This window comes from Ranitomeya imitator, chromosome 4 (assembly GCF_032444005.1).
Source record: "Ranitomeya imitator isolate aRanImi1 chromosome 4, aRanImi1.pri, whole genome shotgun sequence".
NCBI classification, from domain to species: Eukaryota; Metazoa; Chordata; class Amphibia; order Anura; family Dendrobatidae; genus Ranitomeya; species Ranitomeya imitator.
The window spans coordinates 555398917-555471005 of NC_091285.1; positions in this window are offsets into that span (position 1 = coordinate 555398917).

The window sequence follows — 72089 nt, forward strand, 5'->3', positions numbered from 1 at the left end:
ACTCGAAACGCCAGAATTACGTTTTTTTGGTCGCCGCGACATTGCATTAAAATGCAATAACGGGCGATCAAAAGAACGTATCTGCACCGAAATGCTATCATTAAAAACGTCATCTCGGCACGCAAAAAATAAGCCCTCAACCGACCCCAGATCACGAAAAATGGAGACGCTACGAGTATCGGAAAATGGCGCAATTTTTTTTTTTTTTTTTTTTTTAGCAAAGTTTGGAATTTTTTTTCACCACTTAGATAAAAAATAACCTAGTCATGTTTGGTGTCTATGAACTCGTAATGACCTGGAGAATCATAATGGCAGGTCATTTTTAGCATTTAGTGAATCTAGCAAAAAAGCCAAACAAAAAACCAATGTGGGATTGCACTTTTTTTGCAATTTCACCGCACTTGGAATTTTTTTCCCGTTTTCTAGTACACGACATGCTAAAACCAATGATGTCGTTCAAAAGTACAACTCGTCCCGCAAAAAATAAGCCCTCACATGGCCAAATTGACGGAAAAATAAAAAAGTTATGGCTCTGGGAAGGAGGGGAGCGAAAAACGAACACGGAAAAACGAAAAATCCCCCGGTCATGAAGGGGTTAATTAATCCACCTCACTAGATGAACCAATAACATTTACTTTATTGAGAGCACGGTCAAAACCTTGCATTCTACTTCTCATAGCAGACAACACTCTGAAGCTGGTGAGAAGCAGAAGATAAGGTTCTGTACAAGTAAGGCCGGCTTCACACTTGCGAGTTTTACGGACGTAAGAGTGCAGAAACTATGTCCGTAAAACTCGCAAAACAAACGTCCCAATTATTCTCTATGCCTCTGCTCCTATCTGCCGTATTAAACTGATCAGTATTACACGGCTTTCTGCGGGCGTAGAAAATCGCAGCATGCTGCGTTTGTCACCGTATTGCGCAAATAAAACGTCAATGAAAGTCTATGGAAGCCCCAAAAATACGGATTACACACGGGCTCGAGTTCATATGAGGACAACCATCAGAGGGCGCCTCTTATGATCTCGAGCCAGGGAGCTTTCTAGGAAAGTTCCCACGATCTAGGAACAGCCAGCAGAGGGCGCCTCACCGCAAATGCAGGTAAATATAGGTCAATGACCTACTTTACCTACATTCTCCGGGGTTTTGCAGACATGAGCAACGTTGCATTAGCAAAGCTTGTGTCTGCAAAATAATTTAACCCCTTCAGATGGATTTACATCGTTGGACTTTACAGATCTGCGGAAGGTATGTATATTGTTGGTTTAATATGTTTTTTTTGTTACAGAACGAGGGTCTTCAGTGATTGGATTGGGCGTTCAATAAAATATTACAGCAACCTTTGTTTTTATTTCATTAAAATAATTTTTAATAATGTGTTTGTGCATTTTTTAACCCTTTACTAGTATTGGATTAATAATGGATAGGTGTCATAATTTACACCTCTCCATTATTAATTTGGCTTAATGTCACCTTACAATAGCAAGGTGACATTAACCCTTCATTACCCCATATCCCACCGCTACACGGGAATGGGAAAAGAGTGGCCAAGTGCCAGAATAGGCGCATCTTCCAGATGTGCCTTTTCTGGGGTGGCTGGGGGCAGATGTTTTTAGCCAGGGGGGGGCCAATAACCATGGACCCTCTCCAGGCTATTAATATCTGCCCTCAGTCACTGGCTTTACTACTCTGGCGGAGAAAATTGTGCGGGAGCCCACGCCAATTTTTTCGGCCATTTAACCCCTTAATTTACTAGCTAGAACGGCTAAATTTTGCATAGACACACTACTGACATTAGTAGTGTGGAATATGCAAAAAAAATGGTGATATGAGATGGTTTACTGTATGTAAAACAGGTCTCATATCATGTCGGGTTTTAGGAAGGAGAAAGCAAAAGCCGGTAATTGAATTACCGGCTTTCTGCTATATCGCGCTGGATGAAATATTAATATATATACATATATGTGTCTACTGACATTATATATATATATATATATATATATATATATATATATAGACAGTATATATGTTTTTTTTTTTTTTACACATGGATCCCTTGTATAGCCGTATGTCGGTTTTGCAAGCCTGCGATAAAAACACGCAGTACGGATGACATACGGATTACGTACGGAGGATGCCATGCGCAAAAAACGCTGAAACACCCTGCCTACGGAGGAGCTACGGACCACTATTTTCGGGACTTTTCAACGTATTACGGCCGTAATATACAGACCGTATTTTCATACGCTGAATGTGAAGCCAGCCTAATAGTATTGGCACGTAGGCAGTAAATATTGAATGCGATTAGGAGTAAGCGGAGATCGGCACTGATGTCAATCAATGCCCGACAGGCAGGCTTTCAGTGTATTCATTGCATCGCTTGTGAGGTTTTAATACTAATTAAAATACCAGGTGTAAAAACTTCCAAAATGTACTGAAGTTAGTCTGTGATTTTTAAAAAAAAATGATATAATCTGCTTTGGTAGCACTACTGAAGCGCACTGTTGTTTTATAGGACACGTTCCTTTGAAGGCGTTGTATGATATCAGAGCAGCTTTAATGCTTCCTTCCAGAAACAACGCTGCTTTTGTGTTTTATAGGGTTTTATTCATTAAAAAATAAAATACAAACTGGCAAAAAATTTAAACATAAATTATAATGGTAATGACTAATGAAGTAATTATATACTAATCTTTTATTTTTCAATTTATGCATCACTCAGTTGCATTGTTTTATGCTCTGGAAGGAGGCAAAGAGGATGAAACTAACAACAATAATACGCGTACAAACAAAGCAGCAACAGAACAGTCTTCTAACAGTACAAACTAAATGTAAAAGTAGCTTCCAGTTCACAGGTATTGAACAAAATTCTGTTACCATTGTGACAAATACGATGTAAATGGCACATAACCTCCATGCCGGCTGACTGTTAACATGCTAATGCTCCTAAGGAAGTCTCAGCTGTGTAGAGACGAATAAAGCTAAACATCGATGTCTTAGGTGTTGCCGCTCCATAAATCAATATATAAGTATTGTGCCTCATTCCCTGTTGCACTCTCAGCATTATTCATATGGACAAAGATGTGTCTTGTGTGTGACAAGGCAAAATAAACAGTTGTGATACCAATGATGGAAATGCTGAGGGCAAGCAAAAGAATAGGAAGAAGAGCAAGTCATTTGCAGTCAGTGAACGTGCTGGAAGAAAACTCTCTGGAGTATTGTGTTTGTTGTAAAACGAATCAACCTTCCAAGAAGATGCTCCAAGCCTCAAATGATATTTTCCAGTTTATTTTTCTGGCTTGTAAAAATGAAATGATTTTCATGCAAGTGTTTTTTTTCTGGTGTCTTATTTTTCACTTATACACACCTGCTTTTTTAATATAATAACGCCTGCATGAAAATTCATGAGAAAAAAACCTCCGCATCGAAGAGTATAGACCAAAGTTGAGAAACAGATTATACAAAAAAATTACACTGTGATGCAAAAAAGCAGCATGTTGGTAAAAAATGTGTTTGAAACACAATAGACTGAAAATTAAAAAAAAAATTAAAGGGTATGCCCTTTTTCAAAAATGTTTTTTTTTCTATAATCTCCATTGCTAATAAAAAAAAACCCAAAGTATGCTTTACTTACCCTGCCCCGATCCAGCCCCGAGTCCCCGCCGTTACTGGTTAATGTGAGTAAAACAAAGGGTTTTTTTTTTTAACTCACACAGCTTATATGGAAAACTTTTCTGACTGGAAGACCCAAATTCATTTAGCTAATTTTAAGGTAACTAGTTAAAGGCGTGTTCTCACACCTAATATGTATTTTCTAAGTCTCTCCTTACATAGAAATCACCTTTGTAATTTGCTTTATTACACAATACCCTACATTTCTCCCTATCAATCTGATTCCTAAATGTGTTTCTTTTACTGCAATTCCTGTGATGTTTCATTTGAGAGGAGTCTCAAACGTGACATCACAGGCGGTTGGGACTACAATCACTCTCCGCAGCATCCATCACCGCTCCTGGAACAGCACATCACAGGGTCAACACTTCAGTTTCTATTTACTGTGCATCGCTGCCCCCTTTGAAGCATCCTGGATTCTGAGTGACGGACACTGTGGGAGATGTGAGTGCAGTGCTGGCAATCTGCTTCTATCTCTGCTGTAGCCGTAGCTTCTGTGAAAGATGCCGTCATCAGGGGCTGGACACAGAAGCATAATGTGATACTAGAACCGCCCCACAGCTTCTAGCACCACCCTCAAATGAATCGTCATTGGACGTAGTGCTGTTGTCACTAACTGCTTCTATCTCCACCCGATTCTTTCACATAACATAATAACATAGTTATTAAGGTTGAAGGAAGACTTTAAGTCCATCTAGTTCAACCCGTAGCCTAATCTAACATGCCCTAACATGTTGATCCAGAGGAAGGCAAAAAAACCCATGTGGCAAAGAGTAAGCTCCACATTGGGGAAAAAAATTCTTCCCGACTCCACATACAGCAATCAGACTAGTTACCTGGATCAACGCCCTATGAAGGAATCTAGTATATATAACCTGCAACATTATACTTTTCAAGACAGGCATCCAGTCCCCTCTTAAATTTAAGTAATGAGTCACTCATTACAACATCATACGGCAGAGAGTTCCATAGTCTCACTGCTCTTACAGTAAAGAATCCGCATCTGTTATTATGCTTAAACCTTTTTTCCTCCAAATGCAGAGGATGCCCCCTTGTCCCTGTTTCAGGTCTATGATTAGAAAGGTCTTTGTACTGTCCCCTCATATATTTATACATTAAAATAAGATCACCCCTTAGTCTTCATTTTTCCAAACTAAATAGCCCCAAGTGTAATAACCTATCTTGGTATTGCAGTCTCCAGTCGTAGAGAATGCCCCCTTGAGAAAGAGGGACGGTTCCCTCAAAATGCGTCGGGTTGGCCTACACACATGTCCGTTACACACAGACAGGTGATGTCACCACACAACCACGCCCCACGCCTCTCGTCCATCACGCCCCCTGCTCACCACGCTACCCTGACAGCAGCACCATCGGCCGAGGCGCACCGCGGTGGTTCCAGCAGTGAGCGGTCGTGAACTCTTCAGCCTTGGGGAGGATGCTCCCACATCAGGCACGAACGGACAGTGGGGAGGAAGTTCCTACGCCATCTTGCCCATCACACACAGGATCATTTGGACATCTGCAAGTGCCTCTCAGCGCGGTAATCTTCTTTTTCTTTGCATTGTATTTTTACTATCATTTTTTAATTTCTTACTATTTACGTAGTTAAAGAATATTTTGGGATTATTTTTACTCTCTCTGGCAATGAGTCTCTCTGTCTCAATCTTTGCTGTCTTGATTTTCTTTTTACAGAATTTATTTAATTTTCTGTATTTATTTAATGCCTCATCACTACCTATTTCCTTTAACTCTCTAAATGCTTTCTTTTTGTCACTTATTGCGCCCCTCACAGCTCTATTTAGCCATATTGGTTTCCTCCTATTTCTAGTCTGTTTATTCCCATACGGTATATACTGTGCACAGTGTTATGGCTGGCAATCAGGCAACACAGCGTGCAGTAATCAGCGCACATACAGAGATCTGGCAATAACCAAAAACAATAGGACGAGCTCTGAGACGTGGAATCTCTGTAGACTGCAGTACCTGATCTATCCTCACACAACTATAAGCAGCAGTGGATTGCGCCTAACAACTACCTATGCAACTCGGCACTGCCTGAGGAGCTGACTAGCCTGAAGATAGAAATACAAGCCTGACTTACCTCAGAGAAATACCCCAAAGGAATAGGCAGCCCCCCACATATAATGACTGTTAGCAAGATGAAAAGACAAACGTAGGAATGAAATAGATTCAGCAAAGTGAGGCCCGATATTCTAGACAGAGCGAGGATAGCAAAGAGAACTATGCAGTCTACAAAAAACCCTAAAACGAAAACCACGCAAAGGGGCAAAAAGACCCACCGTGCCGAACTAACAGCACGGCGGTGCACCCCTCTGCTTCTCAGAGCTTCCAGCAAAAGACAATAGCAAGCTGGACAGAAAAAAACAGAAAACAAACTAGAAGCACTTATCTAGCAGAGCAGCAGGCCCAAGGAAAGATGCAGTAGCTCAGATCCAACACTGGAACATTGACAAGGAGCAAGGAAGACAGACTCAGGTGGAGCTAAATAGCAAGGCAGCCAACGAGCTCACCAAAACACCTGAGGGAGGAAGCCCAGAGACTGCAATACCACTTGTGACCACAGAAGTGAACTCAGCCACAGAATTCACAACAGCACAGGTCCTATCCAGGATGCTAATAAACGTCTCCCATTTTCTTTGTGTATTTTTAGGTCTCAGGATATCGTCCCATTTAATTGCACCAAGATCCTCTCACATCCATTGGAAATTTGCCCTCCTGAAGTTTAGTGTCCTTGTAACCCCTCTACTACACATCTTATTAAAGGATACATGAAAACTTATTATTTTGTGATCACTATTCCCCAAGTGACCCCCAACCCTTATATTTGCTATGCGGTCTGGCCTGTTGGTGTTGGATAATATTAGGTCTAGCAGTGCCCCCCTTCTTGTTGGGTCCTGAACCAGTTGTGAAAGGTAATTGTCTTTTATAGTTGTCAAAAAACGATTATCTTTGCTGGAGCTGCAGGTTTCTGTTCCCCAATCTATTTCAGGATAGTTGAAGTCCCCCATAATAATGACTTATCCTTTAGTCGCTGCTTCATCTATTTACTTTATGAGGATATTCTCCATTGCTTCCATTATTTTTGGAGACTTATAACAAATCCCTATCAGTAATTTATTATTTTTCCCCCTCCCCTTATCACCACCCACAGGGACTCTACATTTTCATTAGATTCACCTATATTATCACGCAGGATGGGTTTTAAGGATGATTTTACATATGGACACACCCCTCACCCTCGCCTATCCATTCGGTCATTTCTGAACAGACTAGAACCCTGCAAGTTAACAGCCCAGTCATGGCTCTCATCCAGCCATGTTTCAGATATCCCCACCAGGTCGTAATTATGCTCCAACAACATTAATTCGAATTCGTCCATTTTGTTGGCGAGTAGTGTTGAGCGATACCTTCAGATATCAAGAAGTATCGGTATCAGATTGGATCGGCCGATATCCAAAAAATATCAGATATCGCCGATTCCGATACGCAATACGAATGCAAGTCAATGGGACACAAATCTCAGAATGTAAATAAGCCCTTTCTGTCCTTCTACATCCTGTTCCGGATGGGGGAAGAGTGTGGGCGGTGCATGGGCGGACACTGTGCGTGTCTGTGTGTGCGGTCGGGGTCTGTGCGGGCCTGCCGGGGATCTGTATGGGCGTCTCGGGGCTCTGTGTTGCCTGCCGGGGCTCTGTGTGTGCCTGCCGGGCACTGTGCGGCCTGCCGGGCTCTGTGCGGGCTTTCTGGGGCTCTTTGCGTGCCTGCCGGGGCTTTGTGCAGCCTGCCGGGGCTCTGTGCGGCCTGCCGGGGCTCTGTCCCATCGGACGATGCCTGTGACAGTGATTGACACATTAGCCAATGATGGGACAGTAGTAGTCCCATCATCTGGCTAATGTGTTGAAAGGCTACTTTCACACTTGCGATTTTAGCAATCCATCGCAATCCGTTGTTTTGGGAAAAAAACGAATCCTGCAAATGTGCCCGCAGGATGCGTTTTTTTACCCATAGACTTGTATTAGTGACGGATCGTCACATGTCGCGTCCATCGTGCAACGGATCCGTCGTGTTTTGGCGGACCGTCGGCACAAAAAAACGTTCAAGAGAACGTTTTTTTGTCCGTCGCGTCCACCATTTTCTACTGTGCATGCGCGGCTGAAACTCCGTCCCATCCTCCGCGGACTTCAGAATGGGCAGCGGATGCGTTGAAAAACTGCATCCGCTGCCCACATCGTGCACAAATTTCACAACGTGCGTCAGTACGTCAGCCCGACGCATAGCGACGGACCCATACCGACGCAAGTGTGAGAGGCCTTAATGAGCGTTGAATTGAAAAAAAATGGAAAAAACGGCGTGGGCTCCCGCGCAATTTTCTGCACCAGAGGGGGAAAGCCGATGGCCGGGGGCCAATATTTGTAGCCTGCGATGAATATCAGCCCTCAGCTCTCTGCGTAGGAAAAAAGTATTTTAATATTCTTCATTTAACCATACTTACCATACTTCAGCGCCTGCAAAAAAGTAAAATAATAAACCGTATACTACCTTTCCGCCATAGTCCAATTAATAACGAGTGTCCCACGACGATCTCCCCTATAGAACAGTGACATCGGGTGATGTCACTGCTCTATTGGACCCTCAGTGACACACTGACAGGAGACAATGGCTCCTGCAATGCATCACTGAGGTTACTGTAGTTCAAAGTCTCACTTTATGGCAATTGCTGCGTGGGAAAATTTCTCACACAGCAATGCCAAAAGTGAGACTAGGGACTAATTTTTTTTACAGTGGCGGAGGAATACAGTGCAGAAGGATACCTTCCTCCCATCATTGGATTCCTGGAGCCCCTGGAGAGCGGTCGCATCAGCTGATGCTGCCATTCTCCACAGGAGATCGTTGTGGGACCCTCGTGGATTTCTGTGGATCAGGGAGTATATTGGTTGTTTGTTATTTTAATATTTTTTTACAGATGACACTGGCTTTGGGGAACAAAGTGACAAGTGATGGTGAGTATGTACTCTATGTTTAATGTACTGTATGTCTGTATGTATGTATTGTATGTAATGTATGAATGTATTGTATGTAGTATGCATGTAGTATGTATGTACTATGCAGTATGTATGTAGTATGTTTGTAGTATGTATGCAGTATGTATGTAGTATGTATGAAGTATTTTTTTTTACCTTTAACACATTAGCCGGATGATGGGACTACTACTGTCCCATCATTGGCTAATGTGTCAATCACTGTCACTGTAGCAGGCATCGTCTGATGGGACTTTTAGTCCCATCGGACGATGCCTGCACACACGCACAGAGCCCCGGCAGCCCGCACAGAGCCCTGGCAGCCCGCACAGAGCCCCGGCAGGCCCATACAAACCCCCGGCAGCCCGCACAGAGCCCCGGCAGCCAGCACAGAGCCCTGGCAGGCCCGTACAGACCACTGGCAGGCCGCAAAGAGCCCCGGCAGCCAGCACAGAGCCCGGGCAGGCCCGTACAAACCCCCGGCATCCCGCACAGAGCCCCGGCAGCCTGCACAGAGCCCCAGAAGCCTGCACAGAGCCCCGGCAGGCCCGTACAGACCCCCGGCAGCCCGCACAGAGCCCCGGCAGCCTGCACAGAGCCTCGGCAGCCCGCACAGAGACCCGGCAGCCCGCACAGAGCCCCGGCAGGCCCGCACAGAGCCCCGGCAGGCCCGTACAGACCCCCGGCAGCCCGCACAGAGCCCCGGCAGCCCGCACAGAGCCTCAGCAGCCTGCACCGAGACTCGGCAGCCCGCACAGAGCCCCAGAAGCCCACACAGAGCCCCAGAAGCCCACACAGAGCCCCGGCAGCCAGCACAGAGCCCCGGCAGGCCCGTACAGACCCCCGGCAGCCCGCACAGAGCCCCGGCAGCCAGCACAGAGCCCTGGCAGGCCCGTACAGACCACTGGCAGCCCGCACAGAGCCCCGGCAGCCAGCACAGAGCCCTGGCAGGCCCGTACAGACCACTGGCAGGCCGCAAAGAGCCCCGGCAGCCAGCACAGAGCCCGGGCAGGCCCGTACAAACCCCCGGCATCCCGCACAGAGCCCCGGCAGCCTGCACAGAGCCCCAGAAGCCTGCACAGAGCCCCGGCAGGCCCGTACAGACCCCCGGCAGCCCGCACAGAGCCCCGGCAGCCTGCACAGAGCCTCGGCAGCCCGCACAGAGACCCGGCAGCCCGCACAGAGCCCCGGCAGGCCCGCACAGAGCCCCGGCAGGCCCGTACAGACCCCCGGCAGCCCGCACAGAGCCCCGGCAGCCCGCACAGAGCCTCAGCAGCCTGCACCGAGACTCGGCAGCCCGCACAGAGCCCCAGAAGCCCACACAGAGCCCCAGAAGCCCACACAGAGCCCCGGCAGCCAGCACAGAGCCCCGGCAGGCCCGTACAGACCCCCGGCAGCCCGCACAGAGCCCCAGCAGCCTGCACAGAGCCTCGGCAGCCCGCACAGAGACTCGGCAGCCTGCACAGAGACCCGGCAGCCCGCACAGAGCCCCAGCAGCCCTGTACAGAGCCCCAGCAGCCCTGTACAGAGCCCCGGCAGCCCAGACAGAGCCCCGGCAGCCTGCACAAAGCCCCGGCAGGCCTGCACAGAGCCCCAGCAGGCCCGCACAGAGCCCCAGCAGCTTGCACAGAGCCCCGGCAGCCCGCACTGAGCCCCGGCAGGCCTGCACAGAGCCCCAGCAGGCCCGCACAGACCCCCCATGGTCAAGTACAAAGTTTATGTACCTATATTTGAACCTCAGTCTAAGGCTGCCGTCACACTAGCAGTATTTGGTCAGCATTTTACATCAGTATTTGTAAGCCAAAACCAGGAGTGGGTGATAAATACAGAAGTGGTGCATATGTTTCTACTATAATTTTTCTCTAATTGTTCCATTCCTGGTTTTGGCTTGCAAATAGGGTTGAGCGACTTTTAGTTTTTCAGGGTCGAGTCGGGTTTCACGAAACCCGACTTTCTCAAAAGTCTGGTCGAGTGAAATCGGCCGATCCTATTGAAAAGTCGGGGTCGGGGATCGGCCAAAACTCGAAACCCAATGTAAGTCTATGGGTTTTTTTTTTTTTTTTTTACTTTTCCTTCAGGGCGATATAGCAGAAAAGCCGGTAATTCAATTACCGGCTTTTCATTTCTCCTGCCAAAACCCGACATGATTTGAGACATGGTTTACATGCAGTAAACCATGTCATATCCCCCTTTTTTTGCATATTCCACACTACTAATGTCAGTAGTGTGTATGTGCAAAATTTCAGCGCTCTAGCTCTTAAATTTAAGGGTTAAATCGCGGAAAAAATTGGTGTGGGCTCCCGCGCAATTTTCTCTGCCAGAGTAGTAAAACCAGTGACTGAGGGCAGATATTAATAGCCTGGAGAGGGTCCACGGTTTTTGGCCCCCCCCTGGCTAAAAACATCTGCCCCCAGCCACCCCAGAAAAGGCACATCTGTAAGATGCCTCTATTCTGGCACTTGGCCACTCTCTTCCCATTCCCGTGTAGCGGTGGGATATGGGGTAATGAAGGGTTAATGCCACCTTGCTACTGTAAGGTGACATTAAGCCAGATTAATAATGGAGAGGCGTCAATTATGACACCTATCCATTATTAATCCAATTGTATGAAAGAATTAAAAATAAACACACACACAATATTAAAAAGTTAATGAAATAAACACACCGTTTGTTGTAATATTTTATTGTACGCTCAATCCACTCGCTGAAGACCCTCGCTCTATAACAAATAAAAAATAATAAACCAACAATATACATACCTTCCGTAGATCTGTAACGTCCCACGTTGTAAATCCATCTGAAGGGGTTAAAATATTTTACAGCCAGGAGCTCTGCTAATGCAGCGCTGCTTGTGGCTGTAAACCCCAGCGAATGAAGGTAATGTAGGTCAATGACCTGTAGTTACCTTCATTCACGGTGATGCGCCCCCTGCTGGATGTCCCTGGAGCGTGGGAAAAGTTCCCAGGCTCGAGGTCATATGAGGACAGAGTGAGGGTCTTCAGCGAGTGGATTGAGCGTACAATAAAATATTTCATTAAAATACTTTTTAATAATGTGTGTGTTTTTTTAACCATTTGATGCAAATGGATTAATAATGGATAGGTGTCAGAATTGACGCCTCTCCATTATTAATCTGGCTTAATGTCACCTTACAATAGCAAGGTGACATTAACTCTTCATTACCCCATATCCCACCGCTACACGGGAATGGGAAGAGAGTGGCCAAGTGCCAGAATAGGTGCATCTTACAGATGTGCCTTTTCTGGGGTGGCTGGGGGCAGATGTTTTTAGCCAGGGGGGCCCAAAAACCGTGGACCCTCTATAGGCTATTAATATCTGCCCTCAGTCACTGGCTTTACTACTCTGGCGGAGAAAATTGCGCGGGAGCCCACGCCAATTTTTCAGCGATTTAACCCTTAAATTGCCTTTAACCCTTAAATTTAATAGCTTTCAGCAATTTAAGGGTTAAATCGCTGAAAAAATTGGCATGGGCTCCCGCGCAATTTTCTCCACCAGAGTAGTAAAGCCAGTGACTGAGGGCAGATATTAATAGCCTAGAGAGGGTCCACGGTTTTTGGCCCCCCCTGGCTAAAAACATCTGCCCCCAGCCACCCCGGAAAATGCACATCTGGAGGATGCGCCTATTCTGGCACTTGGCCACTCTCTTCCCATTCCCGTGTAGCGGTGGTATATGGGGTAATGAAGGGTTAAAATATCTGCTAATGCAGCTGTGCTTGTGGCTGTAAACCCCAGCGAATGAAGGTAATGTAGGTCAATGACCTATAGTTACCTTCATTCGCGGTGATGCACCCCCTGCTGAGGAAAAAACGGATCAGGCGTAAGAAAAAAACTGATCCTGATTGTGCCTGAAACTGCCGGATTGTGCCTGAAACCTCTCTCTCTCTCTCTCTCATACATAGAGCCGGATCCAGCTAAAAACGGATCCGGTGCATCGGTTTGCATCCGTTTTTTCACTATGTACACCGGATCCGTTTTTTTGCAAATTTGCCGGATTGTGCCTGAAACCAAAAACCTGATGTGTGAAAGTAACCTACCACATCACCACACACAATCCCGCCCCCACTACATCACCACACATAATCCCGCCCCCCACCCCATTACCACACATAATCCTGCCCCCCCACCCCATTACCACACATAATCCCGCCCCCCCACCCCATTACCACACATAATCCCGCCCCCCCACCCCATTACCACACATAATCCCGCCCCCCACCCCATTACCACACATAATCCTGCCCCCCCACCCCATTACCACACATAATCCCGCCCCCACCACATCACACATAATCCCACCCCCCACCACATCACACATAATCCCCCCTCCACCACATCACCACACACAATCCTGCCCTCCACCACATCACCAGACATAATCCCACCCCCACCACATTACCACAGATAATGCCGCCCCCCCACCACATCACCACACATAATCCCGGCCCCCACCACATCACCACACATAATCCCGCCCCCCCACCACATCACTACACAATCCTGCCCCCCACCACATTACCACACATAATCCCGCCCCCACCACATTGCCACACATAATCCCGCCCCCCACCACATCACTACACAATCCTGCCCCCCACCACATTACCATGCATAATCCCGCCCCCCACCACATTGCCACACATAATCCTGCCCCCCACCACATTACCACACATAATCCCACCCCTCACATTACCACACATAATCCCGCCCCACCACATTACCACAGATAATCCTGCCTCCCCACATTACCACACATAATCCCGCCCCCCACCACATTACCACACATAATCCCGCCCCCCACATTACCACATGAGGCTCCGTCCCCACACATTACCACACGATGCTCCGTCCCCACACATTACCACATGAGGCTCCGTCCCCCCACATTACCACACGAGGCTCCATTCCCACACATAACCACACGTGGCTCCGTCCCCACACATTACCACACGTTAATTTGCCACCTGCGTAAGCGCTATTTAATGTTGTCATTATTTACTTTAGTTTAATCACCAGCTGCGTTAATTAGATAGTAATGAGCATGCCGAGTGTTAGCTGGCTGGAAGCACCTAGTCTAATATATAAAGCTGAAAGTGTGTGTGTGTGTGTGTATGTATGTGTGTATGTCCAGGATTGGCATCTGCACCGTCAGAGCTACAGCCACAAAATTTTGCACAGTCAGGCTGCTGTCACACTAGCAGTATTTGGTCAGTATTTTACATCAGTATTTGTAAGCCAAAACCAGGAGTGGAACAAATAGAGGAAAAGTATAATAGAAACACATGCACCACTTCTGCATTTATCACCCACTCCTGGTTTTGGCTTACAAATACTGATGTAAAATACTGACCAAATACTGCTAGCGTGATGGCAGCCTCACACGTCTGGACCCCGAGAGCGTCATGGGCTATGTTGTGAGGCAAAATTTGAACCCCGCGTTTTCCAATTCACCAAACAATTTTTCCCCTATCTACATAATGGTGAAAAAGTGAAAGGAAAAGTGTTGAAGGCAAATTGACAGCTGCCAGATGTGAACAAGGGGGACTTAAAGAATGAGAGCGATGGCACCAAAGAGTATATACCGTACAATTGCTAAGGTGGGGCCCCGACATGGGATTCTCACCACACATGGGGATATAAACACACACATAAAATGTGCCACACACTACCACGTGCTTGAACACATATACCACCCTCAGCACACATTTCACCACACATACACCAACCTCGCCACATAAAAGTCAAAACACAAAAGTCACTGCTCAAAACTCGCCACGCGCAAAATTCACCACATGCAAAACTCGCCACATGCAAAACTAGGCTCACACAAAACTAGTCACATGTGCAAAACTCACCTCATGGAAAACTCGCCACACGCAAAACTTGCACACGCGGAAAAATTGCCACATGCATAAAAGTTGCAACACATGCAAAAGTTGCCTCACACAAAACTTGCACATACTCAAAACGCACCACACATAAAACTCGCCACGCGCAAAACTCGCCATGCGCAAAACTTGCTGCACACAACTTGCTACACTAACCTGTCACATGCAACTCGACACACAAAAAGTTGCTACACGCATGTTGCCACACAAAACTCATCTCACAAAAGTCGCTACATGCATGTCGCTACATGCATGTCGCCACACGCATGTCGCCACACGCAACTCAACATACACAGCTTGAGACATGAAACTCGCCCAAAAACACACACAAGTCTAGTATTATCCTATAAAAATAAAAATCTGATTAATAAGCAGACAAACTACAAGAGCAACAAATGTACCATATAGGAAATACGGCAGCTGTCAGTCACATGACCTGTCTATTATGTGTATGTGTGAGCTAATATATACTGCCAGGGGGGAGGGCTTCCTATTGGCTGGGGATTTATCAGGCTGCCAATTTAGCTTACAAATACTGAGGTAAAAATACTGACCAAATAACATGTGAACAAGGTCTAATACAGGAAGAGATGACATACAGGTACATACTATATACAGGGGAGATGACACACGTATATACTATATACAGGAGGAGATGACTTACAGGTATATACTACATACAGGAGGAGATGACATACAGGTATATACTATATATAGGAGGAGATGACATACAGGTATATACTATATAAAAGAGGAGATGACACATAGGTATATAGAGGAGGAGATGACATGCAGCAGGTATATACTATATACAGGCGAGATGACATACAGGTATATACTATATATAGGAGGAGATGACATACATGTTTATACTATACACAGAAGAGATGACATACAGGTATATACTATATACAGGAGGAGATGACACATAGGTATATAAAATATACAGGAGGAGATGACATACAGCAGGTATATACTATTTACAGGGGAGATGACATACAGGTATATACTATATACAGTAGATAACATACAGGTGTATACTATATATAAGGGACATGACAAACATGTATATTCTGAGGGGAAAATGAGAAGTGTGAGGTGAAAATGAGAGGTGTGAGGTGAAAATGAAAATGTGTGAGGGCAAAATGAGAGGAGTGAGGGAAAATAGTGGAGTGATCGGAAAATGACAGATGTGAGGTCGAAATGACAAGTGTTAGGGGGGAATGAGAGGAGTGAGGGCGGAATGAGAGGAGTGAGGGCGAAAATAAGAGGAGTGAGGGGGAAAATGAGAGGCGTAATGGGAAAATAAGAAAAGTGAGGTTCTATATCTAACCACAGATATTTACTATGCCCAGGCAACACTGGGCTCTTCAGCTAGTATGTAATATAATATCCCAGTAAAAAATAGACACTGGTGTGAAAAAAAAATATTTATCTACTATATAATTGTCTAAGGGTCACTTCCGTCTTTCTGTCTGTATGTCCTTCCGTCACAGATATTCATTGGTTGGTATTATTATGGGAAGCGTATAGACTTGTCACGTATAAATAGCAGGACTGCTGGTCATTTTAAAACCTCTCTATCTATCCTAACAGTATAAAACTGAAACTTTTCAAGAGATGATAAAAACATTGGCCTATTGTATGGTGCTCAGTATATACAGTACACGCTTTCTCAATATTGTATACCTTAAAGAAAAGTAGATTATTTATATTGTCATATTCATCATACAGATATTCTTGTATGTTATATAGATCAATCAAAAGGTCACCAAAATATTGTTGAGTTTGTCAAACCATTTCCATTGGCTTTGCATGTGGAATAGTATTGGAATGTCCTTGCTGTGTCTGCACAAAGAGTGTAAATGTGATTCTCAATAATGTAAGTGAAAGATTCAGGACTTGTCAACACACTGAACTGCTGACTCATTCATTCACTTCTTGCCAGTCAGAATTCCCACCAGAAAAACCACCATCTACACAGATGTTATACATGCAACTCTTATATTATCAAACTTTCCAACTGTTCAGTAAACAGGTAGTGGAAAAGCAAAAGAAGATGGTAACCTGAGAAATCCTCCCACGTCTGTAAGCGGTCGTCTTTTTTATGCTTAAAATAATATTTCGCTGGAGGTTCTGAAGCAACCGCCACACTTCCAAGCTGATTCTGAAAAAAAGCAAAAAAAACTTCAGGACATTTTTTAAAATGATACAATAACAACCAAGAACATGACACAAGAAGGAAAGCTACAAGTCCAAAATTATTCAACCCGACAATTAATGAGTTGATGTAGGGATAGAAAAGGCCAGAATTTATTCAGCAAGTCATAATCTCGGCGCTAAGTCATTAGAATAATATTAGTATAACAAATTTCTATCTGTCAGATTTTTTTTAATTATTATTATTTTTGCTTTGGATACTTTTCCTATATATTCCATAAAAATGATGTGAAGAATACTAGTTATAAATGAGTGATTCTAGAGTGTTGAATGGCAAATTTGCATGTTAAAAAATTTAATATGACCCTCAGATTTTTGCACTGGAATTTCAGTTTAAGCTGCTGCAAGTCACATACTGATTGTTGGAATAGTTCTGTCTCCAACTTATAATATTATTGGTTCATTCAGCACCAATGAGGACCTAGAAATGCACAGGCATGTGATTTCCTAAACTCTCCAAAGAAAATCTGGAGTATAGTTAAAGCCTTCATGAATAAAGGCATATCGTGCATAAATCAAGGCTTTTCTAACATGATAGCTAATAGTAGAATTCATACCACTGCATCCAACCATTTTAGTGATACCTCTCAAAAAGTCTTTGTTTCAGTGTGTTTTTGCACTCAGGGCCGGAGTGGCCATCTGGCAATTCTGGTAAATGCCAAATGGGCTGGTCCGGCTGTGGGACGCATTGTTTGCTAAGTTGTTAACAGTATCAGTGTCCTGAGGATATCAAAACTGTTATCAGTTGTCATTGAGAAGAGTGCCAATGGTTCCGTCACTTACCTTGGCCCGCAGCCAGGTCTTCTTCTGTCTGCGGCCTTCTGGAGGCCTGCACCATGCATAGGACATCGTTAACGAATTGATATTACTTCATCGTGCTGCCAGTGTCCACTGAGAGACTGGATAGTAGATGAGATGGAGGCTGTAGAGGAGTCTGGACTAAGTGAGTATATGGGTTTTTAATTTTTGGGGTCTGTGGGGGACATCATACTATATGGGAAGCTATAAGGTGGACCATCATACTATATAGGGGCTATGGGGTGGACCATCATACTATATATTATATTATACTGTGTAAGGTGGTTGTGTTGAACATTAAATTGTGAATAGCTGTAAGGAAGCACATGGAACATTATTATTATTACTAGAAATAGGCCCGATGCTATTGCATCGAGAGTGCGGTGAAATGAACATCTGTTTATCCTTAGTGGTACTAACAGGAGCAATGGACATGTGTCACACTATTTGCGCTTTCCAACATACCTGTTCAATGTTATCCTTCCGGCTCAGCCGATGCAGCGTGGGATTTGAATCCCCTGCCAAAGCTGCATGGCACCGCTCATTGGCTGAGCCGCTCACCGACTGAGCCGATGAGCGGTGCTGTGCGGGATTTGAATCCTGCACTGTTATGATCCGGTGACCTTGGAGCAGCATGAAAACTTTCACTGGAGTAGGTGGTAACTATACTGACCGCAAACCCTGATCTTAACATCGCGACTAGAAGTAGCCGTGGGGTGTGCCTAACAAAACCTAGACACCTCGACACAGCCGGAGGACTAAATACCCCTATAGATGGAAATAGGAATTCTACCTTGCCTCAGAGCAGAACCCCAAAGAATAGGCAGCCCCCCACAAATAATGACTGTGAGTAGTAGGGGAAAAGACACACGCAGGCAGGAAACAGGATTTAGCAAAAGAGGCCACACTACCTAAAATAGGAAAGGATAGGACAGGATACTAAGCGGTCAGTATTAAAATCCTTCCAAAAATATCCACAGCAGAAAATACAAAAACTCCACCATCTAACTAAAGATGTGGAGCGTATATCTGCAACTCCAGAGAATCCAAAAAGACTGAGAAAACACTGACACAGTCTAAGCTGGACAAGAGAAAACAAATGAATAGCACAGAATATAAGCACCCTGCATGTGTGCCACAGAAAAAGAAACAGACACTTATCTTTGCTGAATTGGCATCTAAGCAGGAGAAGCCAGACAAAGATCCAACACTTCACAAGAAACATTGACAACTGGCAAGGACTAATGAATCCTGCACACCTAAATATCCCAGTCAGACCTGCAATCAGCAGATACACCTGGCCAGGACTGCGACTAAGAGACAACTGCATTCCCACCTACAACCACTGGAGGGAACCCAAAAGCAAAATTCACAACAGTACCCCCCCTTGAGGAGGGGTCACCGAACCCTCACCAGGGCCCCAGGACGATCAGGATGAGCCAGATGAAAGGCACGGACCAAATCAGCAGCATGGACATCAGAGGCAAAAACCCAAGAATTATCCTCCTGGCCATAACCCTTCCATTTGACAAGGTACTGAAGCCTCCGCCTCAAAAAACGAGAATCCAAAATCTTCTCAACCACATACTCCAACTCTCCATCAACCAACACAGGGGCCGGAGGATCAACAGAGGGAACAACGGGCTCCACATAATTCCACAATAAAGATCTATGGAAGACATTATGGATAGCAAAAGAGGCCGGAAGCGCCAAACGAAAAGTCACCGGATTAATAATCTCAGAAATCTTAGAAGGACCAATAAACCGAGGCTTAAACTTAGGGGAAGAAACCTTCATAGGAACATGACGGGAAGACAACCAGACCAGATCCCCAACCCGAAGCCGGGAACCAACACACCGACGACGGTTAGCAAAACGTTGAGCCTCCTCCTGAGACAACACCAAATTGTCTACCACATGAGCCCAAATCTGCTGCAACCTGTCAACCACAGAATCCACACCAGGACAGTCAGAAGGCTCAACCTGCCCAGAAGAAAAACGAGGATGAAAACCAAAATTACAAAAGAAAGGCGAAACCAAAGTAGCCGAACTAACCCGATTATTAAGGGCAAACTCGGCCAAAGGCAAGAAGGCCACCCAATCATCCTGATCAGCAGACACAAAGCATCTCAAATAAGTCTCCAAAGTCTGATTAGTTTGCTCGGTCTGGCCATTTGTCTGAGGATGAAATGCAGAAGAAAAAGACAAATCAATGCCCAGCCTAGCACAAAAGGCCCGCCAAAACCTAGAAACAAACTGGGAACCTCTGTCGGACACAATATTCTCCGGAATACCATGCAAACGAACCACATGCTGAAAAAACAATGGAACCAAATCTGAAGAGGAAGGCAATTTGGGCAAAGGCACCAAATGAACCATCTTAGAGAACTGGTCACAAACAACCCAGATAACAGACATCTTCTGGGAGACCGGAAGATCAGAAATAAAATCCATCGAAATATGCGTCCAGGGCCTCTCAGGGACTGGCAATGGCAAAAGCAACCCACTAGCACGGGAACAACAAGGCTTGGCCCGCGCACAAGTCCCACAGGACTGCACAAAAAATCGCACATCACGCGACAAAGAAGGCCACCAAAAGGACCTACCAACCAAGTCTCTGGTAACTAGGGTTGAGCGACCTTGACTTTTTTTAGAGTCGAGTCGGGTTTCGCAAAACCCGACTATCTCAATAGTCGGGTCAAGTGAAATTGGCCGATTATGACGTAAAGTCGGGATCGACCGAAACACGAAACCCAATGCAAGTCAATGGGGCAGCATAGTCGGCAGTGAGTGGGGGCCAGGAAAACACCTATAGTGCCCATTTTAATGCCAAAACCATGCATTCTTCTTAATGAAGCTTGTCAATCTTAATTTCCCTTATAATAATAGTTAAGGTAAGGTAAGTATTTAAACTTTGCAAGTGCTGTGATCCTGAGCAAGCAGGGGGGGCCCACTTGTTGGCATTGGCACTGGCACAGGGCCCCTCAAAGTACGGCGGTGTGTTTGCACGGCGGGGGTGCCTCCCACCGGCAGCGACACTTTTGCGTACTATGAGGGGCCCTGTGCCAGTGACATCGCCAACGAGTATTCCTCCCCCCACCTGATGAAGGAACCTGCACTTTCATCTGCACCTTCCTCTTTGTCCCCGTGTAAGGTGGTATGGTATGCGGGAAGAGGAGCCTGACTTTCAGCAGGGTCACAATCTTGCTGTGTAGCGTGCACGGGGAATGTTGCGTTATGGGTCAATGTACCGGCAGACTCATCTATCACTGGCTGGGCAATGGGCAGGATGAGGAGGAAACACAGATATAGGCCCAAAGAATAAAGTGGTTTAAATGCAGTTCAAAATTGGTAAGAGGACTAACCAGGGGGCATTGCTCTGCTCAGTGGAGGACAACTGTAATGAGAGGCTGACACAGAGAGTAGGCCCAAATCAGTAATTAGTCTAAATGCAGTTCGAAATTGGCAGCAGTAGTAAACAGGCGGCACAGCTTTGTTCAGTGGAGGAGAACAGCAAGGAGCAGCAGACACCAATAGTAGGCCCCAACCCAACTAGTAGGCCAAATGCAGTCTAACATTAACAACTACTTAACGAGAGCCTGAAAATGGAATTTCAGGACAGGAAACCAGGAGAACAGCAAGGAGCGGCAGACACTGTTAGTAGGCCCCAACCCAACTAGTAGGCCAAATGCAGTTGTTCCATTTAACAACTATTTAACAAGAGCCTCAAGATTGAAGCAATGGAGAGGCAACCTGGGGAACACCTTGGAGTGGAACACACCGTCTCTACACCCCTGACCCAACTTGTAGGCCGCATGCAGTGTTGTTTTCAACAAGTACTAAACGAGAGCCAGAAGATTGAAGCAATGGAGAGGCAACCTGGAGAACACCTTGGAGCGGCAGACACTGGTAGTAGGCCCCAACCCAAGTACTAGCCCCACTGCAGTTAGATTTACCAAAAAATACTAAACGAGAGCCTGAAGATCAAAGCTCAGAAAAGGCAACCCGGAGAACACCTTGGAGCGGCAGACACTGGTAGTAGGCCCCAACCCAAGTACTAGCCCCACTGCAGTTAGATTTACCAAAAAATACTAAACGAGAGCCTGAAGATCAAAGCTCAGAAAAGGCAACCCGGAGAACACCTTGGAGCGGCAGACACTGGTAGTAGGCCCCAACCCAAGTACTAGCCCCACTGCAGTTAGATTTAAAAAAATACTAAACGAGAGCCTGAAGATCAAAGCTCAGAAAAGGCAACCCGGAGAACACCTTGGAGCGGCAGACACTCGTAGTAGGCTTTAAACCCAAAATTTTGGTCAATGGAGTTTATAAAATGTTCCAGGAGTACACAGGCAGCATTGGTGTGGTAAGTGGAGGACAATTTCTATTTGGGACTGCAGACAGACTTAGTAGGCTGTCCCCTGTGGACCATGCATCCACAACATTAACCCAGTGCGCCGTAATGGACATGTAACCTTTCGTGGACATGCCTACTGGTCCATGCATCTGTTGTCAGGTGCACCTTTCTACTATTAGATAGCCTGAGAGCATGGACAATGCAGATTCTTACATGATTATTGAGGGCTGGGATGGCTTTTCTCGCAAAAGAAGTGACGACTGGGTAGCTCTTACCGTGGTACAGCGTAGTCCATCTGGGCTTTATAATTATAAATAAAAGAAAAAAAGTAGGCTGTATGCACTTTGAAATAGGTTCCAGGGGTACACGGGCGGCAGTGGACTGGTCACTGGAGGACTAGTGGAAGGAGGGACCGCAGACAGGCTTCGAAGGCCTAACATAAAAAAAATTGGGCTGTAGGCACTTTTAAATTGGTTCCAGGGGTACACGGGCAGCAGTGGTCTGGTCAGTGGAGGAGTAGTAGAAAGAACGGACCGCAGACAGGCTTTGAAGGCCTAACATAAAAAAAAATTGGGCTGTAGGCACTTTTAAATTCGTTCCAGGGGTACACGGGCAGCAGTAGACAGGTCAGTGGAGGCCTAGTGGAAGGAGGGACTGCAGACAGGCTTCGAAGGCCTAACATAAAAAAAATTGGGCTGTAGGCACTTTATAATTGGTTCCAGGGGTACACGGGCAGCATTCGTCTGGTCAGTGGAGTAGTAGTAGAAAGAAGGGACCGCAGACAGGCTTCGAAGGCCTAACATAATAAAATTGGGATGTAGGCACTTTATAATTGGTTCCAGGGGTACACGGGCAGCAGTAGACAGGCCAGTGGAGGCCTAGTGGAAGGAGGGACCGCAGACAGGCTTCGAAGGCCTAACATAAAAAAATTGGGCTGTAGGCACTTTCTAATTGGTTCCAGGGGTACACGGGCAGCAGTAGACAGGTCAGTGGAGTAGTAGTAGAAAGAAGGGACCGCAGACAGGCTTCGAAGGTCTAACATAATAAAATTGGGCTGTAGGCAATTTATAATTGGTTCCAGGGGTACACGGGCAGCATTGGTGTTGTCAGCGGAGGCCGATTGTAATGAGCGTCTGCCAGTTAGTAGTCCCAAACAATAAATACATGTTAATCTCTTGCATGACAACAAAACGAAACCACCAAAGGGTGCAATCATTCGGTACTGGGGTGGGCTCCTCTGCGTAGTTTCAGACCTAGTAATTTGGCACAAAGTATTTACTTGGGTAAATATAGGACACTGCCCCTGACTATGTTAAGTACCATCATACATGTCAACACAATGGTATTGTCAGTGGCAGGAATTTACAGATGTCAGCGCATAGACTAAACATTGGTGGAACTGTGAGAGATAATTGTGCAAGTGGTTTAGCAATGTTTGATCTGGGTGGGGGGGAACTCTCTTGTGGCCGGCGGTACAGGCCCAGGGCCCCTCATGTTACAACAGTGTGTCTGACGTTCGGTGCGCACCACCACCGCCAGAGACACTTTATTGCACTATGAGGGACCCAGTGGCAGTGCCGTCGACCAAAAGCGGGCACACCCACCTCTTCAGACAAACAGCACTCTCACGGGTGCTGGCGCCAAGTGGCGATACCACGGCCCCGTGTGGTGAGTTTGGCCATTTAGGGAGGTGTAAACATGTCGTATGCTGGACAATCAGGTGCTGCAAATTACGAGATTGGAAAAGTCATTCAGAATTGCCCACAGGCAAGACCTTTTCATAGGAAAGCTAGGTGTCGGCCGGGCAAGGTGGGGCAAAAGATTTCGAAATCTAGTTGTGGTTCATTTTAATGAAGGTTAGATCATCTACATTTTGGGTAGCCAGACGAGTCCTTTTTTCGGTTAATATTGAACCTGCAGCACTGAATACTCTTTCGGATAGGACACTAGCTGCCGGGCAAGCAAGCTCCTGCAATGCATATTCTGCCAATTCTGGCCAGGTGTCTAATTTGGATGCCCAGTAATCAAATGGGAATGACGGTTGAGGGAGAACGTCGATAAGGGATGAAAAATAGTTAGTAACCATATTGGACAAATGTTGTCTCCTGTCACTTTGAATTGATGCTGCAGTACCTGTCCTGTCTGCGGTCATAGCAAAATCACTCCACAACCTGGTCAGAAAACCCCTCTGTCCAACGCCACTTCTGATTTCTGCCCCTCTAACACCTCTGGTCTGCTGGCCCCTGCAGCACGTGTTAGAACTATCACGGGCGCTGTGTGCTGGGAATGCCTTAAGCAAACGGTCAACAAGAGTTGATTGTTTGGTTGCTAATATTAGTTCCAAGTTCTCATGTGGCATTATATTTTGCAATTTGCCTTTATAGCGAGGATTAAGGACGCAGGCCAACCAGTAATCGTCATCGTTCATCATTTTAGTAATGCGTGTGTCCCTTTTGAGGATACATAAGGCATAATCCGCCATGTGGGCCAAAGTTCCAGTTGTCAAATCTGCGGTTGTGCTTGGTTGAGGGGCAGTTTCAGGGAAATCTACGTCACTTGTGTCCCTCAAAAAACCCGAACCCGGCCTTGCCACGCCACCAATTTCCAGTGGCCCCGGAAAAGCTTCCTCATTAAAAATATAATCATCCCCATCATCCTCCTCATCCTCCTCCTCCTCTTCGCCCGCTACCTCGTCCTGTACACTGCCCTGGCCAGACAATGGCTGACTGTCATCAAGGCTTTCCTCTTCCTCTGCTGCAGACGCTTGATCCTTTATGTGCGTCAAACTTTACATCAGCAGACACATTAGGGGGATGCTCATGCTTATTATGGCGTTGTCTGCACTAACCAGCCGTGTGCATTCCTCAAAACACTGAAGGACTTGACACATGTCTTGTATCTTCGACCACTGCACACCTGACAACTCCATGTCTGCCATCCTACTGCCTGCCCGTGTATGTGTATCCTCCCACAAAAACATAACAGCCCGCCTCTGTTCGCACAGTCTCTGAAGCATGTGCAGTGTTGAGTTCCACCTTGTTGCAACGTCTATGATTAGGCGATGCTGGGGAAGGTTCAAAGACCGCTGATAGGTCTGCATACGGCTGGAGTGTACGGGCGAACGGCGGATATGTGAGCAAAGTCCACGCACTTTGAGGAGCAGGTCAGATAACCCCGGATAACTTTTCAGGAAGCACTGCACCACCAGGTTTAAGGTGTGAGCCAGGCAAGGAATGTGTTTCAGTTGGGAAAGGGAGATGGCAGCCATGAAATTCCTTTCGTTATCACTCACTACCTTGCCTGCCTCAAGATCTACAGTGCCCAGCCACGACTGCGTTTCTTTCTGCAAGAACTCGGACAGAACTTCCGCGGTGTGTCTGTTGTCGCCCAAACACTTCATAGCCAATACAGCCTGCTGACGCTTGCCAGTAGCTGCCCCATAATGGGAGACCTGGTGTGCAACAGTAGCAGCTGCAGATGGAGTGGTTGTGCGACTGCGGTCTGTGGACGAGCTCTTGCTTCTGCAGGAGGACGAGGAGGAGGAGGAGGGGGTGCGAACGGCTACAGCCAACTGTTTCTTAGACCGTGGGCTAGGCAGAACTGTCCCAAAATTGCTGTCCCCTGTGGACCCTGCATCCACAACATTCACCCAGTGTGCCGTGATGGACACGTAACTTCCCTGGCCATGCCTACTGGTCCATGCATCTGTTGTCAGGTGCACCTTTGTGCTCACAGATTGCCTGAGTGCATGGACGATGCGCTCTTTAACATACTGGTGGAGGGATGGGATGGCTTTTCTGGAAAAGAAGTGTCGACTGGGTAGCTCGTAGCGTGGTACAGCGTAGTCCATCTAGGCTTTGAAAGCTTCGCTTTCAATTAACCGGTGGTGCATCATCTCTAACGAGATTAGTCTAGTTATGTGGGCGTTCAAACCCTGTGTACGCGGATGCGAGGCTAAGTACTTCCTTTTTCTAGCCATAGTCTCATGTAGGGTGAGCTGGACTGGAGAGCTGGAGATCGTGGAACTAGCGGGGGTGCCGGTGGACATGGCAGACTGAGAGACGGTGGGAGATGGTATTGTTGCCGCCGGTGCCCTAGATGCAGTGTTTCCTACTACGAAACTGGTGATTCCCTGACCCTGACTGCTTTGGCCTGGCAAAGAAACCTGCACAGATACTGCAGGTGGTGCGGAAAATGGTGGCCCTACACTGCCGGAAGGGATGTTGCGTTGCTGACTAGCTTCATTGGCCGAGGGTGCTACAACCTTAAGGGACGTTTGGTAGTTAGTCCAGGCTTGCAAATGCATGGTGGTTAAATGTCTATGCATGCAACTTGTATTGAGACTTTTCAGATTCTGACCTCTGCTTAAGGTAGTTGAACATTTTTGACAGATGACTTTGCGCTGATCAATTGGATGTTGTTTAAAAAAATGCCAGACTGCACTCTTTCTAGCATCGGATACCTTTTCAGGCATTGCAGACTGAGCTTTAACTGGATGGCCACGCTGTCCTCCAACAGGTTTTGACTTTGCCACGCGTTTTGGGCCAGATACGGGCCCGGCAGATGGAACCTGTTGCGATGTTGATGCCTGCTGCGGCCCCACCTCCTCCGCTTCAGAACTACTGCCGCCTGCATCCTGTTCCCCCAATGGCTGCCAATCGGGGTCAACAACTGGGTCATCTATAACCTCCTCTTCTAGCTCGTGCGCAACTCCGTCTGTGTCACCGTGTAAGTCGGTGGTAGAGCGTTCGTGACAGGGCAACATAGTCTCATCAGGGTCTGATTCTGGATCAGTACCCTGCGAGGGCAATGTTGTGGTCTGAGTCAAAGGACCAGCATAGTAGTCTGGCTGTGGCTATGCGTCAGTGCACTCCATGTCAGATTCAACTTGTAATGGGCATGGCCTGTTAACTGCTTCACTTTCTAAGCCAGGGACGGTATGTGTAAAGAGCTCCATGGAGTAACCCGTTGTGTCGCCTGCTGCATCCTTCTCTGTTGTTGTTTTTGCTGAAGAGGACAAGAAAGCGACTTGTCCCTGACCGTGAACATCCACTAACGACGCGCTGCTTTTACATTTACCAGTTTCAAAAGAGGAGGCAAAAGAGCTAGAGGCTGAGTCAGCAAGGTAAGCCAAAACTTGCTCTTGCTGCTCCGGCTTTAAAAGCGGTTTTCCTACTCCCAGAAAAGGGAGCGTTCGAGGCCTTGTGTAGCCAGACGACGAACCTGGCTCCACAGCTCCAGACTTAGGTGCAATATTTTTTTTCCCACGACCACCTGATGCTCCACCACTACCACTACCCTCATTACCAGCTGACAATGAACGCCCCCGGCCACGACCTCTTCCACCAGACTTCCTCATTGTTTTAAAAACGTAACCAAACTAACGGTATTTGTTGCTGCCAAACAACTTACACGGTGAGCTATAACTTCAGTATGATTTAGATACCCCTTTACAGGTGGGTGACACCGCAAGGAAAAGCAGGCACAATGTTACACACTCTGTTTTTGGTGGCACCAAATGAGAGAGATGCCACACACGCAGGACTGTCACTCAAGCACAAATGTCAATATTAATCTCCCACTGTTTGTTTTTATTTTTTCAGGGAGAATTTAGAAACCCCCCCCAAAAAATGATTTTTTCAGGAAGAATTTAGAAAACAAATAAAAAAAGTTGATTTTTTCAGAGAGAATTTAGAAACCAAATAAAAAAAACAAAACAAAAAGGCTTTCTATGGCCCACTATCTGAGAGAGAGAGATGGCACACCCAGGAGTCAGGACTGGCACACAAGCAGAAAGGCCAATATTAATCTCCCACTGTTTTTTTTTTTATTTTTTCAGGGAGAATTTAGAAACCCCCCCCCAAAAAAATGATTTTTTTAAGGAAGAATTTAGAAAAAATAAATAAAAAAAGTGATTTTTTCAGAGAGAATTTAGAAACCAAACAAAAAAAAAACAAGCCCAAAGGGCAATATTAATCTCCCACTGTTTTTTTTTCAGGGAGAATTTATAAAACCAATGAAAAAAAAAGATAGGCTTTCTATGGGCCACTATTTGAGAGAGAGATGGCACGCTCAGGACTGGCACACAAGCCCAAAGGGCAATATTAATCTCCCACTGTTTTTATCTTTTTCAAGGAAAAATTAATAAAACCAATGAAAAAATAATAAATAGGCTTTCTATGGCCCACTATTTCACAGAGAGATGGCACGCTCAGGACTGGCACACAAGCCCAAAGGGCAATATTAATATCCCACTGTTTTTATTTTTTTCAGGGAGAATTTATACAACCAATGAAAAAAAAAAATAGGCTTTCTATGGCCCACTATTTGACAGAGAGATGGCACGCTCAGGACTGGCACACAAGCCCAAAGGGCAATATTAATCTCCCACTGTTTTTTTTTTTTCAGGGAGAATTTTTAAAGCCAATAAAAAAAAAATAAATAGGCTTTCTATGGCCCACTCTTTGAGAGAGAGATGGCACGCTCAGGACTGGCACACAAGCCCAAAGGCCAATATTAATCTCCCACTGTTTTTTTTTTTTCAGGGAGAATTTATAAAACCAATAAAAAAAAAATAGGCTTTCTATGGCCCACTATTTGAGAGAGAGATGGCACGCTCAGGACTGGCACACAAGCCCAAAGGCCAATATTAATCTCCCACTGTTTTTTTTTTTTTCAGGGAGAATTTAGAAACCCCACAAAAAAAAACAGAAAAAAAAATTAGGCTTTCTATGGCCCACTATGTGAGATTGCACACACAGGGATGGCACTCGAGCAGAAATGCCAATCTTAATCTCCCACAGCTTTTTTTTTAGGGAGAATTAAAAAAAAAAAAAAAAAAAAACACAGGGACTGTCCTACAATTACTATCTCCCTGCAGTAATCTCAGCCAGGTATGGCAGGCAGCAATAAGGAGTGGACTGCTGCACAAATGAAATAAAAAGTGTGGACAAACAAACAAGATAGCTGTGCAGAAAGGAGGAAGGAACAACAGGATTTGTGCTTTGAAAAAAGCAGTTGGTTTGCACAGCGGCGTACACACAGCAATGCAGCTATCAGGGAGCCTTCTAGGGCAGCCCAATGAGCTACAGCGCTGAGGAAAAAAAATGTAGCTTCCACTGTCCCTGCAAACAAAGGTGGTGTTGGACAGTGGAAATCGCTACAGCACAAGCGGTTTGGTGGTTAATGGACCCTGCCTAACACTATCCCTGCTTCTGAAGAAGCGGCAGCAACCTCTCCCTACGCTCAGATCAGCAGCAGTAAGATGGCGGTCGCGGGAACGCCCCTTTATAGCCCCTGTGACGCCGCAGACAGCAAGCCAATCACTGCAATGCCCTTCTCTAAGATGGTGGGGACCAGGACCTATGTAATCACGCTGCCCACACTCTGCGTCCACCTTCATTGGCTGAGAAATGGCGCTTTTCACATCATTGAAACGCGACTTTTGCGCGAAAGTCGCGTACCGCATGGCCGACCGTTTCGCTCAACCCTACTGGTAACAAAAATGCCAGGATGACCAGCCAACACGGAACAGTGAACCTCAGAAATCACTCTACTAGTCCCTCTGTCAGGAACAAACAGTTTCCCCACAGGACAGCGGTCAGGTTTGTCAGCCTGAAATTCCTGAAGAACCCATCGTAAATCAGGGGAAATAGCAGAAAGGACCACCCCTTCTTTCAGAATACCGACCGGTTCTAAGACCTCAGGAGAATCAGGCAAAAACTCCTAGAGAGGGTATCAGCCTTAATATTCTTAGAACCCGGAAGGTACAGGACCACGAAATCAAAATGGGAAAAAACAAGGGCCATCGAGCCTGTCTAGGATTCAGCCGTTTGGCAGACTCAAGGTAAATCAGATTCTTATGATCGGTCAAGACCACAATATGGTGCTTAGCTCCCTCAAGCCAATGTCGCCACTCCTCAAACGCCTACTTCATAGCCAACAACTCCCGATTGCCGACATCATAATTGCGTTCAGCAGGCGAAAACTTACGGGAAAAGAAGGCACACGGTTTCATTAAGGAACCAACAGGATCCCTCTGAGACAAAACGGCCCCTGCCCCAATCTCAGAAGCGTCAACCTCAACCTGAAACAGAAGAGAAACATCCAGTTGGCGCAACACCGGAGCAGAAGTAAATCGATGTTTAAGCTCCTGAAAGGCAGAGACAGCCGCAGAGGACCAATTCGCCACATCAGCGCCTTTCTTCGTCAAATCGGTCAAGGGTTTAACCACGCTGGAAAAATTAACAATGAAACGGCGATAAAAATTTGCAAAACCCCAAAATTTCTGAAGGCTCTTCACGGATGTGGGCTGAATTCAATCATGAATGGCCTGAACCTTAACCGGATCCATCTCTATAGACGAGGGAGAAAAAATAAAGCCCAAAAAAGAAACCTTCTGCACCCCAAAGAGACACTTAGACCCTTTCACAAACAAAGCATTGTCACGAAGGATCTGAAATACCATCCTGACCTGTTGCACATGAGACTCCCAATCATCGGAAAAAATCAAAATATCGTCCAAATATACAATCAAGAATTTATCAAGATAAGTTTGGAAGATATCATGCATGAAGGACTGAAAAACAGATGGAGCATTAGAGAGTCCGAATGGCATCACAAGGTATTCAAAATGGCCTTCGGGCGTGTTAAATGCAGTTTTCCATTCATCACCCTGCTTAATACGAACAAGATTATATGCCCCCCGAAGGTCAATCTTCGTAAACCAACTAGCTCCCTTAATCCTAGCAAACAAATCGGAAAGCAAAGGTAAAGGGTATTGAAACTTGACCGTGATCTTATTCAAGAGACGATAATCAATACAGGGACTCAAGGAACCATCTTTTTTAGCAACAAAAAAGAACCCCGCTCCCAATGGTGAAGAAGATGGTCAAATATGCCCTTTCTCCAAAGACTCCTTAATATAGCTCCGCATGGAGGTATGTTCAGGCACAGACAGGTTGAAAAGTCGACCCTTAGGAAACTTACAGCCTGGAATCAAGTCAATAGCACAATCTCAGTCCCTGTGCGGTGGAAGGAAACTGGACTTGGGCTCATCGAATACATCCTTAAAATCAGACAAAAACTCTGGAATTTCAGAAGAAGAAGAAGAGGAGATTGACATCAAAGGAACATCATTATGAACCCCCTGACAACCCCAACTAGTCACAGACATGGACTTCCAATCCAACACAGGATTATGTACCTGCAACCACAGAAAACCCAGCACGATAGCATCATGCAAATTATGCAACACCAGAAATCGACAATCTTCCTCATGGGCTGGCGCCATGCGCATGGTCACCTGTGTCCAAAACTGGGGCTTATTTTTAGCCAAGGGTGTAGCATCCATGCCCTTAAAGGAATAGGGTTCTGCAAAGGCTGCAAGGGAAATCCACAACGCTTGGCAAACTCAAAGTCCATTAAGTTCAAGGCGGCGCCTGAATCCACAAACGCCATGACAGAAAATGATGACAATGAGCAGATCAAGGACACAGATAACAAAAATTTAGGTTGTACAGTACTGATGGTAATTGAACTGGTGATCCTCTTTGTCCGCTTAGGGCAGACAGAAATGACATGAGAAGCGTCGCCACAATAATAACACAACCTATTCTGACGTCTGAAACCTTATCGTTCCATTCTAGACAGAATCCTATCACACTGCATTGGCTCAGGAATTTGCTCTGAGGATAACGCCACAGCGCGCAGAGTTCTGTGCTCCCGCAAGCGCCGGTCAGTCTGAATGGCCAGAGACATAGAATCACTCAGACCGTAAGGCGTGGGAAACCCCACCATAACATCTTTAACGGATTCAGAAAGACCCTTTCTGAAAATTGCCGCCAAAGCATCATTATTCCTGTTAGAAGTCGAGTTTCCTCTGCTGCACAGGGGGAATCTCGATCCGTGTCTGCTGCGGTCTCCCATTCTGCTTCGGCCGCAGTGGGCTCTGCTCAGCAGAGGCGTCGCTCCCAGCGTCTCGCTGGGACTGATTCTGTGCAAAGGGTTACTGCTGCCTTTTCCGGCTCTCCTGTTGTACCCTGCACTGATCTGCGGCGAGCGGGCTTCCCTGGGACTAAGTCCTTATTTGCACACACTGAGCATGCCCAGGGCAAGATCTCCCATTGGAGATCGAGGGTCACATGCTCAGGTACTGCAGCACATCCCATTGGTCCTTTTGGCAGGTCCTGAAAGGGCAAAACTTCTGTAGCTGTTTCCTGTGCTGCAACTATATAAACTGCGCATGACCGCACGGCCATGCGCTAGTATTGTCTTGATAATATGTGTGTGTGTTGTGAGTGAAAGTCGCTCTTTAAAATACCCTCCCTATTGGATGACTGTTCGCGGAAGGTGTATGTTTGCTATCTAGCACCCGACTTATCCAACAGCACGTTACACACATAACAGTGTCTAGTTGCTGTGACCGCCTGTACGGCGCCGTGCGCTTCCTCTGCGCTTTCCTTACCCAAGCCTGGGTGGTTAGTGGCGTCCGTCAGTGTGGCACTGCATGCACTCTCGTGCCTTTATATACTATTTTTATAGTTTCCTTACACACCCAGTTGCGGTGTTGTGCCAGCAAGTGGTCTAATCGGACTTCAATCCTGTGTTGGGTGTTGTGAATTCTGTGGCAGAGCTCCCTCCTGTGGTCACAAGTGGTACTTCGGCTGATTCTCTCTGTGAGCTTCCGTTGGTGGAGGTAAGTGGTACTGCGGCTTCTGAGTTTCCTTCCTCAGGTGATGTGGTGAAGTCGTTAGGTGCTGCTCTATTTAACTCCACCTAGTGCTTTGATCCTGGCCTCCAGTCAATGTTCTAGTATTGGAACTGTTTCCTCCTGGATCGTTCCTGTGGCCTGCTGCTCTTCATAGCTAAGTTCCGCTTTGCTATTTTGCTTGCTGTTTTTTTTCTGTCCAGCTTGTCTATTTGTTTTTTCCTGCTTGCTGGAAGCTCTGGGACGCAGAGGGTGTACCTCCGTGCCGTTAGTTCGGTACGGAGGGTCTTTTTGCCCCCTTTGCGTGGTTTTTGTAGGGTTTTGTGTTGACCGCAAAGTTACCTTTCCTATCCTCGCTCTGTTCAGAAAGTCGGGCCTCACATTGCTAAATCTATTTCATCTCTACGTTTGTCTTTTCATCTTAACTCACAGTCATTATATGTGGGGGCTGCCTTTTCCTTTGGGGTATTTCTCTGAGGCAAGGTAGGCTTATTTTCTATCTTCAGGCAAGCTAGTTTCTCAGGCTGTGCCGAGTTGCATAGGGAGCGTTAGGCGCAATCCACGGCTGCCTCTAGTGTGGTTGGAGAGGATTAGGGATTGCGGTCAGCAGAGTTCCCACGTCTCAGAGCTCGTTCAATGTTTTTGGGTTATTGTCAGGTCACTGTATGTGCTCTGACCTCTATGTCCATTGTGGTACTGAATTGCTTTATCATAACAGTTGGGGTTGTGTTCGCTGACTTCTTGCTCGCGTTCTATGTGCGGTACCGCGGTCATGTGACTCAACAGGATCACTTCCTTCACGCAGGGTGAAGTTAACCCGTGCGTGTATATTTATAGTACCGCCATATAGTCCGTCTTACTAGCAGCAGGGTTTTTACCTGCATGGTGGACCTCGGACTGCGAACGCACCTAGTTTCATATCTTCTATACTTGGTGCGTTCCGCCAGTCCTTAACATAATACTAGTGCCAAGGTCTGGCTAGTAATGACGGACGAACAGCGTTTTCAGCGGTACATCCAGCAGCTGGAGGGAAGGTTGGCGGCTCTAGAGCGTTCAACCTCAGCTGTGGATGTTACTGCTGTCGCTGTTCAGGCTGCAAGTGTGGCTGCAGCTACCTTGTCCACTGCCGCCCCTGTACCGACGCTATCTCGCCTCCCGCTACCAGAGAAATTTTCTGGTGACAGTACGTCCTGTAGGGGTTTCGTGAGTCAGTGCTCAATACATCTCGAGCTTCTGGCCTCTCGTTTCCCTACAGAGCGGGCTAAGGTGGGCTTTATCATATCCTTATTGTCGGACAGGGCGTTGCAGTGGGCTACGCCGCTGTGGGAGCGTGGCGATCATGTGGTGCAGAGTGCTCCGTTATTCCTGAGCACTCTGAAACAGGTCTTTTTAGGACCTCGTGTCACTCATGATATGGCGCTCCAACTGTTGGCATTGACTCAGGGCTCGTCCATGGTCAGCCTTTTTGCCATCCACTTCCGCACTCTAGCATCTGAGCTGGAGTGGTCGGATAAAGCCCTTATCCCTATATTTTGGAGGAGGCTGGCTGACCACGTTAAGGACGCCCTGGCCACTAGGGAGATTCCCGCCACACTGGAAGAATTAATAACAGTATCTACTCGTATTGACCTCCGTTTTCACGAGCGGAGGTTAGAGCGAGCCCAGTGTAGGCAGAGGTTTCGGCTGGCTCCCACCTTCGCCAAACCTTTGGAATCTCCAGTCCAGGCTCCTGAGCCCCATGAACCTAAGGTAGTGTCACGAGCGGGATCTAAGTCCCGGACCGCTCGTGCACCCCAGGTTTGCCATGTATGCCAACAGTCAGGACATCTTGCCACCAGATGTCATCAGCGGTCGAGGAAACGTCAGCGTCTAGTGGTAGTAGGTGGAGGTGCACTAGACACTGCGACGTTTGCCTCCAAATTGTCCTTTAAGGGGACAATTACTTTTGGCTCATCCTCCCACTCGGTAGAGCTCTGCGTGGATTCTGGGGCGGAGGGCAATTTTATGTCTTCTGCTTTCGCCCAACGTCACGCAATACGCCTGGTTATGCTACCTCAACCAGTAACGGTACGAGTGGTGAATGGGTCGACACTCCCCGCACAGATAACACATCAGACCATCCCTTTTACTCTGTCCATATCACCATCCCATCAGGAGATTATATCTCTGCTCATCATTCCTGAGGGGATTGATGAGGTCCTGTTGGGGATACCTTGGTTACGGTACCACTCTCCTCACATCGAGTGGTCCTCAGGCAGAATTCTGGGATGGGGTGAATCATGTGGGGGTAGGTGTCACCGAGAGTGCGTTCAGGTTGCTACTACTGAGGTACCCGCAGATCTATCCTCTCTCCCCAAGCAATATTGGTCTTACGCAGACGTGTTCTCCAAAAAGGCGGCGGAGACCCTTCCGCCCCATCGCCCCTATGACTGTCCTATCGATCTCTTGCCTGGTGCGGAGCCTCCCCAGGGTCGAGTTTATCCATTATCTCTCCCGGAGACGGAGGCCATGTCTCAGTACATTCAAGAGAATCTGGCAAGAGGGTTTATCAGGAAGTCAGTGTCACCTGCTGGGGCAGGGTTCTTCTTCGTGCAGAAGAAGAATGGGGAACTACATCCATGCATAGACTACAGGGGTCTTAACGCTATCACCGTTAAGAACAAGTATCCTTTGCCCTTGATATCCGAGCTCTTCGATAGGTTTCGGGGAGCTAGAGTGTTTACTAAATTAGATCTGCGGGGTGCTTATAACCTGATTCGCATCCGTGAGGGGGACGAATGGAAAACGGCGTTTAACACCAGAGATGGGCACTATGCGTATCTGGTGATGCCCTTCGGGCTCTGTAATGCCCCAGCCGTTTTCCAAGACTTTGTCAACGACATCTTCCGGGATATGCTTTCCACCTCAGTTGTAGTCTATCTGGATGATATTCTCATCTTTTCTCCAGATATAGACTCCCACCGGAGAGATGTTGGCAGAGTCTTCGACCTCCTACGGGCAAACTCTCTTTATGCTAAGTTGGAGAAGTGTATGTTTGAGCAGGAGTCTTTACCGTTCCTGGGCTATATCATCTCCGCCCAGGGATTGGCTATGGATCCTGCCAAACTACAGGCTGTGATGGACTGGCAAGAGCCCCATTCTCTTAAAGCGGTGCAGCGCTTTATGGGGTTCATTAACTATTACCGCCAGTTCATTCCCCACTTCTCAACTCTGGTAGCTCCCTTGGTAGCCCTCACCAAGAAGGGAGCGAATCCCAAATTGTGGTCGGAAGAGGTCTCCAAGGCCTTCACTTCTATTAAGTCCCACTTTGCTAGCGCTCCCATCTTACATCGTCCCGATGTGGATAAGCCATTCCTAATGGAGGTGGATGCCTCATCCGTTGGTGCTGGAGCAGTCCTCTATCAAAAGGATGCTCAAGGTCGGAAGCATCCATGCTTCTTCTTCTCTAAGACCTTCACGCCAGCGGAGAGAAACTACTCCATCGGGGATAGGGAGTTGCTAGCAATGAAATTGGCCTTTTCAGAGTGGAGACACCTTCTGGAAGGTGCGCGGTTTCCCTTCCAAGTTTACACGGACCACAAAAATTTGGTCTACTTGCAAACAGCCCAGCGGCTAAATTCTCGCCAAGCCAGATGGTCCTTGTTCTTTTCCCGGTTCCACTTTTCCCTTCATTTTCTCGCCGGGGAGAAGAATATTCGTGCTGACGCTCTCTCTCGCTCCCTTATGTCAACTGAAGAGGAGGAAGAAGAGCCTCGGTTTATTGTCCCTTCTGAGAGCCTGAGAACCGTAGTGCCGGTTTCGCTGGAGTCTGTGCCTCCGGGCAAGACTTTTGTGCCCATTAATTTGCGACCGTAGGTTCTCTCTTGGGCTCATTTGTCCAGGGTGGGTGGACACTTTGGGACAAAGAGGACATCTGAGCTACTGGCGAGGACGTACTGGTGGCCGCATATGGTCCGGGATGTCAGGGATTATATTCTGGCGTGTGTCTCCTGCGCCAAAAATAAATCTCCGCGGCAAAGGCCAGCTGGGTTGCTCTATCCCTTGCCGGTGGCAGATAGGCCCTGGGAGATGGTCGGGATGGACTTTGTCGTGGGTTTACCCAAATCATTTACCATCATTTGGGTCATCACCGATCATTTCTCAAAAATGGTGCATTTGGTGCCGCTACCACGGTTACCTTCTGCACGGGCCTTTGCAGCGTTGTTCATTAAACACATCTTCCGCCTACATGGTATGCCTGACAAAATTGTCAGTGACCGGGGTCCCCAGTTTGCGTCTCGGTTCTGGAGAGAGCTTTGTCGTCTTCTCAGTATTGAGTTGAATCTCTCTTCCGCTTATCATCCCGAGACGAATGGGTTGGTGGAGAGGGCCAACCAGACCTTGGTCACATACCTGCGACATTTTGTTTCAGCCAGGCAGGATGACTGGGCATCCTTGCTATCATGGGCAGAGTTTGCGCTGAACAACGCCGTAGCCGACTCCACTGGACAAACCCCATTCCTCCTCAACTATGGTCAGCATCCACGGGTACCTGTGCCTATGCCCGTGTCTTCCGCAGACTCCAGGGTGGCTGACTGGGCTGTGGAGGCACGGGATATTTGGGACCGCACTCAGGATGCCATTCGGGCCTCTAAGGAGAGAATGAGGTCCTCCGCCGATGCTCATCGGCGCCCCGCTCCGACCTTTGCTCCTGGAGACTTAGTGTGGCTCTCCGCCCGTAACATCAGGCTGCGAGTTGAGTCCACTAAGTTTGCTCCTCCTTGGGTCCCTTCAAGGTCCTCGAACAGGTTAATCCTGTGGTCTACCGTCTGGCCCTTCCTCCACGCCTTGGTATCACCGACACCTTTCATGTGTCCCTCCTTAAGCCCGTATACATGTCCCGGTTTTCTGAGTCATCTGCCGAGACATCGGGTTCATCTATGGACGATTTCGAGGTGAACGCTATCTTGGGGTGCAAGGTGGTACGTGGCAAAAAAATTTTTTGGGTGGACTGGAAGGGTTACGGCCCTGAGAGCCTGCTGAGCACATTTGGGCTCCGCAGCTTATTGCTGCCTTCGAGCGTAGCGAGGCCCAAGGGGGGCCCTAGGAGGGGGGGTGATGTTAGGAGTCGAGTTTCTTCTGCTGCACAGGGGGAATCTCGATCCGTGTCTGCTGCGGTCTCCCATTCTGCTTCGGCCGCAGTGGGCTCTTCTCAGTAGAGGCGTCGCTCCCAGCATCTCGCTGGGACTGATTCTGTGCAAAGGGTTACTGCTGCCTTTTCCGGCTCTCCTGTTGTACCCTGCACTGATCTGTGGCGAGCGGGCTTCCCTGGGACTAAGTCCTTATTTGCACACACTGAGCATGCCCAGGGCAAGATCTCCCATTGGAGATCGAGGGTCACATGCTCAGGTACTGCAGCACATCCCATTGGTCCTTTTGGCAGGTGCTGAAAGGGCAAAACTTCTGTAGCTGTTTCCTGTGCTGCAACTATATAAACTGCGCATGACCGCACGGCCATGCGCTAGTATTGTCTTGATAATATGTGTGTGTGTTGTGAGTGAAAGTCGCTCTTTAAAATACCCTCCCTATTGGATGACTGTTCGCGGAAGGTGTATGTTTGCTATCTAGCACCCGACTTATCCAACAGCACGTTACACACATAACAGCGTCTAGTTGCTGTGACCGCCTGTACGGCGCCATGCGCTTCCTCTGCGCTTTCCTTACCCAAGCCTGGGTGGTTAGTGGCGTCCGTCAGTGCGGCACTGCATGCACTCTCGTGCCTTTATATACTATTTTTATAGTTTACTTACACACCCAGTTGCGGTGTTGTGCCAGCAAGTGGTCTAATCGGACTTCAATCCTGTGTTGGATTTGTGTTCGCTGACTTCTTGCTCGCGTTCTATGTGTGGTACCGCGGTCATGTGACTCAACAGGATCGCTTCCTTCACGCAGGGTGAAGTTAACCCGTGCGTGTATACTTATAGTACCGCCATATAGTCCGTCTTACTAGCAGCAGGGTTTTACCTGCACGGTGGACCTCGGACTGCGAACGCACCTAGTTTCATATCTTCTATACTTGGTGCGTTCCGCCAGTCCTTAACAATTCCATTTAGTCAACACAGACCATTTTCTGAATTTCTGACAATACAATTCTGCTGCCTCTTGACCCTGAGACAGGGCCAACAAGGTCTTCTCAGCTTGATCCACAGAATTAGGTTAATCATATAATAATCCTAAGGCCTGAAAAAAGGAGTCTACATTAAGCAAAGCCGTATTCCGAGATTCCAGGGAAAATTCCCAATCCTGCGGGTCGCCACGCAGCAGGGAGATGACGATTTTAACCTGCTGAATGGAATCACTGGAGGATCGAGGTCTCAAAGCAAAAAACAGTTTACAGTTGTTTTTAAAACTCAAAAATTTGGACCTGTCACCAAAAAACAAATCAGGAGTAGGAATCTTACGTTCTAAAACAGTAGTCTGAACAATATAATCAGAAATACCCTGTACCCTAGCAGCAAGCTGGTCTACACGAGAAGCTAATTCCTGAACATTCATGCTAGCACAAGGTTTCTCAGCCACCCAGAGATTAAGAGGGAGGAGAAGACAAAGTAGACGGAAGAAAAAAAATGGCTCAAGACCTTTCTTCCCTTCTTCTGAGATGCATTTAACTCATTGTTGGCCAGTTGTACTGTTATGATCCGGTGACCTTGGAGCAGCATGAAAACTTTCACTGGAGTAGGTGGTAACTATACTGACTGCAAACCCTGATCTTAACATCGCAACTAGAAGTAGCCGTGGGGTGTGCCTAACAAAAGCTAGACACCTCGACACAGCCGGAGGACTAAATACCCCTATATGGAAACAGGAACACATGGGCTACTTGCACAGTGAACAAGTCTGTATGATCATGTTCACACACCACCAAGAAACCTGAAGACACAAAAGAGAATAGTAAAACCAAAAACACTCAGTTTGAAAAAATGTTGCAGTAATCCGCAAGTGCTAGTAAAAGATGTAAAAAACAGGGTATTTGGTTGATACGTTTTTTGCAAAAAATGTATACTAAGCTGCTCTACCAATCTTCACGGTATACCCTTATCAGAGCAGTCCTAACTAATGTATGCAATCCCTATCTGATGTATTTAAAAACCTGATCATCTGTATATAACCTGTGTGAACAGGGTTCAGAGAGGAAAAATCCATGTGTGCATACAGGGTAGAACAGCTTTTGTGCAGATAGCCCAAGAGGAGTGGTGGAACTCCCCAGTCTTGTAGACACAAGAGAACAATTATGGAAACAGGAACACATGGGCTACTTGCACAGTTAGACACAAGAGAACAATTATGGAAACAGGAACACATGGGCTACTTGCACAGTTCAATTGTTCACTGTGCAAGTAGCCCATGTGTTCCTGTTTCCATAATTGTTCTCTTGTGTCTACAAGACTGGGGAGTTCCACCACTCCTCTTGGGCTATCTGCACAAAAGCTGTTCTACCCTGTATGCACACATGGATTTTTCCTCTCTGAACCCTGTTCACACAGGTTATATACAGATGATCAGGTTTTTAAATACATCAGATAGGGATTGCATACATTAGTTAGGACTGCTCTGATAAGGGTATACCGTGAAGATTGGTAGAGCAGCTTAGTATACATTTTTTGCAAAAAACTTATCAACCAAATACCCTGTTTTTTACATCTTTTACTAGCACTTGCGGATTACTGCAACATTTTTTCAAACTGAGTGTTTTTGGTTTTACTATTCTCTTTTGTGTCTTCAGGTTTCTTGGTGGTGTGTGAACATGATCATACAGACTTGTTCACTGTGCAAGTAGCCCATGTGTTCCTGTTTCCATAATTGTTCTCTTGTGTCTACAAGACTGGGGAGTTCCACCACTCCTCTTGGGCTATCTGCACAAAAGCTGTTCTACCCTGTATGCACACATGGATTTTTCCTCTCTGAACCCTGTTCACACAGGTTATATACAGATGATCAGGTTTTTAAATACATCAGATAGGGATTGCATACATTAGTTAGGACTGCTCTGATAAGGGTATACCGTGAAGATTGGTAGAGCAGCTTAGTATACATTTTTTGCAAAAAACGTATCAACCAAATACCCTGTTTTTTACATCTTTTACTAGCACTTGCGGATTACTGCAACATTTTTTCAAACTGAGTGTTTTTGGTTTTACTATTCTCTTTTGTGTCTTTAAATACCCCTATAGATGGAAATAGGAATTCTACCTTGCCTCAGAGCAGAACCCCAAAGAATAGGCAGCCCCCCACAAATAATGACTGTGAGTAGTAGGGGAAAAGACACACGCAGGCAGGAAACAGGATTTAGCATAAGAGGCCACACTAGCTAAAATAGGAAACGATAGGACAGGATACTAAGCGGTCAGTATTAAAATCCTTCCTAAAATATTCACAGCAGAAAATACAAAAACTCCACCATCTAACTAAAGATGTGGAGCGTATATCTGCAACTCCAGAGAATCCAACAAGACTGAGAAAACACTGACACAGTCTAAGCTGGACAAGAGAAAACAAATGAATAGCACAGAATATAAGCACCCTGCATGTGTGCCACAGAAAAAGAAACAGACACTTATCTTTGCTGAATTGGCAGCTAAGCAGGAGAAGCCAGACAAAGATCCAACACTTCACATGAAACATTGACAACTGGCAAGGACTAATGAATCCTGCACACCTAAATATCCCAGTCAGAACTGCAATCAGCAGATACACCTGACCAGGACTGCGACTCAGAGACAACTGCATTCCCACCTACAACCACTGGAGGGAACCCAAAAGCAGAATTCACAACACTGCTCCAAAGCCGTGCGGCACCGCTCATTGGCTGAGCCGCCTGCCGGCTGAGCCAATGAGCGGTGCCGTGTGAGATTTGAATCCCCTGCCAAGCCTCAGCCGGTGGGCAGCTCAGCCAACGAGTGGAGCCGTGTGGCTTTGGCGGGGGATTTGAATCTGGCACCGCTCATTGGCTGAGGCCAGGGGTGCTCAGCGAATGAGCGGTGCCACGTGGCTTGGCTGGGGATTCAAATCCCGTGCGGCAATGCTCATTGGCTCAGCCGACTTGGCGGGGATATTAATCCCGGCCACCATATTGTAATACCCTTAACTTGGGTGTTCCAATATGGCGGTCGGCGTAGTTACGATACGAGCAGCCAGGCGCCTCATCGCCCGGCTGCATCGCTGCTGACCTCCCTGAAGCGGGAGATGAACCGTGGCTACTGTCGCTAGTGCCGCTGATCTCCTGACGGAATAGCGGTGCCATTTTTGTCACTTGTGGAGGTGCACTTCGTGGCCTTCTGGCCATGGTGAATTATGGGATAATGACACAATTGCCGGAAGCTGTGACAGAGCCGATTAGCAATTGTATATTAGATAAGAAGGCTGCTGGATCTGTGAAAGAGAAAGAAATTCTAAAAGTGTATATAATACACTGTGTATATAATACACAGTGGTATTATTTCCTATATTATACTATACTTGCCTCATTTTTTATACCTTGCCATGAAAAACTCTTTAAGAGTTAAATTTGGTCACAAATTGCTTACTTTTCATTGAAAATGCATTTGTGCATAAAAAAATGTGACAGCAAAAGTGTATGATTTCCATAAGTGATACATTTGGGACTCCAGTTACAAAAGTTTTTTCCCCGGTTGAAGTGTACAGTGGGGCAAAAAAGTATTTAGTCAGTCAGCAATAGTGCAAGTTCCACCACTTAAAAAGATGAGAGGCGTCTGTAATTTACATCATAGGTAGACCTCAACTATGGGAGACAAACTGAGAAAAAAAAATCCAGAAAATCACATTGTCTGTTTTTTTAACATTTTATTTGCATATTATGGTGGAAAATAAGTATTTGGTCAGAAACAAAATATCATCTCAATACTTTGTAATATATTCTTTGTTGGCAATGACAGAGGTCAAACGTTTTCTGTAAGTCTTCACAAGGTTGCCACACACTGTTGTTGGTATGTTGGCCCATTCCTCCATGCAGATCTCCTCTAGAGCAGTGATGTTTTTGGCTTTTCGCTTGGCAACACGGACTTTCAACTCCCTCCAAAGGTTTTCTATAGGGTTGAGATCTGGAGACTGGCTAGGCCACTCCAGGACCTTGAAATGCTTCTTACGAAGCCACTCCTTCGTTGCCCTGGCGGTGTGCTTTGGATCATTGTCATGTTGAAAGACCCAGCCACGTTTCATCTTCAATGCCCTTGCTGATGGAAGGAGGTTTGCACTCAAAATCTCACGATACATGGTCCCATTCATTCTTTCATGTACCCGGATCAGTCGTCCTGGCCCCTTTGCAGAGAAACAGCCCCAAAGCATGATGTTTCCACCACCATGCTTTACAGTAGGTATGGTGTTTGATGGATGCAACTCAGTATTCTTTTTCCTCCAAACACGACAAGTTGTGTTTCTACCAAACAGTTCCAGTTTGGTTTCATCAGACCATAGGACATTCTCCCAAAACTCCTCTGGATCATCCAAATGCTCTCTAGCAAACTTCAGACGGGCCCGGACATGTACTGGCTTAAGCAGTGGGACACGTCTGGCACTGCAGGATCTGAGTCCATTGTGGCGTAGTGTGTAACTTATGGTAGGCCTTGTTACATTGGTCCCAGCTCTCTGCAGTTCATTCACTAGGTCTCCCCGCGTGGTTCTGGGATTTTTGCTCACCGTTCTTATGATCATTCTGACCCCACGGGGTGGGATTTTGCGTGGAGCCCCAGATCGAGGGAGATTATCAGTGGTCTTGTATGTCTTCCATTTTCTAATTATTGCTCCCACTGTTGATTTCTTCACTCCAAGCTGGTTGGCTATTGCAGATTCAGTTTTCCCAGCCTGGTGCAGGGCTACAATTTTGTTTCTGGTGTCCTTTGACAGCTCTTTGGTCTTCACCATAGTGGAGTTTGGAGTCAGACTGTTTGAGGGTGTGCACAGGTGTCTTTTTATACTGATAACAAGTTTAAACAGGTGCCATTACTACAGGTAATGAGTGGAGGAAAGAGGAGACTCTTAAAGAAGAAGTTACAGGTCTGTGAGAGCCAGAAATCTTGATTGTTTGTTTCTGACCAAATACTTATTTTCCACCATAATATGCAAATAAAATGTTAAAAAATCAGACAATGTGATTTTCTGGATTTTTTTTTCTCAGTTTGTCTCCAATAGTTGAGGTCTACCTATGATGTAAATTACAGACGCCTCTCATCTTTTTAAGTGGTGGAACTTGCACTATTGCTGACTGACTAAATACTTTTTTGCCCCACTGTATATATGAAATGTAATGGTAACCTATCAAAATAATTTAGTGTTTTATATAGGGCGAAAATCTGTATGACAAGGACAGTCCTGCGACTTAATTGGTCACTAAATACTATTTGGTGGTTACCTCAACAAATTAAATCTGAATAATGTGTTTTATCACTTTATAATCAGCAAACCTGCCACAAAAAAATGTCCAAAATGGACAAATCCTTTAAGGCATTTTCCAACCTTTTTATAACAAAATCACAGTGGAGACCGGTACTAATGCAAGAAGAAACAAAGCTACAGTCACCATGGGAATCTTCTCTATGCTCCAATGCTGTACTCCTATGTTCTCCAGGCTGAAAGTGATGCCATCCATCCACAAGTTACCTGACATCTGTTGACACGGATTGGCTACAAGTTCTGGTTTGGTGGAACCCATTGGAGCCACAGTACTGTAGTGGTTAGCGGATTTCCAGAGGGAATATCTCTTTTTTTCTTCTTACAGTATATCAGAAGGATGCCCCACTGCCATTTTTTATTTCTAAAAGCGCAGAAAAATCAAGCCCTTCAAATTTTAGAACATTGTAAAAATATCAAAAACTAGACAAAGAAAGGTGCAAATACAATGATGAATCAGGCCCATTGTGTCTGCAAAGGAACATTAGAATCAAACAACAAGAATTGTTAAATAAGGACTTTTTACAAAGTTTCTTTATTTTATTTTAGATGTGTTAAGACTAGAGATGAGTAGATTGCTTCATGCCTCCTCGGTCCAGGTCAGTGCTCTCTGTGCAAATTTCCTGAGGCTCTGCATCCTCCGGAGTGGTGTTTGACTTGCTGGCGTGGTGTCATCTACTGTATGCAACATACAGTGCACTGGTTTCATCGCCAGCCCAACTAATCATATGCCGAGACTTGGATGCAGGAGGTTAAACCACCTTTTTTCTGGAGTGGTGCTTCTAATCTCAGGTCCTTGATCCTACTCTGATACTTGCCTGTCACTGTCTTCACCTTCTATCGCCATTGCTCTCACCGGTCTCCAGCAGTTTGTGACCTGCCAGACCTCTCCAGTGTTTCATGGAGCAAGTGGAACTTCACAACTCAATTAAGGTCTATGAGAGCCTCATTCTTCCTCTCATAGGCTTGCATTGAGAGCTTGTGATGTAACTTCTGACTTCCTGCCAGTCAGAAGTTGTGGTCACAAGATGGCATGGGACTGAAAGGTGAGTATAAGAGTACGGTCAGTAACCTTACGTTAGAGGTACCTCTTCATCACTGAAAAAACTAAATGATGGCTTGATGCTTTAAGGAAATTTGTGCAGCTCCTGTACAAAACCAGAGTGCAATGTACCTGGACTGGGGTTGTGTGAAGCGATCTGTCAATCTCTAGTTAGGACAATAAAGAAAAAAAAGGCAAAGGTGAAAGGCTCAAATTATACTATATTTGGAAACACTTTTAAGGTCTTATGTCGAAATTTAATAGAACAACCGCAGTATTTAGACAGGGCAATGGATTCATGTACCAAATGCAAACACATGTAATACTGTACTTATGGTACTAGCCTGAGGTGCTCAGTGCAGGACAGTGAGCTTTAGCAAGGTATTTTTTTAAACTTCTTTTGTAATAAACCTTATGGATTTCTCCAAATCTGTTAAGCACATTTGGTCTGCTCAATGCAAACACCCCCAGGGAGTAAGTAATTTGGACAGCAGCATGACAGCATTAATCACTCAGACTGTGACCTTTGTGTCTAGTTTACAAATGTGCTATTTCTCTTTTGGAAGGAATGTCTGCAATAACAGTAACACACCTGAGAGGGACATTGGTTCCTGACAGCCCCCATCCAAACTAACTTCCTGCGAGTTTCCAGCTGTAACAGCAGAGGTAAGAGGAGAATGCGTACGAGACACAAACCCGACTACAGAGAAACAAAAATATTTTGTTACCATTTTTAATCCTATATTTGACTGTAATGAAAGATTCTTCTCATTACAGTGTTGTATGTTGATTATATAGCAAATCTTATCATGCACCCTCAGTCATTGTACAAAGATAATAGCATGCTTCACTAAGAGACATTTTAAGAGAAGCTTTCAACTCATGTTATGTTCCCCATAAACTATGGTCTTAGGCTGGGTTCACATTACGTTTTGGCAGTCCGTTAGATGGACTACGTTACACCGTGGCATAACACGGTGTAACGCAGTCCGTTAATGCCGCCATTAAGCCCTATGCGGAAGCATCGCTAGCGCACGCCCACAATGGGCATGCGCTAGCGAAGTACTGTCATTGAGTGACGGACCCTGGGATGTGGGCTGCAGCGTTTCCGGGTCTGTCACCGCTAGATATAGCATCTGCTAGCTCTATCTGCACTAGCGCGATCTCATTTCGGCACTTGTGTTAACACAGCCCGTTTAACGCATGTGTTGAACGGGCTGCTTTAATGCAATGTGGACCCAGCCTAAGGGGTAAGGTTTCTCCTTGTGAAGAGTGAGTGACATACCAGCTCTGGCTTGTCAAGGTAAGGAGGCTTATTCCCCATGCAATGCTCTGCTGGGAAATTTAATATGCAAATTGCCTCTTCAGAGAGAAAGAGGACTTAAACTCTATAGCGCCACCTTTTGGAAGTAGCGATCCTACAAGTCACAATCAACCCTTTAACGAGTCATGCAATATGACTTAGGATAAAAGTCAAATCAGTATCTCAATTTGCAGACACGGTGTTTCAGGCTGTTGGCCCTCGTCAGTGTAAAGCATGAGAACTAATTTAGCTAGGTGAGAGGCTCTGGACTGGGGTCTAAGGGGTAAGGTTTCTCCTTCTGGAGAGTGACATACCAGCTCTGGCTTCCAACAGGTGGCGCTATAGAATTTAAGCCCCATAAACTAATAATTCTGAAGCATTTTTTTCTTAGAACTCTGTGTTATTCCTTTGTTATTCCTCCTGAAAATGTGTGACAATGGTGGGTATGGACCCACTGCACCTCTGGCCGAGCTTACCCTGGAGGGGCGTGACTAAGTAGCTCCCTGGTGTTCACTATAGCCTCTGATGGTGAGGATAGGCTTAGCCCTAAGGGTACCCACCAGGTGCCACTCCAGGGCACGGATCTGCAGCAGCTGGCTAAAGGTCCGTTGGCAGAACACGCGGTACAGAGGGGGCAAAGACAAACACATGGTTAGAGAGCGAAGGTCGAGGCAGACAGCACAGGATCATATTACGAAGCCAAGGTCAGGAGCAAAGAGATCAGAGTAGACGAGTAAACAAGTTGGATCAGTAACGGAAGAGACTAAACAAGACATTCGGAACCTAAGTTCCGGCAATGTGTGGAGGGTGGAGCTGCCTAATATATCACCTGTTGAAAGGACTTAGGCCTCGAAAGCAAAACTCTGCAGGACACATCTGAGTTAAATTCCTGCAGAGTTTGGCCACACCTCCCTATAGCCAGGTGGAGACAGCAGAATGGAGCAGCAATGCTGGGAGTAGTGCAAGAGGCAGCTCAGATGGCCTAACACTGGGAGGAGCAAAGTGGCAAACAGAGTAGGTAGGGTAATGCTGAGGAGGTGTGTGGGTTACCTGCATGACATTACCTCCCTTTGCACCCCCTACCCTTTTTTCCAGAGTGATGAAGAAATATTTAAAGAATGGTAGATGCGCAGATGTTTTCGGCAGGCTCCCAACATCTCTCCTGAGGACCAATGCCTTTCCAATCAACCAAAGAGAAGGTCTTCCCCTTGAACCTTCTTAGAATCCAGAATGTCTTTTTACCTCAAAAACATCCAAGGGACCCTCAGAAATAGAAATAAAGGCATTAGTATTGAGTTTAAAGAAACTCGGAATTCGTAGATTCATCTGAAAACTGTAAATCACTGGATTAACTTGTCTGAGGATTTTGAATAGACCTTGGTTCTGAGGGACAAACTTTTGGGAAGGCACTTTTAGGCGATATTTCAGGAAGATAACTATACTTTATCTCCAGGTAGGTAACAATGTGGACAACCTCTCTTCCTGTCTGCATGAGATGTCATCCAAGACACTGCCTTAAGGCGCAAGTTTGCTTTTATGGCAAGTTTTCCAGAACTGGCAACCATCAGCTGTTAGTACCCCAGATCAAGAAGACATAGAAAAGAGCACTTCCGCTCAGGGAAGTAACTGCACCTGTTGTGTATAGATAATGTTGCGTATGTAGCTCTTGAGAACATGGTTGATCCATTACACTTGCCCATGATTAGAGACCCCACAATATGGAGAGGAAGACAATGGAGATGAAACACATGCTAAAAGAACTGCAAGAAGAACGCGGAAACGGAGAGAAGGCTGGCAAGGGGAATGAAGTTAATCACCTTGGAGAACTGGTCCACCACAACCAAGATGGTGTTGAAACCCTCAGAACTGGCCAGGTCCATGATGAAATCCATGACAATGTGTTGCTAAGGGATGGAAGGAACTGGCAGAGGCTGAAGGAGACCTGCAGGCTTGTTCCTGGGGGACTTTTTTTCTTGTGCACTGTGGACAGGTGATTACAAAGTCACGAACATCCCTGGCCAACGAGGGCCACCAGAAGAGGAGACCAATCAACTCTTTAGATTTACGTATGTTCATATGGCCAACCAGCTTGAAATCGTGTTCCCAGGACAGAATTCTCCTCCTTCTATCACGAACAAAAGTCTTACATGGAGGGCTGCCTTTTAATAGAAGAAAATCCGCTTCAACAATCGTAGACGAGTAAATGATGAGCTGTGATTCCTCCTCGGAATCCATCATGTCAAAGGATCAAGACAAGGCATCCACTTTAACATTTTTCTCCGCAGGATGGAAGTGCAACTCAAACTAGAAATGGGTGAAGAAGTGTGCAAACCTGGCTTGACAAGGATATTACTGTTGGGTGGACTGCAGAAAGGTTAAATTCTTCTAATCCATGTATATTATTACCAAAGAGCTGGCACTTATGGTAGATGTCACTATTCCTCAAGCACCATCTTAATGGCCAGAAGTTCACAATAGCATAGCATAGTTTCATTCAGCCGATGATAACAGCTTAGAGAAAAACCACCAGGAGACTGACTTCCCCGAAGAAGTCCTTTGCAGAGGGACTTCAACACTGACAGAGGAGGCATCCACCTACAGGAGAAACTGCTTGTTAGAATTAGGCTGGTGCAGCACTGAAACTCTTGCAAAGGCCCCTTTGAAGTGTTTTTGGAAGAAAAATAGGTTACTCGCTGTCATGTCTTACGAGTGATGACGTCAGTAGCGTCGAGAATGAGGCTCCATAAGTCACTCCCGGTCATGTCTCACGTCACGGAGGATGGCATTACTGACATTATCGCCCTGAAACATGACCCAGAGTGACCTATGCAGCTTTAAACATGAGGTTCCATAGGTCACTACCGGTTATGTGTCTCGGGCGATGATGTTACTGATGTAATTGCTCGTGAGACATGACCATGAGTGACCTATGCAGGCTCGACAGTGAGGCTCCATAGGTCACTCCTGGTGAGGTCTCGTGGGTGGTGAAGTTACTGACATCATTGCTTCGTGAGACAAGACCTCGAGTAACCTATGCAGCCTCAAGAATGAGGCTCCATAGGTCACTCCCGGTCAAGTCTCATGGGTAATGACATTACTGATGTCATCGCTCATGTTTACTACGACTTTTTACATCCATTTTACAGCACCAAAGTTTGGGTACCCATTGACTTATATAGGGATCGGGGTCAAGTTCTTGTACCCAAACTAAAGTGTGTACTAAAGTTCGGATGAACCCAAATATCCACAGGCCTGATCATCCTTAGTGACCAGCTCACAATTACTACGCTCATCAAAATATTATTGGATCCACAATAACATCTGATAAATTAATCAAAATTGTGCTCATATTAAAAATAAATTATAAATGCTAGGAAAAACACTCTTAAGGTACCGTCACACTAGACGATATCGCTAGCGATCCGTGACGTTGCAGCGTCCTCGCTAGCGATATCGTCCAGTGTGACAGGCAGCAGCGATCAGGCCCCTGCTGTGCTGTCGCTGGTCAGGGAAGAAAGTCCAGAACTTTGTTTCGTCGCTGGACTCCCCGCAGACATCGCTGAATCGGTTTGTGTGACACCGATTCAGCGATGTCTTCGCTGGTAACCAGGGTAAACATCGGGTAACTAAGCGCAGGGCCGCGCTTAGTAACCCGATGTTTACCCTGGTTACCATCGTTAAAGTAAAAAAAACAAACGCTACATACTTACCTACCGCTGTCTGTCCCCGGCGCTGTGCTTCTCTGCACTGGCTGTGAGCACAGCGGCCGGAAAGCAGAGCGGTGACGTCACCGCTCTGCTTTCCGGCTGCCCGGCGCTCACAGCCAGAGCAGAGAAGCATGCGGAACCGTGCGGAATCAACATGCCCAATACAAGATAAATAGACATGCTGCAGTCGGGAAAGACGAGCCGAATGTCTGTCTCTGCAGGGAAGCCACGGGTGCCGGTGCACACAGTGGAGATGGGATTTCTTGAAATCCCATCCACTGTGCTGTAACATCTGGCCGCTGCAGGTTACATGCTGCGGATGTCCGCAGCATCCAACCCGCAGCGTTTGCTGACAGTGGGAACATATCCTTAAGGGTATGTGCATACATAGGAGTAGGGTTGAGCGAAACGGGTCGTTCATTTTCAAAAGTCGCCGACTTTTGGCAAAGTCGGGTTTCATGAAACCCGATCCGACCCCTGTGCGGGGTCGGCCATGCGGTACGCGACTTTCGCGCCAAAGTCGCGTTTCAATGACGCGAAAAGCGCCATTTCTCAGCCAATGAAGGTAAACGCAGAGTGTGGGCAGCGTGATGACATAGGTCCTGGTCCCCACCATCTTAGAGAAGGGCATTGCAGTGATTGGCTTGCTGTCTGCGGCGTCACAGGGGCTATAAAGGGGAGTTCCCGCCTACCGCCATGTTACTGCTGCTGATCTGAGCTTAGGGAGAGGTTGCTGCCGCTTCGTCAGAAGCAGGGATAGCGTTAGGCAGGGTCCATTAACCACCAAACCGCTTGTGCTGTAGCGATTTCCACTGCCCAACACCACCTTCGGTGTTCAGGGACAGTGGAAGCTACATTTTTTTTTTTTCCCCCTCAGCGCTGTAGCTCATTGGGCTGCCCTAGAAGGCTCCCTGATAGCTGCATTGCTGTGTGTACGCCGCTGTGCAAACCAACTGCTTTTTTCAAAGCACAAATCCTCTTGTTCCTTCCTTTCTGCACAGCTATCTTTTTGGTTTGTACACACTTTTTATTTAATTTGTGCATCAGTCCACTCCTTATTGCTGCCTGCCATACCTGGCTGAGATTACTGCAGGGAGATAGTAATTGTTGGACACTCCCTGTTTTTTTTTTTTTTATTTGTGGGAGATTAAGATTGACATTTCTGCTAGAGTGCCATCCCTGTCTGTGTCATCTCTCACTCAGTGGGCCATAGAAAGCCTATTTATTTTTTTGCTTGATTTGGGTTATAAAATCTACCTGAAAAAATCACTACATCAATCAGTGGGAGAAAAATATTGGCCTCAGGGCTTGTGTGCCACTCTTGACTCCTGTGTGCATCATCACTCACTCAGTGGGCCATAGAAAGCCTATTTATTTTTTTGCTTGATTTTGGTTCTAAAATCTACCTGAAAAAATCACTACATCAATCAGTGGGAGAAAAATATTGGCCTCAGGGCTTGTGTGCCACTCCTGACTCCTGTGTGCATCATCACTCACTCAGTGGGCCATAGAAAGCCCATTTTTTTTTTTTTTTGCTTTATTTGGGTTCTAAATTCTACCTGAAAAAATCAATAAATCAATCAGTGGGAGATTAATATTGGCCTTTGGGCTTGTGTGCCAGTCCTAAGCGTGCCATCTCTCTCTCTCAGATAGTGGGCCATAGAAAGCCTATTTATTTTTATTTTTTTTTATTGGGTTTATAAATTTTCCCTGGAAAAAAAAAAAAAAAAGTGGGAGATTAATATTGGCCTCTGGGCTTGTGTGCCAGTCCTGAGCGTGCCATCTCTCTCACAAATAGTGGGCCATAGAAAGCTAATTTTTTTTTTTTTTTTTGGTTTTATAAATTCTCCCTTAAAAAAAAAGGAAGATTAATATTGGCCTTTGGGCTTGTGTGCCAGTCCTAAGCGTGCCATCTCTCTCTGTCTCTCAGATAGTGGGCCATAGAAAGCCTATTTATTATTTTTTTTATTGGGTTTATAAATTTTCCCTGGAAGAAAAAAAAAAGTGGGAGATAAATATTGGCCTCTGGGCATGTGTGCCACTCCTGACTCCTGAAAAAATCATTTTATTCTATTTTTTTTTTCCTAAAGTCTCCCTGAAAAAAAAACAAAAAAAACAAATCAGTGGGAGATTAATATTGCCCTTTCTGCTTGTGTGCCAGTCTTGACTCCTGGGTGTGCCATCTCTCTCTCTCTCTCCAATTGTGGGCCATAGAAAGCCTATTATTTTTTTTAGCTTGATTTGGGTTCCAAAATCTACCTGAAAAAATCACTACATCAATCAGTGGGAGATAAATATTGGCCTCTGGGCTTGTGTGCCACTCCTGACTCCAGTGTGCGTCATCTCTCACTCAGTGGGCCATAGAAAGCCTTTTTTTGTTTTATTTGTTTTCTAAATTCTCCCTGAAAAAATCATTTTATTTTATTTGGTTTCTAAATTCTTCCTGAAAAAATCATTTTATTCTATTTTTTTTTCCTAAAGTCTCCCTGAAAAAAAAACAAAAAAAAAACAAATCAGTGGGAGATTAATATTGCCCTTTCTGCTTGTGTGCCAGTCTTGACTCCTGGGTGTGCCATCTCTCTCTCTCTCTCCAATTGTGGGCCATAGAAAGCCTATTATTTTTTTTAGCTTGATTTGGGTTCCAAAATCTACCTGAAAAAATCACTACATCAATCAGTGGGAGATAAATATTGGCCTCTGGGCTTGTGTGCCACTCCTGACTCCTGTGTGCGTCATCTCTCACTCAGTGGGCCATAGAAAGCCTTTTTTTGTTTTATTTGTTTTCTAAATTCTCCCTGAAAAAATCATTTTATTTTATTTGGTTTCTAAATTCTTCCTGAAAAAATCATTTTATTCTATTATTTTTTTTTCCTAAAGTCTCCCTTAAAAAAAAAAAAAATCAAATCAGTGGGAGATTAATATTTACATTTGTGCTTCAGTGACAGTCCTGCGTGTGTGGCATCTCTCTCATTTGTTGCCACCAACAACAGAGTGTGTAACATTGTGCCTGATTTTCGTTGTGGTCTCACTCACCTGTAAAGGGGTAGCTAAATCATACTGAAGTTATAGCTCACCGTGTAATTTGTGTGACAGCAACAAATACCGTTAGTTTGTTTACATTTTTAAAACAATGAGGAAGTATGGTGGAAGAGGTCGTGGCCGGGGGCGTTCATTGTCAGCTGGTAATGAGGGTAGTGGTAGTGGTGGAGCATCAGCTGGTCGTGGGAAAAAAAATATTGCACCTAAGTCTGGAGCTGTGGAGCCAGGTTCGTCGTCTGGCTACACAAGGCCTCGAACGCTCCCTTTTCTGGGAGTAGGAAAACCGCTTTTAAAGCCGGAGCAGCAAGAGCAAGTTTTGGCTTATCTTGCTGACTCAGCCTCTAGCTCTTTTGCCTCCTCTCGTGAAGCTGGTAAATGTCAAAGCAGCGCGTCGTTAGTGGATGTTCACGGTCAGGGACAAGTCGCTTCCTTGTCCTCTTCAGCAAAAACAACAACAGAGAAGAATGCAGCAGGCGACACAACGGGTTATTCCATGGAGCTCTTTACACATACCGTCCCTGGCTTAGAAAGTGAAGCAGTTAACAGGCCATGCCCATTACAAGTTGAATCTGACATGGAGTGCACTGATGCACAGCCACAGCCAGACTACTATGCTGGTCCTTTGACTCAGACCACAACATTGCCCTCGCAGGGTGCTGATCAAGAATCAGACCCTGATGAGACTATGTTGCCCCATCACGAACGCTATACCACCAACCGACACGGTGACACAGACGAAGTTGCACACGAGCTACAAGAAGAGGTAATAGATGACCCAGTTCTTGACCCCGATTGGCAGCCATTGGGGGAACAGGGTGCAGGCGGCAGCAGTTCTGAAGCGGAGGAGGAGGGGCCACAGCTTGCATCAACATCGCAACAGGTTCCATCTGCCGGGCCCGTATCTTGCCCAAAACGCGTGGCAAAGCCAAAACCTGTTGGAGGACAGCGTGGCCATCCGGTTAAAGCTCAGTCTGCAATGCCTGAAAAGGTATCCGATGCTAGAAAGAGTGCAGTCTGGCATTTTTTTAAACAACATCCAATTGATCAGCGCAAAGTCATTTGTCAAAAATGTTCAACTACCTTAAGCAGAGGACAGAATCTGAAAAGTCTCAATACAAGTTGCATGCATAGACATTTAACCACCATGCATTTGCAAGCCTGGACTAACTACCAAACATCCCTTAAGGTTGTAGCACCCTCGGCCAATGAAGCTAGTCAGCAACGCAACATCCCTTCCGGCAGTGTAGGGCCACCATTTTCCGCACCACCTGCAGTATCTGTGCAGGTTTCTTTGCCAGGCCAAAGCAGTCAGGGTCAGGGAATCACCAGTTTCGTAGTAGGAAACACTGCATCTAGGACACCGGTGGCAACAATACCATCTCCCACCGTCTCTCAGTCTGCCATGTCCACCGGCACCCCCGCTAGTTCCACGATCTCCAGCTCTCCAGTCCAGCTCACCCTACATGAGACTATGGTTAGAAAAAGGAAGTACTTAGCCTCGCATCCGCGTACACAGGGTTTGAACGCACACATAGCTAGACTAATCTCGTTAGAGATGATGCCCTACCGGTTAGTTGAAAGCGAAGCTTTCAAAGCCCTGATGGACTACGCTGTACCACGCTACGAGCTACCCAGTCGACACTTTTTTTCCAGAAAAGCCATTCCAGCCCTCCACCAGCATGTTAAAGAGCGCATCGTCCATGCACTCAGGCAATCTGTGAGCACAAAGGTGCACCTGACAACAGATGCATGGACCAGTAGACATGGCCAGGGACGTTACGTGTCCATCACGGCACACTGGGTAAATGTGGTGGATGCAGGGTCCACAGGGGACAGCAAGTTTGTGACAGTTCTGCCTAGCCCACGGTCTAGGAAACAATTGGCTGTAGCCGTTCGCACCCCCTCCTCCTCCTCTTCGTCCTCCTGCAGAAGCGAGAGCTCGTCCACAGACCGCAGTCGCACAACCACTCCATCCGCAGCTGCCACTGTTGCACACCAGGTCTCCCATTATGGGGCAGCTACTGGCAAACGTCAGCAGGCTGTATTGGCTATGAAGTGTTTGGGCGACAACAGACACACCGCGGAAGTTCTGTCCGAGTTCTTGCAGAAAGAAACGCAGTCGTGGCTGGGCACTGTAGATCTTGAGGCAGGCAAGGTAGTGAGTGATAACGGAAGGAATTTCATGGCTGCCATCTCCCTTTCCCAGCTGAAACACATTCCTTGCCTGGCTCACACCTTAAACCTGGTGGTGCAGTGCTTCCTGAAAAGTTATCCGGGGTTATCCGACCTGCTCCTCAAAGTGCGTGGACTTTGCTCACATATCCGCCGTTCGCCCGTACACTCCAGCCGTATGCAGACCTATCAGCGTTCTTTGAACCTTCCCCAGCATCGCCTAATCATAGACGTTGCAACAAGGTGGAACTCAACACTGCACATGCTTCAGAGACTGTGTGAACAGAGGCGGGCTGTTATGTTTTTGTGGGAGGATACACATACACGGGCAGGCAGTAGGATGGCAGACATGGAGTTGTCAGGTGTGCAGTGGTCGAAGATTCAAGACATGTGTCAAGTCCTTCAGTGTTTTGAGGAATGCACACGGCTGGTTAGTGCAGACAACGCCATAATAAGCATGAGCATCCCCCTAATGCGTCTGCTGATGCAAAGTTTGACGCACATAAAGGATCAGGCGTCTGCAGCTGAGGAAGAGGAAAGCCTTGATGACAGTCAGCCATTGTCTGGCCAGGGCAGTGTACAGGACGAGGTAGCGGGCGAAGAGGAGGAGGAGGACGAGGAGGATGATGGGGATGATTATATTTTTAATGAGGAAGCTTTTCCGGGGCCACTGGAAATTGGTGGCGCGGCAAGGCCGGGTTCTGGTTTTTTGAGGGACACAAGTGACGTGGATTTGCCTGAAACTGCCCCTCAACCAAGCACAACCGCAGATTTGAGAACTGGAACTTTGGCCCACATGGCGGATTATGCCTTACGTATCCTCAAAAGGGACACACGCATAACTAAAATGATGAATGATGACGATTACTGGTTGGCCTGCCTCCTTGATCCTCGCTATAAAGGCAAATTGCAAAATATAATGCCACATGAGAACTTGGAACTAATATTAGCAACCAAACAATCAACTCTTGTTTACCGTTTGCTTCTGGCATTCCCTGCACACAGCGCCCGTGATCGTTCTCACACGAGCTGCAGGGGCCAGCAGACCAGAGGAGTTAGAGGGGCAGAAATCAGAAGTGGCATTGGCCAGAGGGGTTTTCTGACCAGGTTGTGGAGTGATTTTGCTATGACCGCAGACAGGACAGGTACTGCAGCATCAATTCAAAGTGACAGGAGACAACATTTGTCCAGTATGGTTACAAACTATTTTTCATCCCTTATCGATGTTCTCCCCTTAACCGTCATTCCCATTTGATTACTGGGCATCAAAATTAGACACCTGGCCAGAATTGGCAGAATATGCATTGCAGGAGCTTGCTTGCCCGGCAGCTAGTGTCCTATCAGAAAGAGTATTCAGTGCTGCAGGTTCAATACTAACAGAAAAAAGGACTCGTCTGGCTACCCAAAATGTAGATGATCTAACCTTCATTAAAATGAACCACAACTGGATTTCGAAATCTTTTGCCCCACCTTGCCCGGCTGACACCTAGCTTTCCTATGAAAAGGTCTTGCCTGTGGACTATTCTGAATGCCTTTTCCAATCTCGTAATTTTCTGCACCTGATTGTCCAGCATACGACATGTTTACACCTCACTAAATGGCCAAACTCCCCACACGGGGCCGTGGTATCGACACTTGGCGACAGCACCCGTGAGAGTGCAGTTTGTCTGAAGAGGTGGGTGAGCCCGCTTTTGGTCGACGGCACTGCCACTGGGTCCCTCCTAGTACAATAAAGTGTCTCTGGCGGTGGTGGTGCGCACCCAACGTCAGACACACCGTTGTAATATGAGGGGCCCTGGGCCTGTACCGCCGGCCACAAGACAGTTTCCCCCCACCCCAGCTCAAACAGTGCTCTAGCACTTGCAAAATTATCTCACAGCTCCACCAATGTTTAGTCTATGCGCTGACATCCTTCAATGCCTGCCACTGACAATACCATTGTATTGACATTTTTGTTATGTTAGGCCTTCGATGCCTGTCTGTGGTCACTCCTTCCACTAGGCCTCCACTGACCACACCACTGCTGCCCGTGTACCCTTGTAACCAATTTAAAATTGCCTACAGCCATGTGTTATTATTTTAGGCCTTCGATGCCTGTCTGCGGTGACTCCTTCCACTAGGCCTCCACTGACCACACCACTGCTGCCCGTGTACCCCTGGAACCAATTTAAAATTGCCTACAGCCATGTGTTATTATTTTAGGCCTTCGATGCCTGTCTGCGGTCACTCCTTCCACTAGGCCTCCACTGACCACACCACTGCTGCCCGTGTACCCCTGGAACCAATTTAAAATTGCCTACAGCCATGTGTTATTATTTTAGGCCTTCGATGCCTGTCTGCGGTCACTCCTTCCACTAGGCCTCCACTGACCACACCACTGCTGCCCGTGTACCCCTGGAACCAATTTAAAATTGCCTACAGCCATGTGTTAGTATTTTAGGCCTTCAATGCCTGTCTGCGGTGACTCCTTCCACTAGGCCTCCACTGACCACACCACTGCTGCCCGTGTACCCCTGGAACCAATTTAAAATTGCCTACAGCCATGTGTTATTATTTTAGGCCTTCGATGCCTGTCTGCGGTCACTCCTTCCACTAGGCCTCCACTGACCACACCACTGCTGCCCGTGTACCCCTGGAACCAATTTAAAATTGCCTACAGCCATGTGTTAGTATTTTAGGCCTTCAATGCCTGTCTGCGGTGACTCCTTCCACTAGGCCTCCACTGACCACACCACTGCTGCCCGTGTACCCCTGGAACCAATTTAAAATTGCCTACAGCCATGTGTTATTATTTTAGGCCTTCGATGCCTGTCTGCGGTCACTCCTTCCACTAGGCCTCCACTGACCACACCACTGCTGCCCGTGTACCCCTGGAACCAATTTAAAATTGCCTACAGCCATGTGTTATTATTTTAGGCCTTCGATGCCTGTCTGCGGTCACTCCTTCCACTAGGCCTCCACTGACCACACCACTGCTGCCCGTGTACCCCTGGAACCAATTTAAAATTGCCTACAGCCATGTGTTATTATTTTAGGCCTTCGATGCCTGTCTGCGGTCACTCCTTCCACTAGGCCTCCACTGACCACACCACTGCTGCCCGTGTACCCCTGGAACCAATTTAAAATTGCCTACAGCCATGTGTTATTATTTTAGGCCTTCGATGCCTGTCTGCGGTCACTCCTTCCACTAGGCCTCCACTGACCACACCACTGCTGCCTGTGTACCCCTGGAACCAATTTAAAATTGCCTACAGCCATGTGTTAATATTTTAGGCCTTCGATGCCTGTCTGCGGTCACTCCTTCCACTAGGCCTCCACTGACCACACCACTGCTGCCCGTGTACCCCTGGAACCAATTTAAAATTGCCTACAGCCATGTGTTATTATTTTAGGCCTTCGATGCCTGTCTGCGGTCACTCCTTCCACTAGGCCTCCACTGACCACACCACTGCTGCCCGTGTACCCCTGGAACCAACATCAGAAAATATAAAAATAAGTATTTTGCTTATAAAAAAGAAAATACTGGAAAGATATCAAATGCAGACATTTTAACATTAAAAACAAACACATACAACAAAAATCTGGTACAGTACTAAAAATGGCCACCAGCTACAATAACTTTCTCCTGCAAGTAGTTAACTGAAAGGTTTTTTCAATTTTAAACACAGATATGGCATCCACCGAGTGTTGTCCTGTCGCGTCTTCTTTATATTATTGCCAAGAAGATGCAAAACAATGAAAATAATAAAATCATTATTTACCAAAAAAATAGAGTAAGTCAAGACCACATTGCAAATAAACATTCATTACAAATAAAGAAGCAGGGTGCGTCCGAGGGTGAGTATATACCTAATAAGAATATAATCACCCTCGGACGCGCCCTGCTTCTTTCCGACAGCCTTCCTTCCTAAGAATCAGCCCTTCCGTGGTGTAGAGAGAGGGTTTGTTACACTCCAAGGTGTTCCCCAGGTTGCCTTTCCTGAGCTTCGATCTTCCGGCTCTCGTTTAGTGGTTGTTGGAAAGTACGCTGCATTGGGCCTACAAATTGGGTATGGGGTGTAGAGAGATGGTGTGTTCCACTCCAAGGTGTTCCCCAGGTTGCCTTTCCTGAGCTTCGATCTTCCGGCTCTCGTTTAGTAGTTGTTGGAAACTACGCTGCATTAGGCCTACAAATTGGGTATGGGGTGTATAGAGATGGTGTGTTCCACTGTAGAGAGATGGTGTGTTCCACTCCAAGGTGTTCCCCAGGTTTCCTCGCCAATGCTTCGATCATCATGCTCTCGTTTAGTAGTTGTTGGAAACTACGCTGCATTAGGCCTACAAATTGGGTATGGGGTGTAGAGAGATGGTGTGTTACACTCCAAGGTGTTCCCCAGGTTTCCTCTCCATTGGTTCGATCTTCCGGCTCTCGTTTAGTAGTTGTTGGAAACTACGCTGCATTAGGCCTACAAATTGGGTATGGGGTGTAGAGAGATGGTGTGTTACACTCCAAGGTGTTCCCCAGGTTGCCTTTCCTGAGCTTCGATCTTCCGGCTCTCGTTTAGTAGTTGTTGGAAACTACGCTGCATTAGGCCTACAAATTGGGTATGGGGTGTAGAGAGATGGTGTGTTCCACTGTAGAGAGATGGTGTGTTCCACTCCAAGGTGTTCCCCAGGTTTCCTCGCCAATGCTTCGATCTTCCGGCTCTCGTTTAGTAGTTGTTGGAAACTACGCTGCATTAGGCCTACAAATTGGGTATGGGGTGTAGAGAGATGGTGTGTTCCACTCCAAGGTGTTCCCCAGGTTTCCTCTCCATTGCTTCGATCTTCCGGCTCTCGTTTAGTAGTTGTTGGAAACTACGCTGCATTAGGCCTACAAATTGGGTATGGGGTGTAAAGAGATGGTGTGTTACACTCCAAGGTGTTCCCCAGGTTTCCTCTCCATTGCTTCGATCTTCCGGCTCTCGTTTAGTAGTTGTTGGAAACTACGCTGCAATAGGCCTACAAATTGGGTATGGGGTGTAGAGAGATGGTGTGTTACACTCCAAGGTGTTCCCCAGGTTTCCTCTCCATTGCTTCGATCTTCCGGCTCTCGTTTAGTAGTTGTTGGAAACTACGCTGCATTGGGCCTACAAATTGGGTATGGGGTGTAGAGAGATGGTGTGTTCCACTCCAAGGTGTTCTCCAGGTTGCCTTTCCTGAGCTTCGATCTTCCGGCTCTCATTTAGTAGTTGTTGGAAACTACGCTGCATTAGGCCTACAAATTGGGTATGGGGTGTAGAGAGATGGTGTGTTCCACTGTAGAGAGATGGTGTGTTCCACTCCAAGGTGTTCCCCAGGTTTCCTCGCCAATGCTTCGATCATCATGCTCTCGTTTAGTAGTTGTTGGAAACTACGCTGCATTAGGCCTACAAATTGGGTATGGGGTGTAGAGAGATGGTGTGTTCCACTCCAAGGTGTTCCCCAGGTTTCCTCGCCAATGCTTCGATCATCATGCTCTCGTTTAGTAGTTGTTGGAAACTACGCTGCATTAGACCTACAAATTGGGTATGGGGTGTAGAGAGATGGTGTGTTCCACTCCAAGGTGTTCTCCAGGTTGCCTTTCCTGAACTTCTATCTTCAGGCTCTCATTAAATTGTGGTTAAACGGAACAACTGCATTTGGCGTACTAGTTGGTTTGGGGCCTACTATCGGTGTCTGCCGCTCCTTGCTGTTCTCCTGGTTTCCTGTCCTGAAATTCCGTTTTCAGGCGCTCGTTAAGTAGTTGTTAATGTTAGACTGCATTTGGCCTACTAGTTGGGTTGGGGCCTACTATCGGTGTCTGCCACTCCTTGCTGTTCTCCTCCACTGAACAAAGCTGTGCCGCCTGTTTACTACTGTTGCCAATTTTGAACTGCATTTCGACTACTTACTGATTTGGGCCTACTCTCTGTGTCAGCCTCTCATTCCAGTTGTCCTCCACTGCAATGCCCCCTGATTAGTCCTGTGTTACCAATTTTGAACTGCATTTAGCCCACTTTATTCTTTGGGCCTATATCTGTGTTTCCTCCTCATCCTGCCCATTGCCCAGCCAGTGATAGATGAGTCTGCTGGTACATTGACCCATAACGCAACATTTCCCATGCACGCTACACTGCAAGATTGTGACCCTGCTGAAAGTCAGGTCCCCCTTCCCGCATACCATACCACCTTACACGGGGACAAACAGGAAGGTGCAGATGAAAGTGCAGGTTCCTTCATCAGGTGGGGGGAGGAATACTAGTTGGCGACGTCACTGGCACAGGGCCTCTCATGGTACGCAAAAGTGTTGCTGCCGGTGGGAGGCGCCCACGCCGTGCAAACACACCGCTGTACTTTGAGGGGCCCTGTGCCAGTGCCAATGCCAACGAGTGGGCCCCCCCTGCTTGCTCAGGTTCACAGCACTTGCAAAGTTGAAATACTTACCTCTCCCTGCTCCACTGCCGTGACGTGGTCCAGATTTCCTGGGCCCACTAATTACTTGAACCAGCCCTACCCACCACAACTTTAGCCAAATGACCCCCAATTTCAAATGCCTTCCAATTATTATAAGGTAAATTACGCTTGACAAGCTTCATTAAGAAGAATGGATGGTTTTGACATTAAAATGGGCACTCTAGGTGTTTTCCTGGCCCCCACTCACTGCCGACTATGCTGCCCCATTGACTTGCATTGGGTTTCGTGTTTCGGTCGATCCCGACTTTACGTCATAATCGGCCGATTTCACTCGACCCGACTTTTGAGATAGTCGGGTTTCGCGAAACCCGGCTCGACTCTAAAAAGGTCAAAGTCGCTCAACTCTACATAGGAGATTTGGCTGTGGATCAGCAGCGGATTTGGCCCTGTGTATCTGCAGCAGTTTTCCATGCCTTATACAGTACCATTTAAACGTATGGAAAACCAAATCCGCAGTGCATATGTTGCGGAAAATTCCACGTGGAAACGCTGCGTTGTATTTTCCGCAGCATGTCAATTCTTTGTGCAGATTTCACAGCGTTTTACACCTGTTACATAATTGGAATCTGCAGGTGTAAAAACGCTGTTGAAATCCGCATAAAAACTGCACAAAATCTGCAGTAAATCCGCGGTGAATCCGCAGGTAAAACGCAGCGCAAGTTACCGGTGGATTCTGCATTATCCACATGGAAAAATCCGCAATGGAATCCGCAACGTGTGCACATACCCTAAAAGTGCTGTAATTAAAGTACTGTTACTGTAGTATATCATAGATCAATCAATTCCCAGTCACACAGACTCTGGAGATAGAGAACCTCCCTTTCACTTGAATCTTTGTATTACGGTATTTACAGTTGGGTACTACCACTCCCATTTTAATTTTCAGCAATACAATAGTTTAACACAATCAATCAGATTTAGGTCTTCATATAGCCTATCTGCAATGATGAGCTGTGCGCTCTGACCTCCAAACCATAGACTGTAAAATCCTAAAAGCGCATCATTGGCTAATTCTATGGCTGATGCAATCTTCAGCAGTGTGACAAATGGCGCTGTGCGTTTTTAGTTTTTTTTTTCCAATCGTCACAATTTGTTTGTATTCGCTGGGACCTACAAATTCTAGGAAATTAAATTAAATTTTGAAATAAAGCGGATCCCTTCACTTATCTCTGTTTAGAAACCAAACAGGGACCCACTGTTCAGTCACAATCTATATTACATGACCCTTATTCAAAAAGTTAGCAATGCTTCTAAAATAAACTGGGTAGCTTGTTGAATGAATGGCGAGTTGCTGCCTTTGTCTGCACATAGTTAATCAAGTTTATCGTGCCATCTACAGCTCGTGTATGGGGGTGGGATGCAAAATCCTGCACAGGGGCCCACTGGGAGATTCACCTGTTCTCCAATGTGCCAGTCCAAATTTGTAGGGCACCATCACCTGTTCACTGTAATTTGCAGTAAACAAGATATCTTTTTACCCTAATTGCCTTTTTTACTTTATTTCTTCAATTCAGTTTAACAAATTCTTTATATGACAAAGGAGGCTTTAATTTGACTCTTGTGGAGTGTGGCTAGCCCATTTCGGGGAAAAAAAAGTAAAATAAATGTTGTGTTTGGCAATTTTCTAAGCAAATCTACCAGATTGTATGTTCAAAAATATAGTGGCTATTCTAGAAAGTAAAGAAAATCTTGTATTCATTATTTCATGGGTCATGTTTCTTTCTACATCATACTTATTTCTACAAAGAAATGGATACACATGATGAGAGCATTATACTGCCTCTGTACAAATCTCTAGTTAGACTGCACATGGAGTACTGTGTACAGTTTTGAGCACCGGTGCTCAGGAAGGATATAATGGAACTAGAGTGAGTATAAAGGAAGGCAACAAAATTAATAAAAGGGATGGGGGAACTACAATACCCAGAGAGATTAGCAAAATTAGGATTATTTAGTATAGAAAAAAGATGACTGACTGATCTAATAACCATGTATAAGTATATAAGGGGACTATACAAATATCTCTCTGAGGATGTGTTTATACCAAGGAAGATGATGATTACAAGGGGACATTCCCTGCGTCTGGAGGAGAGAAGGCTTTTCCACCAACATAGAAGAGGATTCTTTACTGTTAGGGCAGTGAGAATCTGGAATTCCTTGCCTGAGGAGGTGGTGATGGCAAACGCAGTCAAGGGGTTTCAAGAGAGGCCTGAATGTCTTCCTGGAGCGTAACAATATTGTATCTTACAGTTATTAGGTTCTTTAGAAGAACATAGATCTGGGAATTTATTCTGATGGAATATAGGCTGAACTGGATGGACAAATGTCTTTTTTCGGCCTTACTAACTATGCTACTATGTTACTACATTATTATTTCTTGATATGTTCTGTACGTACTTTATTTATGAAGCATCATTACATAATCCTCCAGTTGTTCATATTTACATAGATGTTGCATATCTCCATTTAGAAGGGATAATATTTGCTGAAGAACCAAACTATTATGCTTTTATTATATGATTCATAGGAATAGGTTCAATTTGAGTCCATATGTGATCTGGAAAGGTACTTGTTAGCTGAAGTCATTGACTATTCACCTGTTGGATCATATTTATAGTCACATAATTCCACTGATATTGGGACACATCAGAGTATAAAATGTGGACAATATAATATTTATCCCAATATAAAATATAATTTTATTTCAGAATAGTTCATAAAATGGGCACATTTTTTTTTTAACATTTACATCATTTTATGATAGCTGGCAAAAAACGTTACCCATGGTTCTAAATCCATTGTAATGTTCAACATGTGTGGATCTAAAGTTATATTCAGTTTTATTATATTTTATTTCCAATTGATGCATTCAGAAGTTTTACTTGATAGGAAATGACAGTTATAAAGCAACTTTTTCGTAAGTAAAGTATCATAAATGTATTCGGTGAAATATAAGTATAACCAAGATTGGGTAAAATTCTCTTTTCTGGCCACTAAGTTATGTTAAATTTGTAGGTAGAGGATGGAGCAGATTTTTTTTCTTTTTTTACAGTTATCTGAAAAAAGATTGATTGAAAGTTGAAAACGCCGCCATATGGTCAGCACCTGATGAAGAAGCTCCATCTGGAAAACATAGCTTTAGTTACAGGTCAGCAGAGAAAGTGTGCATACATCAAGGCTGACTGACAGAACAAAACACAGTCTTAGGGGACAGTAAGTCCAGATTGGAGGCTCTCTGTACTACTTTGAAATAATTAAGATGAAAGACTTGTGTTGGCTGAGAAACAAATAAAATTGGCGGACCTTAATTAGTTGAACCTTAATGAAACATATTATGTGAAAACTCCAAATATTATACAACTCAACTGAGATCAACTATCTTGATTGGGAAACATGAAGCTTCATCAAAAGTATTGACCTGCTGATTAAACATTGCTGCTAGTCCTGAATTAATTACCCCTTATGCATATAGCAATGAGGCACTTCAGAAATGATGTACTGATTTACAATTGTCCCTTCACCCAGATAAGTACACAATCTAATTAGCTTACCCCAGCCATGTGGCAGAATAACTACTGCAATTTTCATAGTAAAATAAATTAACAATTCAATACACTCAGGAGAGGGAGTTCTCCGTAGCCAAAATAGAACTCTGGTATGGTGGAAAATTTGGCCACTATTTGGCCACTATGGCTTGGCAAAGGTTTTCGTAAAAATTAATTGGTACTTTAGTCTTTATTTTAGGACATTTAAAGGATTCGATGTTCAAGGACAGATAGTGGATTCATCTTCACAGGTATGGAAATATTAACCAAGTATGCTAATGTGGGCACATGAATTATTTCAGAGCTTCTTAACAGCTGAAGAGGTTCATGCGAGGGCTTCATGTGGCTTCTGGGACTCATTACAAAAATTCCACAAGACTCAAATTCTAAACATTCGAACCAGACAGCATATTTGACTTTAGAACTAAAAAAACCCCACAACAAATTCCCTTTTTAACACTATAGGTTTTTTTGAACACCTTTTTGAAAACATATTCATGAAGTAGGCTATTTTACTACTTCTATGGCTTACCGTATAAGGTGCCGACATTATTCACACTAGTTTATAGATATTGTAAAAAAAAAAAAAAAAAAAAAGAAAAAAGGAAGAACTTTTGACTTTAAAAAATACCAATTTACCATTATCCTTTTGGAAAATAGAATTAGTCATACCGGTAATTCGATTTCAAGGAACCACGACAGCAGTATCGGAGGATGTCTCCTCGCCCTAATAGGGGACAGGAAATTAAGAGGTTAAATACCCCCCTCTTCCTGCAACCACCAGTGTTTTCTCTGGACACAGTAGCATACAGTCATGGCCAAAAGTATTGACACCCCTGCAATTCTGTCAGATAATACTCATTTTCTTCCTGAAAATGATTGCAAACACAAATTATTTGGTTAAATTATCTTCATTTAATTTGTCTTAAATGAAAAAACACAAAAAGAATTGTCCTAAAGCCAAATTGGATATAATTCCACACCAAACATAAAAAAGGGGGTGGATAAAAGTATTGGCACTGTTCGAAAAATCATGTGATGCTTCTCTAATTTGTGCAATTAACAGCACCTGTAACTTACCTGTGGCACGTAACAGGTGTTGGCAATAACTAAATCACACTTGCAGCCAGTTGACATGGATTAAAGTTGACTCAACCTCTGTCCTTGTGTGTACCACATTGAGCATGGAGAAAAGAAAGAAGACTAAAGAACTGTCTGAGGACTTGAGAAACCAAATTGTGTGGAAGCATGAGCAATCTCAAGGCTACAAGTCCATCTCCAAAGACCTGAATGTTCCTGTGTCTACCGTGCGCAGTGCCAGCAAGAAGTTTAAAGCCCATGGCACTGTGGCTAACCTCCCTAGATGTGGACGGAAAAGAAAAATTGACAAGAGATTTCAATGCAAGATTGTGCGGATGTTGGATAAAGAACCTCGACTAACATCCAAACAAGTTCAAGCTGCCCTGCAGTCCGAGGGTACAACAGTGTCAACCCGTACTATCCATCGGCGTCTGAATGAAAAGGGACTGTATGGTAGGAGACCCAGGAAGACCCCACTTCCTACCCAGAGACATAAAAAAGCCAGGCTGGAGTTTGCCAAAACTTACCTGAAAAAGCCTAAAATGTTTTGGAAGAATGTTCTCTGGTCAGAAGAAACAAAAGTAGAGCTTTTTGGGCAAAGGCATCAACATAGAGTTTACAGGAGAAAAAAAAGAGGCATTCAAAGAAAAGAACACGGTCCCTACAGTCAAACATGGCGGAGGCTCCCTGATGTTTTGGGGTTGCTTTGTTGCCTCTGGCACTGGACTGCTTGACCGTGTGCATGGCATTATGAAGTCTGAAGACTACCAACAAATTTTGCAGCATAATCTAGGGCCCAGTGTGAGAAAGCTGGGTCTCCCTCAGAGGTTATGGGTCTTCCAGCAGGACAATGACCCAAAACACACTTCAAAAAGCTCTAGAAAATGGTTTGAGAGAAAGCACTGGAGACTTCTAAGGTGGCCAGCAATGAGTCCAGACCTGAATCCCATAGAACACCTGTGGAGAGATCTAAAAATGGTAGCTTGGAGAAGGCACACTTCAAATATCAGGGACCTGGAGCCGTTTGCCAAAGAAGAATGGTCTAAAATTCCAGCAGAGCATTGTAAGAAACTCATTGATGGTTACCGGATGCGGTTGGTCACAGTTATTTTGGCTAAAGGTTGTGCAACCAAGTATTAGGCTAAGGGTGCCAATACTTTTTTCTGGCCCATTTTTGGAGTTTTGTGTGAAATGATCAATGTTTTGATTTTTGCTTCATTCTCTTTTGTGTTTTTTCATTTAAGACAAATTAAATGAAGATAATAATACCAAAGAATTTGTGATTGCAATCATTTTCAGGAAGAAAATGAGTATTATCTGACAGAATTGCAGGGGTGTCAATACTTTTGGCCATGACTGTATATAGTTACCACTTAAGTGCAGGAATCATCCAATAAGAATATCAGATAGGGAGGGAAATTAGTGCTGTCGTGGAAGGTTCCTAGAAACCGAATTACCGGTAAGACTAATTCTATTTTCTCCAGTCACCTTCCACGACAGCAGTATCGGAGTGATACCAACAGCTAATTTCTTTAGGGAGGGACGACAGCCTGCAGAACACGTCTGCCAAATGATAGGTCCCTATTGAAATTTAGCCTGTAATGCCTGGTGAATGTATGGACTGACGACCAGGTGGCGGCTCTGCAAATCTGCTCAGATGATGCGTTCCCTCTCTCTGCCCAGGTAGTTGAGTGTTGTGAATTCTGCTTTTGGGCTCCCTCCGGTGGTTGTAGGTGCTAATGCAGTTGTCCCTGGGCTGCAGTCTTGGACGACAGGTGTATCTGCTGATTCCAATTCCGACTGGGGTATTTAGGTTTGCAGGACTCATTAGTCCTTGCCAGTTGTCAATGTTTCTTGGGAAGTGTTGGACCTCTGTCTGGCTTCTCCTGCTTAGCTGACAGTCCCTGGGTAAGAAGGACATTATTTTCCTTGAATCCAGAAGAACTCCAAGGAATTTTTTCTCCGAAGATGGATGAAGGTCTGACTTCTCCAAGTTCGGAATCGACCCCAGTGATTTCAGGATATCCTGGACCTCCATCACATCCTGATTCAGACGAGGAACAGATGGGGTGACAATAAGAAAATCGTCTAGGTATGGGATGATACAGATCCCCTGTTGCTGGATGAAGATCACTGCCTCTGACATGATCTTGGTAAAAACCCGTGGAGCTGGTGAGACTCCGAATGGAAGGACATTGAATTGATAATGGCTGGTTTAATGGTTTTGGGCCACTGCAAATCTGAGGAACTTCCTGTGGTCGGTGTTATGATGCGGTGGTTTAGGAGCAACATGGAACGAGCTCTGAAGGAAAGTGGTAACTGTACTGACCGCAGTCCCTAAGCTCAACACCACACTAGAAGTAGCCGTGGGATGCTCCTAACTCTCCCTAGGCACCTCGTCACCGCCTAAGAGCTAACTACCCCTAAAGATAGAAGCAGGAAAACTATCTTGCCTCAGAGAAAATCCCCAAAGGATAGATTAGCCCCCCACAAATAATGACTGTGAGTGGAGAGGGAAAAGACATACACAGAATGAAACCAGGATGAGCACAGGAGGCCAGTCTAACTTGATAGATAGGACAGGATGGAATACTGTGCGGTCAGTATAAAACACTACAAAAATCCACGCAGTGTTTACTAAAAATCTCCACACCTGACTAAAGGTGTGGAGGGTAAATCTGCTTCCCAGAGCTTCCAGCAAGACAGAATCAATTCATACTGATAACGCTGGACAAACATAGAAGCACAGAACGGATAAGTCCACAATCTGTGAACAGAAAAGAGCAAGCAAAAACTTAGCTTTGCTGAACTGGTCAGGATAACAGGGAACTCCAAAGAGATGTGAATCCAACCAGGAACAATTTACAAGTGGCACTGGCTGAAGGAGAGAGCAGGCATAAATAGCCGAGCAGAAAAGACGATCAGTGGAAGCAGCTGAAGACAGCTAACTCCAAGGAGCAGCCATACCACTTGAAACCACAAGAGGGAGCCCAAGAGCAGAACTCACAAAAGTGCCACTTACAACCACCAGAGGGAGCCCAAGAGCGGAATTCACAACAGGTCGGGATGTATCGACACATGATAGTATGAGTCCCTCAGATCTAACGTAGCCATTACCCAGTCCTGACCAATAAGCAGGATTGCTGATCTGATTGATTCCATTTTGAATTTTCAATATTTTATTGTCTGATTTAGGGGTTTCAGGTTAATGATAACCCGGTGTTTCCCCAAGGGCTTTCTTACCAAAAATAGGTGGGAATAGTGACCCTCTCCTTTTTCCTGATGAGGTACCCAGGAGATTACTCCTACCTGAAGCAGGTCGAGAATATCCAAATTGAGGGTTTCTTGAAGGAGTGGAGACTGAAGGGAGGTGATTGTCAGGCAGTGAGGAGGAGGACTCTCGAATTCTAGCCGTAGGCCTTCCTGTATGGTATGCAGGACCCACTGATTTGTGGTGATGGTCTGCCACTGGAAGAGAAACTCTGACAGTCGGCCCCCGAATAGTCATTGTTTCTCAGGGGTCTGCTGGAGATGGGGAACCAGGATATTTCTGGCTTTACCTCCCTAGGGGTAACTCCACCAACTCGTTTTACCCTTACCCCTGTAATCCCTCTGGGGTACTTGCTCAAGGGGGGGGCAAAAAAGCATTTCATAGAGCTCTCTGCTCCGGAAGAACCTTCTTCTTATCTGTAGCCTTGTGTAGGATGTCATTGAGGGCTGGCCCAAACATATAATGTCGCTGAAAGGGAATATTACATAGCTTGGATTTAGAGGTTATATATCGCCTCCCCAGGATTTAAGCCATAGAGCTCTCCTAGCGGAATTGGAGAGAACTGAGGACCTAGCCGCCACCCTTACAGATTCAGCGGAAGCATCCGCAAGGAACCCTGTTGCCTTTTGAAGGAGTGGTAGGGAATTAAGAATCTCCTCTCTAGATGTCCCCTGAGAAAGGTGATTTTCTTAAGGTACATAACCAAAGAAAAAGGGATCTGGCAACACATGTGGAGGCTACATTTGTTTTCAGTATGCTAGTAGATATGTCCCAGGATTTCCTTAGTAAGCTCTCGATCTTTCGATCCATAGGATCTTTGAGCTGGAAGGAATCCTCAAAGGGTAGAGCCATTTTTTTGGTTACCCATGACACCTGTACATCCACTTTAGGCATTTCCCGTAAAGAACAGTCCCCCTCAAGAGGGAAATGATTCTTTAATTCTGATGGTACATTCAAACCTTTCTCAGGTAGGCCCCATTTATGGAGGATAATATTTTCAATGTTCTCATGTATAGTGAACCCCTTTGGAGTTCTAGGCTTTAACCCTCCAAACATATCATCCTAAACGGAGTGGCTAGCTACCTCCTCTTCCACCCCCATGGTGCCCCTCACCATGGAAATTAGCTCTTCCATATCTTCGGAAGAGAAGAGATATTTTTTATTATCAGATTTGGGAGTGGAAGTAGAACCCTCATTCTCCCAAATGTCCTCTGAACCCGAGGTATGGATTTCGCCTGAGTCAGAATCAGAGACAATAGGAGCCATCTTCCTTTTCTTAGGAGGAGGGGGCTGAGGTTTGGGGCCTGAGACAGGGCAGCCATAGAGGACTGAACCTCTTGTTTGATGAGGGTTCTGATGCTGTCCAGGAGGGAGGGTTGTTCACTACGCAGCACTTCATCCGTGCATGGTTGGCAGAGCTTTTTCTTATAATTGGAGGGAAGCTTGGACGCACAAGTACCACACTTGAGGCTGGGCTTTCTTGGGGCAGAGACCTTTTCTCCCTAAAAAGAGAGAGATAGGTGGAATAAGTTACTTCATAATAATCTGGACAGCATGGGACCTCATCCACTACTTACAGTAGGAGGGTGAACGCTGGGCTCTGCAGAGGCAGAGTGTAGGGGTTTGTCGCCGTCCATAGAGGCCAGTCAGTCAGTCACCAGTTACAGAGGGACACAGACAGAGGCCTTACCTGGAGGCTCCCCAACCAGGAAAATATATATACTTATCGAGGTTGCCAGCGAATTTTCATGCCCCTCCTCTTCCCAAGGTCCGTAGGTGGTAACGCCAGTAATGCCCGTCATGGCCGCCGCCGGATCCGGGACGCCAGTCGGCACGCACATGCGCTCCAGCACAGGGAGCCGAAACCGGAAGTTCAGACGCGTCACTTCCGGTGCGCGCACAGCCTCCGGCAGCAGCGAGGAGAGAGGAGGGAGTCGGGGAGCTGCGGGAGGACCCCGGTGCACTTCACCGCCCCTTGGGATAAGGGGTCCCAAGTGCCACACTGAACGCGGAGATGGGAGCAGTCCTAAGAGGAGGAGAGCGGAGCCCTCGATCTCGACTGCCCGGCAAAACAAGGTAACAGCGCTCCGATCCCCGGCCACGGCAGCACTATCAGAGAACCTCTTCTTGTCCCATAGGGGACAGGAAAAACACTGGTGGTTGCAGGAAGGGGATGGTTATTTAACCTCTTTATTTCCTGTCCCCTATTAGGGCGGGGAGACATCCTCCGATACTGCTGCCGTGAAAGGTGACTGGAGAAAGTGGGGATTAATCATTAATTTTACTAATTAAGCCAAATACCTATATCTATTATTACTATCAAATAGAATTTTGGGGC